At 39.6% G+C, this 72,089-nt stretch overlaps 5 protein-coding genes and 1 pseudogene across 6 annotated transcripts in view; 4 read left to right on the top strand and 2 right to left on the bottom strand.

Annotated features, from left to right (window-relative positions):
- The window catches only part of LOC141910876 (sodium-dependent glucose transporter 1A-like), a 7,711-nt gene extending 4,005 nt beyond the window's left edge, over positions 1–3,706 (top strand). Inside the window, exons 3-4 of the mRNA XM_074801739.1 lie at positions 1–103; positions 498–3,706. The exon at positions 1–103 is cut by the window's left edge and continues 53 nt beyond it. Coding sequence (XP_074657840.1) covers positions 1–103; positions 498–2,164 — 1,770 coding nt within the window. The 3' untranslated portion in view covers positions 2,165–3,706. The remainder of the gene's footprint in view (positions 104–497) is intronic.
- Positions 3,707–13,821: 10,115 nt separating this feature from the next.
- LOC141910504 (uncharacterized) lies at positions 13,822–14,493 on the top strand (annotated as a pseudogene).
- An 8,839-nt stretch (positions 14,494–23,332) lies between these two features.
- On the bottom strand, positions 23,333–32,981 carry LOC141911193 (integral membrane protein GPR180-like). Its single transcript, XM_074802173.1, has 9 exons — positions 32,739–32,981; positions 32,348–32,506; positions 29,677–29,898; positions 27,808–27,988; positions 27,169–27,218; positions 26,568–26,719; positions 25,973–26,164; positions 24,315–24,392; positions 23,333–23,861 (listed from the first exon to the last, which is right to left on the bottom strand). Exons 1-9 carry the CDS (start codon positions 32,881–32,883, stop codon positions 23,706–23,708), a joined length of 1,335 nt encoding a protein of 444 aa, XP_074658274.1. The 5' UTR covers positions 32,884–32,981; the 3' UTR covers positions 23,333–23,705.
- Positions 32,982–33,488: 507 nt separating this feature from the next.
- On the top strand, positions 33,489–55,335 carry LOC141910786 (programmed cell death protein 10-like). Of its 2 annotated transcripts, none has more exons than XM_074801585.1 (8): positions 33,489–33,589; positions 36,225–36,441; positions 37,017–37,070; positions 38,014–38,140; positions 38,641–38,767; positions 51,003–51,084; positions 52,554–52,636; positions 54,281–55,335. In XM_074801585.1, exons 2-8 carry the CDS (start codon positions 36,367–36,369, stop codon positions 54,360–54,362), a joined length of 630 nt encoding a protein of 209 aa, XP_074657686.1. In that variant the 5' UTR covers positions 33,489–33,589; positions 36,225–36,366; the 3' UTR covers positions 54,363–55,335. The 2 variants fall into 2 exon arrangements, with proteins under 2 accessions (XP_074657686.1, XP_074657685.1); XM_074801584.1 differs by having other exon boundaries at positions 33,495–33,589; positions 36,222–36,441.
- Positions 43,605–44,567, top strand: LOC141911150 (FMRFamide receptor-like). Its single transcript, XM_074802124.1, has one exon. The coding sequence runs from the start codon at positions 43,605–43,607 to the stop codon at positions 44,565–44,567; it is 963 nt and encodes a 320-aa protein (XP_074658225.1).
- A 380-nt stretch (positions 55,336–55,715) lies between the features above and the next one.
- LOC141910879 (uncharacterized) lies at positions 55,716–71,657 on the bottom strand. The gene is made up of 7 exons (XM_074801742.1): positions 71,501–71,657; positions 69,269–69,333; positions 67,491–68,259; positions 67,091–67,290; positions 63,903–66,154; positions 58,817–59,191; positions 55,716–58,385 (listed from the first exon to the last, which is right to left on the bottom strand). Exons 1-7 carry the CDS (start codon positions 71,617–71,619, stop codon positions 58,146–58,148), a joined length of 4,020 nt encoding a protein of 1,339 aa, XP_074657843.1. The 5' UTR covers positions 71,620–71,657; the 3' UTR covers positions 55,716–58,145.
- Positions 71,658–72,089: the final 432 nt, after the last annotated feature.

Genomic DNA, 72,089 nt, shown 5'->3' with positions numbered 1-72,089 from the left:
TTACTGACGGCCAGTATTAGCAGTGTCGGCTGGTGTACGAATTACGGCGCCATTCTGTGCATATTCGCAGTACAAGGTGTTTGTATGGGCACAATCGAAACCAGTAAGTTGAAGATTCAAGAGTGGATTTCTGAAAAATACACCTTCTAACATCAAACATCTCATCTTATTAGTAAGCCCTCGAATTGGGAAGGTCTAACAACTTACAAACTGCTTATTTTGGTTCTATAGCCAGTCTAACACAACAAGGCTAAGTTCATTTTGGTTACAACTTAGACCAGTCTAAACCCATTTTGGTGCTATACGTGGGTCTAACAAATTGAACAACTTAGACCAGCTGATTGTGGTATGCACTGAGCCAACTTATAAGACCAACTTATTTCTTTAGTCGATCTAACAAATTGAGACCAGCCTTATGATTTAAGACCAGTTTTGGATGTACATGAGGAGTCATGGCTGCGGTCGCTTTGTTTTGAAACCTGTTTTCAATATTTCAGCCGGTTGTATGCTGTGTTTAGCGCTGTGGGGGGACGATCACGCTCCGTTTCTGCAAGCGATGTACTCCATGTGGATATTCGGTTGTTTCGCGGCACCGATCCTCGCCACTCCGTTCCTGAAGACGAACTCCAACGCGATCGGACACAATTCCACAGAGGGCGGTCGAAACGAATCGACAATAAATCGCGGCGAATCGATCGATATCGACGGAATCGTCGTAACGAATGATTCCCTGGAAAAGCGATATAGAACGGTCCAGAATGTCTCCTTGCCGGCGTTAGCTGTTAGCGATGACAGTTTTCTATCCGGCCTGCAACTGTCATTCGTGATAATCGGCGCGTTCACGTTGTTAGTCGGCGCCTTCATGTGCGCCAGTTATTTGTTCTACCATCAACGCCACATAGAGAAATCGAAAGCAAAAGAGCAGGAGCTGGCACTCGAGAAGGCGAACCGGCGTGCATCCGAATCGGCGGCCGACTGCGCCAGGAATAGAGCGGCGAAGCGGAAACGTAAGAAATTCGAATACGCCGTTATCGCGTTGACGTCGTTTTGCGTTTACTTCCTCATCGCGATGGAAACAAATTTCGGCGAGTTTTTGCCGGCTTTCATCGTCAAGAATTTCAACCGCAGCAAAAGCGACGGTAATGTGGTAATGTCGACGTACTGGGGCACGTACGCGCTGGCATCGGCGCTGGCGATCTGCCTTGTGCGCCATTTACAGCCGCACCAACTGTTACGCTTTAATCTGGCAATTATTTTGGCAGCGATGTTGACGTTGACGGTCGGCGGCGCTGATAATTACTACGTGGTGTTGGTGACGTGCGCCGTACTCGGTGTCGGGCAGTCGACGACGTTCGCGGCGCTGTTCTCGTGGGCCGATTTTCACATACAGAAAGCTAGTCGAGTGACGACAGCGCTCGTCTCGATGGCGACGCTCGGTGAGATGTGCGCCCCGCTCGTGACCGGGTTGTTCTTCGAACGGAATCCGCGCTCGTTTCTGTTCTTTTCGCTCGTCTGCGCGGTGATGGGCGTCGTGTTGTACGTCCTGTGCGAGATCATCGCGCATTTCAACGAACGTCGTCTAGCAGGCGAAGAACGCCAGCAGACGACGCCGATGGTCGCGGCGGACGCGCAGACCGACGCCGAAAAGAAAGACGGCGAGGCGGATGTTCATCGCGTGCTGGTGACGATCTCGCCGACGATATCGCGACGGTCGGATTACACAAGTAATCGTTCGCTGATGATGCTTTCGACGAGTATCAATAAAGGTTACCTCAGTCCGATGATTGGCAAGAAAGATTTGTCGTCGAGTCACACGTTTTTACCGTCGCACGTCGCGGCGAAGTCGTCGCATTCGCAGCCGTTATGTCCGCACCATCGTAAAATGTCGATCAGCCACTCGGCAATTCCTGATACGAGCAATCACGTCGAACTGTCGAAGATGCCGGCCAGTTCGAGTTTCAGTAAAGCGTTCCTGTTTGGTTGCGGCAAACCGGCGGCGCCGCAACACAGCACTGCGAACGGGTTGTCGCCTCAACCAAACGATAGTATACGTGAGGATTCCGAGTCAACCATGCCTGTTGAAGTTATCGTAAGTACTCATCGTAACGGAGATCTAGGTAGTGCTATCTCTCACGTCGGTTCGCCGTCGACCCTCTCTTTGTAGAATCTCTTCGCATTTGAGTTCTAGGCATCTGCCAAGAGGCGCGAGGGCGCATCTGGGAAAATGCCGAAGGGGCATCCTAGTAAAACCTATTCGTAGTGAACACCTCCGGTACTGAATACCATTTGCCCGGTCTCAAAATGTTCGAAAATACATACATCAGTACCTCCATACGAAAGGTTCAATTCACATCCTCATAAGCCGCGATCACATGGAGACGTTTTTTGCCCGGGCCAAATTGGCACGGATCAGGCTCAAGCCAAATTTTGCCCATGCGTAATGAGAGAGCGCGCTCACACGCAAACCACTCACTCGATACTAAACAATGCTCAAACAAAGCGAAGTGGGTAATTTCCGGTACCAGTTGCAAGTCAAACGCAATCATTTGTCGCGTGCTGAGATTTGGCCCAGGCCATAAACGCTCCTGTGAAATGTCGAGTTTGTTTGTGTTCGGACCTCCTAGGACTTCCCCTAGATCTGCCCTTTAGTTTAAGACCATAAATATTAACTTCCTGTTACCCTCTCATTTTTTGAATCTTTATATGGTTTACTTACTTAATCTATAATTGTTTGCTGTATTGAACATTAGGGGTCTGTTATATGGATTACGGATTACTTACTTAATCTATAATTGTTTGAAAATTAGGGTTCGTTTTATGGAATTGTTACGGGCTAAAGTTGAATCTATTAACCATTTCAGTGTGTCTACACCGCACTGTGGTGTATGGATTGGTGGCTATTGCTAGTACACTGCATAGCAGTGTGTTAATGTTATTAGTAATTAGTTTTTACCTGTATTAGAGGAGCAACTCATGTCAAACATAGTGAAATATTATAAACATTGATACACCGCACTGCGGTGTAGGCGCACTATGTCTGTTATTCAATACACTGGGGTGGAATCTTATAAATTTTCAAAATATCTCTAGCACTATCGGGTATTTATAAGTGAGCATTGGAAGGGTTTTAAGTTGTTAGTGCATGGTATGTGGAAATAACTGTTGAATTATTTGAATGAGCATTTTAGTTGATATCGCTATGGTAAATCTGTACTGTAGCTTAGTATCTAAATGATTGGACAAATCGAGCCAAAGTTTATCGGGCCCAGTTCCGCAGTTGTGATTTGGAGTTAAATGTCAAGTCAAAATTATGTTTGTCACATATTTTACCCTTATAGTCCATATCTAACCCCCAACTGCAGAACCAGGAAAAAAGATTTTTATAGACTTTGGTGATGACTTTTGTGATGATCATCACGATATCTGTAGCATTGGTTAAGGTGAAGACAAATGGTACTCTAAGGTTAACTAGATTTATTTGAAGTACAAGCTCTTGCTACCAGTGAATAGTTGCTTCATCAGGTGTATATTCATCAGGTTGCTCATGGTTAAGGGGGCTGCTTACTTTAACGTGTTAGCTGGTAGTGTACAGTTCCCCTCCAAAATATCAATTCCATAGTTCAACCCTGCTTAAATGATTCTCTTAAAAAAGGGTAGTTTATAAATGATACGTATATATGTATTTATAATAATGTATTCATTCTCAAAGGTGACTTCGATGTTAAATGTCATTTTATGAGAACCTATGGTTTGCTTTTGCTATCACTAACTGATGATGCCATTATGTTCTTCTAATTCATTTGCTGAGAAAATTATTGAGTTAAATGGGTGGCACACTTTTTTTTCTAAAAGAATCTGGGATCTGAATTTTTTGAATGGAGGTGTAATGGGATGTCTATTTCATGACCTGATAGTTTTGTATTTGAATCCGAACCTGATTTTCTATGAAATTATTGGAAGTAGCGCAATCAGAACGAATTCTTATTCTTTCGTAAAGGTCCTTTAAAATGCCATAGTTGGGGAATGATGTAATAAATGGCATCAAAACCAATTTGGCTTCATTCAAGATCAGTATTTCCATTGGATTTGAGTTTGGGAATCCAGAAAATTTGTCTCATTAGAAAATGTTGGCATTAAATGACCAGTTACATTATAGGCCTAAAAGGATGGCGCTCTAATGGACTTCGACTGTATGATATCAAAATAGACTGGAACTCTTTGTGTTGTGATATCTATTGGTGGTATTTACAACAGGCCTATTCCAGATATTTTTCACAGAAAAAAAATTACTCACTCAAGAAAAACTTATAGGACCATCCAACACATACCCACCCAGTGCTTGACTTCTCCAACCTGGCTTGACCTTTAAAAATTGTCATTTATAGGGCGCCTGTTTCACTGGAACATTGTTCTGAGGTGCTGGCGAGCTCTTCTGAATATAAAGTTCTTCATGTCATTTATCGAAAAGTTGGAGCATTTGTTCCAGCTATCAGGTTTGAAGTCAATGAATTCCACAGTTGAGGTGCTAAAGTGGCAAATGCCCGTCCTCCTGAAAGACCTTTGAACTATCCAGGAAGTGTAAGGAACATTTTCATAATTTTCGTGGAAATTCGGATCAATATGTGTTTTATTATCTAAGCATTTCGGTTCATACATATGCATTTAAAAAGGAAAACATGTGCCAAATTTCTCATAGTGTCTTGTCAACCGAATCTCCATAAGAAGTTTATATTAGATATAGGCTAAGCATAATAGGTCTTAGAGGAATCAAGAATCGTTAGCAATTTTTCAAGCTCTTTAGTGCTCAATATTTTGGTTAGAAAAGATATGAAAGGGGAGAAGGAAAGTAACTAAGAGGAGAGAGGGATGAAATCAAGGAGAGGAGAGATTGAAGTAGTGAGAGGGTAGAAGAATTGGGGAAAGAGAAGAGGGAGGGTGGTGGTGGGTTAGATTGCTGGAAGAGGAGGGAGAAAGTAAGAGAGGCAACAGGACGGAGACGAGGTAGAAGGGGGAGCGATGCCAGCGGAGAGGAGACAGACAGATGTAAGATGAAGTTTGAGAGGGGAGTGTAAATCGAGTGACTGAAACAGGCAAAACGCACTAATGAGCCAGATATTGAAGAGTGTTAACGTGGAATTATAAATCAATAAATCCGATGAATGCATCACCTTCGTGTGAACTGTTTATTGATTTTTTGAGTTGAAACAGTGAAGGGCGGAGGATCCGCCTCTGACCAGTAATCAATATCTCGCAGTATTGACTATGAGTATCGTCACTCTTGATTATCCACGTATCAAACTCTTCACTAGATAGCCCGCATATGCAGCCTTAGCTCAAGTAAAAATACTTGGACTTTTTACTCAAAATCCGGTTAATTGAGATTCAGATTCTGCGAGTAGGAAGAAAGCAATGGTTTATTTTTTAGGAAGTAGTAAATCCACCTTGGAAAATGTCTTCATAGCGTACGCGATTGTTAGATGATTTTGAAATAAAGAAAAAAAATCATTCCAAAACTATAGTCCTAAATCTCTATCTTATAGTTTGTGCATCTCCAGATTGTTAATAGTTTTTTTTTATAAGATTCATTGTAAGATCCATAGATATTTTAGTGACCATTTCATTCAGTCTCTTCTCTCCGGCTTCGCTGTTAGTAATCTCAATCTTCCTAATTTCGGACCTTTACTGATCTTTTAGTGTCTTTACTTTTGATACGATTTTGATTTTGTGAATTGTGTACTTGAAAAAAAATAAGTTTCTTCTTAAAACTGAATAGAATTGTATAGGGGGCTGTAGTGATTGAGAAACCATGAAATGGAACACAGGCCGTTGGAATAACTTCTTAAGCGCAGAACTTGAAAAACGTATTTTTTTCAGGGTAAAAGATTAGTTCTGGTTCGGTAGTTTGAACGAACCCCCTTTTTGAACTTTCAAACGTCGACGAACGTTCTGCATTTTTAAATTAACATAAATTAACCTGCTTGCACGAAATTTTCTGGGGGAGGACACCCAGACCACCTCTATTTACTAAAAACGAACTTTCCCAAAAAAATCCAGGGGACGCCTGTCTTATTACATTCAATCAATTATGTTCTATGAAAATATTAGCTTAGGGTGAAGGGAAGAAATAGCAATTAATGAAAAAAATCTTTACTATTACAGATCTTTTAAAATGGAAGGGAAGAGGGGAAAAAATTCTTTTATTCAAGAAATGTTTTCCACGTAGAATGGAAAGACGCAGGGCGGATCCAGGGCCGCTAAATGACTAGGCCTACTGCACAATGAAGGGCCACTATCCATGCAACAGTCAGTGGGGAAAAGAGAGTGAAAATTGAATTCAATTCGAATAATGGGAATAACTAAGAAAACTAACTTTTTTGCAGACCACTAGATTAAAAATGTCGAGAAGTCATTTTTTTTCATTGGAAAAAGGATGAAAATTTTAAAAGATAAAGATTTTTCATGTGCTGTATTTGGTGAAATTCAGGGATAAGGGTCGATATTCCAATTAATTAAAATGGGTCTTAGCCGGGACCAAGAAACTAGGTTATGAGTAGCAGGGGTCCAAAAATCCATCACAGCTTTAGGTGTATATCGGGCGTCCCAAAAAGTGAAATCAGAAATATCTGAATGATTGGGGGATCATTCATTTATTACGTACGCATAAGGGGATGGGGAGGGAAAGTCCAATTTCATGCGTACGTAATAAATGAATAATCCCTGGTCACAAATTGTGCCTGTATTCTCCTTGAATTGTGAAAACGTGTGAATTTAAAATCAATATCAATAGAGCAAAAATTCTGCAAAAATCATAGGAACAAATAAGAAAAATGATCTGTAAGTATGATCTGATCTGAAGTACTTGGCGTTCCAGCCAACTAGTTGTCCTGTTAGGTTTGTATTGTGTAGATTGCATTTAAGCAGAAAGAGCTTATTTGAAGCCCAAAATTGTTTCATTTCATCAAATGTTTTAGGCCTAAGTGAACACTGTTTCCGATTGCTATTAAAAGGCTGACTTTAGAGTTTCCTGGACTCTTGCATGGAGTTCTTGCAAGCATTCGTTGCTTTTTCGACTTGACTACGCCATATTTGGCACAGAACGCAATTACTGATTTACATGCCAACAAATCCCCTAAAGTTTTTAAATCCCCTGATTATCTTTCGTCATTTGGTTAAACAAAAATGATACCTTGTTTCTCGCAGCGGCCGGGTCATTTTTGTAAAATGTGATAAAATTTGTAAACAGTTAATTTCTATAGCAGCCGAGTCTGTTATGGTAAAATTGATCACGATCCCACACAATGCATCATATGCCATAGTGTTCCTTGGGGCTCTTGTTTTGTATTGTCCTTTGGCTGTGCTTTTTGTTTTTTCTACAGTGAAGCCTCGCTATATGATCTTGGATATAACGATTTTGTCGTTATATATATAGTTTATTAAAGTGTCATCTTTGCAAATAAAGCCAGCCTATAAAAGGCTAACAAGATACAACCTTTCATACAAATATAACATATTCATATATTACAAACCTAGATTTTCATCCCAACTATAACTAATTTTACTAATTTCATACTGGATAATATAACCGACCGATTTTCTAATCCCCGAAGGTCATCATAACGAGGTTCCACTGTATTGACTGCGCAAAAATGGTCTTTTCAGTGGACAGTAGACTCTGCTCAAGTCGGATCGTTTGAGACTGTAAAATGTATCCGACTTGAGTGATATCCGAGTTGAAAGTTATGTAATCTTAAATATTGTTACAAAACTATTATTTATATTTCGAAAAAAAATCATTTTGAACGGATATCCGAGTTGATCGGATCAGACTTGGGCAGTCTACTGTAGGCCTACTATTTGGTGTCAATGATCTTGTCAAGCACAGAGTAAGAATCTGAGAATAGTGGACTATTCTATGTTATATTATTAATGAATACTCAGTAATTTATCTGCAGGCATTTCTCACAGTTCTCCGATTTGATAGAAAGCATGATATAAATCATATAAGCATGATATAAATCATATTCAAGTTAATACTCGAGTGCTGTGTTAGGAAATGTGCAAGAGAAGGAAATGTCAATGATAATGGTGTTCAATTTCTGTGCTAAAAGGTGTACGTCCCGATAAATGCAGAACATTTTTTCAAGAATAGCGTGATTTTTCATGTATGTATCGTTGAAAAATGCTTGGAAAATTGTTGAGTTTTTGTTTTTTAGAAAAGTCATTTGCATTTTGGGTTCACATGTACACAGACACATGTATGTAATTGAACATATGATTGTTCTTACATGTTTGTAAGTTGAGAATTATTTGTTGGTTCCGAATGATATTAAGGCAATAATAAATGAAGAAGCACATTCTTATACTTTTCCAAAATATATTTTGTCCGGAGTTTGTTACATGTGGTTTTTTATGTCATTTCAATTCAAGGGTCAGTTGCATAGACACGGCTTTGATTTAGACCAGTCTGAGACCGTCTTAGAGCTTAGATCATATCTGTCATAGACTTTAGACAAGACTCTTTTAGACCAGACTTAAGGTTTTAAAAGTGGTCTACATCATAACTGGGCTGGGTGCTGTTCAGAAACTAGTCCCAAGGGCGCACAACATTTCCTTGTAACGGTTGAACAGTGGCACCCTCATTTGCATCAAAAATTATGTTATCAGGTCGAATCTTCCACTAGAATGATAGATCTCATGAGACTAGTTAAACAATAAAGGGACCAAGGACCATGCCAACGTTGGTGAAATGTTTGACATTCTGACAATTTCATTGACATTTAGTAATCAATGACTTGCCACAACCATAGAAAATATCACGAGCTAGAATATTGCATTTGATTGTGTCATACGTAGGAACTAAGATACATGTATGGAAATACCGTTTGCTTCAACGCCTCCTGGTGAACATTTACAACCCGATGACCTCGAAACTCGCCACAATCATAGAACGTGTCATGAGCATCTGCAAAACAGATGAAGTGAGCTAAAAATGTCCTGTTAATCTCTAAAACGAATGCATTAATTCCTGAAAAGCGGGGCTATAGGATTGCTGATTTTTTTCGGGAACATAAGACCGGTTTATAGGAGGAGATAGTGTGCAATTGTGTTTTGTCGCAGATGAACATCGTTGTATTGGCTGGTCGATTTTTATTCATTTCCGATCATCGTTATCATTCCGATACTGCGGACATGGACGATTCGTTCGCAGTAGTTTATGAAGCCTAGCTGTGTGGGTAATTTCATCATCGGGGAATTAGATTTGAGAGCAGCCGATTCGATCACTCTTATACGAGATTCCGGAACCCCTGGAGCGTTACTTCAAAATCGATCACGTAAAACGTTTTGCCCGCAAACGATAAAACGTTCAACGCACACGGGACGAAAAACGTGGGTTGTTGCAGTTGTTTATAATATAGCCTATCCACTCAACCCGGAATACCCTCATTTGTGTCCAAAATACTTCCGACCGTCGAGAGTCAAAAAAATACTTCATCGATTATTCAGATGCATGAAGTACCACTAATATCGACTTTGATATAAAATCAGTTTCTGCGTAGATTTTTCTGCAATTAATTTACAGGTAAAAGTAGATCTGCGGGTCCAACATTTATAATGAGAAAAGTATTCATACGCGCAGATCGATAGGATCGGAGGCACGTGAAGTAATTTTCAGAAGTCGACAATTGGCAATCGGAAACCTGATAGTCGACCATTTCTCATCATGCAATCATGCAAAACGATTGGCGGAATCCCCCTAAAATCTTAACTGTCCCCTTAAGAATCCCATCCCATAATTGCGAACAGAATATTTTCAATTCAAGTCAAATTCAACCTTGAACAACTGAAAAAGTATCAAAATTTTGCACTTTTCAATTAGCTGTTTTACCACTTAAGTTCTAAAAATCATAGTGTAAGCGAACAACGAAAAATCGCTGTGAAGCTGGGGAAAGGATATAAAGAATCGGGCACACCTGTCCGTTAACCCTGATCAACCATTAAAGACGACCCGCTTTTAAAATCCTAGACCCGCCCGTATACCGATTGCCAATTGTCGACTTCTGAAAATTACTTCACGTGCCTCCTATCGATCTGCGCGTATGAATACTTTTCTCATTATAAATATTGGACCCGCAGATTTACTTTTACCTGGTTCAACTCCAGAATAGGTCAATATAGTTCCGTCGTGGAGGGTTTTCTTTAATGAAGTGAGTGGTTCGGTTCCCGATTGTCGACCGATTCTACTCGCCGACAATGTCTACAACCCCGATTGTCGACCGATTCTATTCGTCGACAATGTCTACAATCCTGATTGTGAAAATCAACCGATGGAAGCACGCAGCCCCTCGATCCAAGTCACTTTATATAAGGGTAATCCACGCACACACGCAGCCCCTCGATCCCAACCACTCCGTATAAGGGTAATCCACGCACACACGCGGCCCCTCGATCCCAGCCACTCTATCTAAGGGTAATCCACGCACACACGCGGCCCATCGATCACAGCCACTCCATATAAGGGTAATCCACGCACACACACACAGCCCCTCGATCCCAGCCACTCTATATAAGGGTAATCCACGCACACACGCAGCCCCTCGATCCCAGCCACTTTATATAAGGGTAATCCACGCACACACACAGCCCTCGATCCCAGCCACTTTATATAAGGGTAATCCACGCACACACGCGGGCCCTCGATCCCAGCCACTTTACATAAGGGTAATCTACGCACACACGCAGCCCCTCGATCCCAGCCACTTTACATAAGGGTAATCTACACACACACGCGGGCCATAATGGTTTGATATTTCTGAATAGCAAGAGGAGCACTGAATCGCAGTATTTATTGCTATTCTTGCTATTCTACAAAACCTTACGATAGCAAAGAATAGCAAACGTCTTCGCTATTCTATGCTATTCTTGCTATTCTACTATCCTAAAAGGAAAAAGAATAGCATGCTTTTCTTGCTATTCTTACTATTCTACAAAACCTTACGATAGCATAGAATAGCAAGTGTCAGGGTATAAGGTTATAAGGTTAGGGTTTAGGTATAGGGTTATAAGGTTAGGGTTTAGGCCTATAGGATTTATATTAGGGGGTTAGTGTTTAGGGGGTTAGGGTTTAGAGAGTTAAGTGCCTATTGAGTTAGGGTTTAGAGGGTTAGGGTTTAGGGGGTTAGGGTTTAGAGGATTAGGGTTTAGAGAATTAGGGTTTAGAGAGTTAAGTGTCTATTGAGTTAGGGTTTAGGGGGTTAGGGTTTAGGGGGTTAGGGTTTAGAGGGTAAGGGTTTAGAGTGTTAAGGTTTTAAGGTTAGGGTTTATATGGTAAGGGTTTAGAGGGTTAGGTTTTAAGGGGTTTATTTCATAGGTTTTCAAAGAGGTTTAGGTTTCAACACATATATACAAAACACATTAAATCGACTACAACAATAGCATCATCTGAAGACGTTAGAAAAGTACTACCGTTCATAGTTACATGAAGAGGAGCACAATAGCACAGGAGCACGCGATCGTATTGCGATCGTACGCTATTCTTACGATCGTTAGAAAAGCACTTCCGTTCATATTTACATGAAGAGGAGCACAATAGCACATTGTCGACCAGTACAATTGGTCAACAATTAGGGTTGCAAACATTGTCGACGAGTAGAATCGGTCGACATTTAGGATTGTAGACATTGTCGACGAGTAAAATCGGTCGACGGTTAGAATTAGTCGAATATAGTCCAGGCGGATTAATTTCAAATACCAGTCCGATGTGATTAGATTCTGCGCAGATCTACTTTTACCTGTTCTGTAGTTGAGCCAATTTCTTTCGCCTGAATCCCCCAGCTAAGCTAGCAAGAATCATACAGAGATATCCACAAGAATGAAACACCAGAACATCGTGTTTTATGAACATATCTTATAAAAATATAGTTTTATTCAATGTATGTTTTATATATCATATCCCAAACATCCATAAATATTCATTATAACATATATACATGCTACAATATTCTATAGATGTCGCGCAGCCACGTGCTTCTTTGTCACGAAGTGATTGAAGTGATACAACATTGAAGATGGCCATGAAAAGTCCCAAAATTTGTAAATAACCATTCTATCTTTTGATATTAGGTTAAGGCAAGTGTCTAACACTGACAGGTGAACCAACTAACTATGACATCACATGTACACTTCCATAGAAAACATATAAAGCAGCATTAGATACAGTTGACTAATTTTTACTTAAGATCAGTTCATTTTGGATAGGTCTATTGTCATTTTCTTACCAATAACTTCAGGAAAACCGGTACGGACACAATGGTCTTTCTGGTTCCAAGGAAGCCGCAAAAATACAGTCAACCTCGCGTAATTGAAAATCGTTTCATTTGTGTGATGACGACCTGATTCAGGGGCGGATCCAGGAAGAAAGACACTCTAAATATTTGGATGGATATATGAAAGCTGTGGGTACTGGAGTGTGTAATGGGTAGTGTAGTGTGATCACACAGATCACATTGTTCAATGGGGTTTGGTCCAGGACTCGCGAGATTTTCGACAACACGGAAGTAACATAAATGATGACTTGAATTGCATGACTACCTACCACCCCTCATTATTGTTGGAAAACTAAACGTTGCGCACTGACTTAAAATTAGTAATAACATTTTAGAAATGGCCAGAATTTTAACTTAGGTTCTATCTCATTTTTACTTTACAATTGCGATTGGTATAATTTTTTTTTAAACGGCCGTTTAGGCTTCATGTTTCGTCTGCAATTCACTGCAAATAGTTACGCAACTACGCACATTTCAGTGTTTTTGGCAGCTGTACACTCAATCGGCATCGTTCGTGACTAGCTTCACTGCGGAATTATGATTAATTAACATCGCCATATCACATCATCAACTTATATTGTGCCTTAAAACCCTAACAGCCGAAATAATTGAAATGCACACACGATTTCTATCATTGAAAATTGAGAGAGTGGCCATGTTTGTGTTCTGTTGCTTCGCGTAAATCCCGCGCGGTGGCGCAACCGCGCGGAGTGGGGCCGATACGTCCAGGGGTATGTTGTGACCATGCCGACCAATAAAAAGGGCATAGTAGGGTGGAGGAAAGTGGGACACGGGGGAATGTGGGACAGGTTCCCTTTGAGACTAGCAAGCGCTGACATCTTGAAGCAGTTAGTATAACTAACACACAGAATGTACTTGTGCAACACCGTAGGCGTGTTACAAGTTGAAAACTTTTTGCTGTACACGAAAAAAAATTATTTTAGTCGATTTACACCACAGAGCCTCATTTTAGGACCCTGGAAATTGTACCTATAGTAAGTATAACATCTTTAGAAAAATATTACACGTACATTACAATGATTTTAAATTTCAAATGTGCTTTATGCATTTGTCAACTGTATACCACAGCACTCTAGTACTGATTATCTATGCATGGGTCTTCTTCAGCATGGGTTGCATATGTATGGTGTCCTGTGAGGGCCAAATTCTCAAATATGGGGGGTACATTGTTTAATTGAAAAAAAACTTGTCAGGAAATGCTTCTTATCCACATTCAATGTTTATAATAAAGCAAAACAAAGTTTTCAACATGAATCAGTTAATGAATCGTATATTTTTGAAATAGGCAATTAATAGAAATAAATTATTTGATGGATATTTTTTAGGTGTCCCATATTACCATATTTCTGATAAAATTCGTATTTTATTTCAGCAAAGATGCCTAGAAATCATAAACGAAAGAACAAGAAAGAAAGAACAAGTTAACTGGGATGAAGATGATATGAAAATGGCCATTGTCAGTTGTAAAGATGGGCAGATGTCATACAGGGAGGCTGCAGACATGTTCAAGGTCCCGCGTTCTACATTGCAGCGTCATGCAACAGGAAATGTGAAGAAAGTAGCTGGATCTAAAAAACTTGGAAGAGATGGATTATTGATAATACAACAAGAGAATGATTTAGTGAAGTACATATTTGAGTTTGAGGAGCGCGGTTTTCCTATAACCAAAAAAGATGTTCTAGATCAATTCATGAACAGATTAGGAATCGAAAATATGTTTCGTGGTGAAAAAGCGACAGATGATTGGTGGACTGGATTCAAGAAACGAAATCCTGATGTAACTATTCGCAAACCTCAGGGTTTGTCAATTGCAAGGGCAATACATATGAATAAGCCCCTTGTAGAACAGTTCTTTAAGCTTCTGGACACTGTTTATGCTCAAGCTAAGGTTTTTGGGAATCCAAGTAGGGTATATAACACAGACGAGTCTGGTTTAAGTCTTGTACCGGGGGTAAAAAAATTGTAGGTAAGAAGGGTAAGAAGGATTCTAACCAAATAACTTCAGGTGAAAGAGGCACACTGATAACAATAATGATTTGCTGCAATGCAGCTGGGGACTTTGTCCCACCTACTGTTATTTATAAGGGTAAAAGGCTTCCACCACATCTTGTTGAAAATTTGCCGCCGTACACATAAGTTCTTATGTCGGAAACGGGATATATGAACAAAGACCTGTTTCTGAAATGGTTAGAACATTTTAATACACATAAGAAAGACAAAGATGGCAAATCTGTTTTAATTATAGATGGTCACAAATCGCATACTATGTCAATGGATGTAATCGACTATGCTAGCACCAACAACGTCGAAACTTGTCAGTTTCCCACCCCACACCTCACATGTTCTCCAGCCTAGCGTATTTTATAAACCAGTAAAAGAATACTTCAGAGACAATGTGAGAAAATATCTTAGAAATAATCCTGGTCAAGCGTTTACGCGAAACAATTTTCCACAAGTCTTCCAGGACACATACATTAAATTTGCAACGATGGAAAATGCTGTCACCTCATTCCGAAAGACAGGATTATACCTGATTGTACTTGAAGATTGATGAAATACCTAAATATGCATATATGCCTTCAGAAACTACAGCTATTCCAACAGAGGTATTGGAAGATCAAGAGGTTGTAGTAAACCAAATGGATGTTGATGTTAACAGGAATGAAATTCCACTGGCAAAACCTACTAATGAAAATGTGAGTGAAGAAAATGAGATTCAAACTGAGGATGGTGAGACCGCTCAAACTGGAGAACCAAATGTTTCTGGTGACCTAACTGCTTCAGTGGAGGCAGTGGCTAAAGTCTGACAGAGTCAGCTAGTGAGACATCATTCCATGATATACTACCCTTACCAAAAAGGACTGTGAAAGAAAAGTCCACTCGGAACACTTTCAAAGCAGGGTCAAAACTCTTAACTAGTCCCAAGTATAAAGCAGATCTACAGAATTTAAGGGATTAACAGAAAAAGAAAGAAAAGAAAATAAATAAAGCTAAGGAAAGGAAAGAAAGGAAACTCCAGAAAGCGGGAAATAAACAGCAAAGGAAAGGAAAGGGTATGGCCAAAAAAGGTGGGTTGGCCAAAAAAAGCAATAAAAGCCAGTCTTCGGCACAAGCAGCGGTTGGTAGTGCAATAGCCTCTGGTTCTGGAGTTCAGGGGAAGAAAAAGCAGATTACATCAGATGACATTGACAGAGATAACCAGAAAATATATGTGGTACTTGTCAAGGAAATTACTTTGATGATGACTCCGACGACACAGAGGGGTGGATCAAGTGTCCCAGCTGCGATATTTGGTTCCTTGAAATGTGTGCAGGGGTTTTTGGTAAATCTATGTATGATTTCATCTGTGAAGAGTGTGCTGGGTAGTTATAAATGTGTAATCTTACAATTAAAAGGCACTATTATGATTATGTAATATGGAATTCTCTTTACAAACCTAAAATCATAAAATTATTAGTCTTGGGGTAATGTGGGACAAGATGGGGTAATGTGGGACACCTCTTAAAAATAAAGATTGGTATGATTTTATCAAGTCAATTATTGTTTTCTGTCAAAATAAAAGCAGTTTAACCAACATTTTATAGTTGTTTTTGAATTTATAGACCTGTCCCACTTTCCCCCCAAGTGGGGTAAAGTGGGACAATCTGGGTACTCTACTCCAGGGGGACCTGGTTGCTAGGGTATACTAGATGTGTGACCTTGTTGCATTTCAAAGTTTAAGAATATGATATAGCATCGTCCTCAGCAAAACTCGCCATAATATCTCATGCGGTGTTGCCACCATATTTGAATATCTAGTTAGCTGTCCCACTTTCCCCCACCCTACTATATGTATGTATAAATATCTACTGTGTATCTCGGGTGGTAACAATGGCAAATTATGATACAGAGAGAAAAAGTAAACAGGCACTAAGGAATTTCGACTGTGTCAGGCGACACGGTCTAAATCCGCCCCTGTGATTCGTATGATGTTCAATGGTCTTAATTTTCCATCCAAATTCCCCGGCGATTTAATCTCAGTCGCAGTTCTTCGTCCGTAGTGTTGGTCAATTTAGTAAAATACGAATGCAAATGTGATGCATAATTTGTTGCAATGTTTGTTGTTGATAATACATATGTATTGTGCAAAACTACTCCATATTATTCAATGATTGTTGAAAGATGATCTCTTGCGGCTATTGTAAATAGAATGTTACAGGCGCGATATTTTTCCGCTCGGGGCCAATTATTCAGTGTTTTCACGAGCGGTTTCCTGCGGCAGCTGGAAAAAGCTAGCTGGTAACCGCTCGTGAAAACCAGCCTTAAACACCGAAAAATTGGCCTCGAGCTGGAAAACGCGGCAACTGGAAAAAGCTACAACAAAATTTCTCAGCTGGAAATTGCTGGCTGGAAACTGCTCGTAAAAATGCATGCTGCAGCGATTTCCAGCTCTGCCACCAAAAACGCTTGTGAAAACGGTCAAAATGCGGCAGCCGTTTCCAGCTACCAGCAGTAATTTCCAGCTATTGCATGCAATAGCTTTTTTTGTTCAGTGTCTGCAAACCGCTCGTAAAAACGCATGCCGCTGGTATTGAAATTCGGTTGTCCGGGCGAACATGCACATTCGTGTTGTTGCTCGGGGCGTTTTCACGTAGCTGGAAAAAGCTGCAGGAAAAAGCTGGCTGGAAACAGCTACGTGAAAATGCGTGCCGCTGAAGTCGTTTTCACGTAGCTGGAAAAAGCCCCAGGAAAAAGCTAGCTGGAAACCGCTCGTGGAAACCAGCCTTTATCTTAATATTTGATGTAAAGTTCGTGTTTTAACCCCTGAAAACAAGTTTGGATTCTTCTTTTAGGACCAGTTCATTGCAATATGAAAGAAAATGTGCAAATTATTCATGGGCTATCAGACCTGCATTATATTTTACATTTATGTACGTATCAAACAAATCAAATCAATATTTCTCGGGACTATATACGTATAAGGAACGGCATCCTCTCCCGACAGGGATTCGAACCTGATGGCACGGGACTGCCACGGCATAGGCCATGTCCCAGTCTGCATGCAATTGTGCACCTTGAATGAGATTTGTAATCGGTTGATAAAGATATCACGGTTAAGGAACTGGAAGCACGATAACATGAATACTGGGACAATTTGCCGATGGAAAAGGTATCGAAGAAGTATGTGGAAGCAATAGAACATTGAACGAAACCTGCATAACATGAAAGAGGCTTTCCATAAAAACATGAGGGCGAACCAGGGTATGGGATTTCTTACACAAATACGACGAGAACAGCGAAAATGTAATGGTGGTCATGGTAGAACTAAGTGAAAAACACCAGCAGACGTCACAAAGATTTCGAAGGAAGTTGATCAATTCATGCAGATGAAATTATAGATTTGTCACACGCTATCTCCGTCAGAAAGAAAATGATCTGCCGAGGATGGTAGCCTTGGGCCAAGAAGAGGTTATGGAAGGAGACAACGATGAAGTTTTAAGCCAGCATTCCGCGGTGAGCGGGAGTCTATCCGTCCCAATAAGGCGAGTTTCCATCACTGTATTCAATGGCAACAGAAAAATGTATGCAAATTGGAAGGCTGCATGGCAACCATTGACAGCGCACCTGACAACACTTGTCCGCAGATGCAATGGCATAAGAAGGTTTGAGAAGCATTCCACTGCAGCTTACCAGACAGTGGAAGAACGACTGGAACGAAAGTTTGGAAGAAAAACTTGGCAATATATATACATATATAAATTAACATTCGCTACCTAGAGAAGTTCTGACTTACTAGATAATACTTCTCTCGTCAACCTAAATAAAATCAGCTGACAAAGAATCTTAGCTTTCTCTGTACCACAGCCTACAATAGAAATTACGTGAACAAATGGTATTGAGGTACCATTCTTAGGTATTCAAGAATTGCTGTTGTTAAGGTCCACACCTGAACTGCATATGTTTGTACTGGATATGTATTTTGTATCGTAGAATAAAACTGTAGCTCATAGTGGGAAAACGTGTCTTTTTGTTGCCGTTCCTCATGGCATAGGAGTAACAAAGTCTGATGAAAGGCGAAAGTGGATCAACCAAGCGGCTGACTTTCAGACCATCACACACAAAACTGTCGAAGGTATAACTAGCAAATATCAGTGTAACTTATATGTCAATAGGATATGGCGAACAATGTTTTTGCTGGTAACAGTGGCCAAGAAAAGGATGCTGCGTCTGTGGGACAAATCTTTCAACACGGCACTGAGATGATTTCAAGAAGATGCGATGGAAAAAAGATTATGCCTTAGATGTCTTTAAACGGTCACCGCAGAATTTTGATATGTTCAGAGACATGTACCTACAAAAGCTAATGCTGCTGATTTAGCATTGAGGGGTAAGAATTGTACATGGTGGAGTGACCGGAGATTTATCGTAAAGAATGAAGACTGGTGGCTTGCCAGCTAAGTTGTGACAAGTCACATTGCTTAAGAAATGAAGAAAGAACTTCTTTCCAGAGAGACGCAATTCACAATGTTAATCGATCCTATGACCTCTAATTACATCTGCGATTTTATATCATCAGCGGTTTACTTACATTAGAAAATTGATTATAGTGCCGATTTTTCAAGAAATGGATTCATTCTTGGTTTCAAATTGGTGGTTAAAACTTCACTATTTCGATATTGGCTGAAGGGCCAAAAGAATTTATAAGCTGGCCCGATGGTTCCGACAAGCTTATTCAGATTGTTCCCGATTGTTCACCATAACAATATTAAAATCCCCCAATTTAACAGCAACTTCAAGGGCCAGTCATCTATTTGTTCCCAAATGTCACCTTTAAAAGTCAGGAGTAGAACACAGTTTCCATAAGTTCCCATTAAGTCAAATAAAAAAATATGCTAGCAATGGATAAATGCGTGCGGAAGAAAGGATTTTTGACCGACAGTTCACCCTACATTATGTGGTACACACTTCACAGAAGATTATTTTGTTATACCATCATCAGTTGCCTTGTCAATTGGCTATTTCCTAGCAAGATTCTTCACCAAAAAAGGTTCAATATCTACCATTTTTTCATATGCCAACAAAAACCATACAATTGGTAAAGTGGAACAGCTCACTCTACAGGTTAAGACATGCAGAATTCTTACCTTACAATGCGGCCATTCCAATCATTTTACCAAGTACATGTATCACTGAGTAAACTGGTGTCTTTTCACATGTATATCAAAAATGAGCAGTTCACTTAGAAATTTCATTTGCTTACGACAAGGATGCATTCTACCCCAGCACGATTCATGTTCAAAAAAGGTGCAATACAAACCTCTTTAAATTTGCCAACAAAAAATACAGTCGGAAAAGCAGAACAGCTCAGCTATTCAAAATTAAGATCATATAAAGGTAAGCTTATAATCATTTACTCGTACTTCTATATAATATGGATAAATGAGGTGTGGAAGTGCACTTTCACGGCACTGTGCGGGCTGTATACGTTCTGTTTCTTCTTGTTAGCGATTAGGGCTATCCAATCATAAAAAGAATTCATTGTTCTAACAATTACAAATAATTAATCCTGAAACCGTGTAGAAGAACCTGCTGAAGGTTTGATAAGGTGAGACCAAAGGTTAAGATATGCAGAATTCTTACCACAAGATGTAACCAATTCAATCATTTTACCAAGGAATCACTGTGTAAACTTGTGTCTTTTCACATGTTTATCAAACAGAGCAGTTCACTTAGAAATTGCATTTGGTTAGGACAAGGATACATTCTACCCAATGGTTAGAGATGAATTCAGACGAGTACAAATTGCATTAGAGTCAATTAAAACAAACTTCAAGAATTGGTGAAGCTTACATAATGAAAAGACAGTATGGTGGATCAAGTTGCTAAATGGTTCTTCAATCATACACTTGCACCATATTTTGAAAGAGTCCATCAAGTAAGCATAACATGTGATATTACATACTGGGAAATGCAGATGTATACGAAGTAGCATTATTGATGAGACTCACTTGAGCTGAAGCACTTATCTTCTCCAGACCACTAACATACCAGTTCGCTTACCCAGATGATAATTTTCAATTGACACCAAATCACTTTTTGTTTGGTCAGATGGGGGGTCAGTTTGCACCGGATCATGTAGGTGAAGTGGATCTCATTCCAAGAAGGAGATAAGAGTGTATCTAACTCATGAGCAACTTTTGGCAACGATGGATAGCAACGGTTACTGCAGTTGGATTCATGATAGATACTAAGAGACTTTCAAATTGGGCATGTTGTAAAAAGTAATATTTTTAGAAAGGAATACATAGCCTTTAGGGACTTTCCCAGGAAAGGATGGCCAGGTTTTTGTAGTTTAGCTACAAGTGGGTTTAGAGAACATTTGTTAGTCCAATTGCAAAATTGTTTACAATAGAAACTACAGATTGCAGGGCAACCTAGTTATAACAACCTTGTTTGATCGGTAAATACAAACCAAGAACTAAGTACCAAGTCAGTTAATTTCAATGATTTCACACTTGATATAACTAACTATCAGTTGTTACAAACAGATTTTCCAGTCCCCTGAAGTTTGTTGCAATGAGGTCCCAACTTTGAAATAGCAAATTATCAGGCATTCAACTATAATGATAATATTAAAATTTAATTAAGATATAAACTTATATGTTCTAGAGTCTATAGGCCTAGTTGTTTTTTGTTACATATATCGTGGAATACATCTAATACGAATAATACGTTTACCACAATATACATGTATTATGTTGTAATAGTTGTAAGTGTAACTTTCATGCTTGATATTTCCTTTTGAATTATAAGTGAGTGGAACTAAATTATGGGGAGTTAATTCGAACCCCCTGATAATAACTTAGCAAGGTTGACTGTATTTAGACTTGGCTATGACTGCATTACAAATTCCCATCCCTGTCATACTAGTTGGAAGGCTAGATTAGACGGGAGAACCTCGCTCTTGCGGTGACAGTGACTAGACTCTACCACAATAGGTGATATTGGAGGGTGATTACAAAACATTTTAAAGGCAAGCTCATAAACACCTGTTCGCAAAAACTCAACCATCTGTTTTTCTCTCACATGTAGTTCATACATAAAACATTTCATGATTGCGATAAAATCTGGAAGCACATAAAAATACATTGCACTATATCTTCTAAAGTATAAGACCCTGGTTTTCACAGCACGAGAGATTCAGTGTACCATCATTAAAAAATTGTCAGTTTGCGGGAACCTTCAATGCCACTGTGGCTAATTAGGCTAGTGCGCAATAGATCATCGACTACTTTGCAAAAGGATACCTCAGGCGAGACAATAGGTGCGTGAATTCACATTTTCATGCAAGAAAATGAAATCACATTTTGCAGTCATACTTATGATTATCCACAATTCAAGCATTATTTCATGAAAATTGTTAGTTGTTTTTTACGAAACAATGTAGTTGTTGTAACAACCAAACTGTGGCACTCAAAATGATCGCAGACAGGCAAATGAATGCCTACTACGTCGCCTCACTTACCGTGCAAATAAACCATTCAATTCTGACTAAATGAACCTCGAAAATCACTATTCACAGAAGCAATTTATCTAGAGATTCACAAAATCACCCCAATTTTTGTCAAATTCATGTTTTCCGGCAAAGTCTTTCCTTGATTTCACTAGATCACACGAAATTCATGAAAATAATAATGGTTCACGAACAACCTATTATCCCTCACTACCTTGGAAATCAATGATTCTACTTGTAGCAAGGTAGGATTACAGTACTGAATATAGCATATGTAGTTAAGGGCACTTTGATTAAAAACACTTATTTCTACTATAGGGTATTCGACGATAAAATGACATTCTGACAATAATAGATTTCTGGAAACTGCTTTAACCCTAATCTAATATTCTGCTGCATAAAATTACTCATGAAAACCAAAGTAGCCTGTGACTTATCCAGGTAATGATCTACAGCCCGTAGGCCTAACCTGCATCCCACTTAAGACATGTGATGCTTTGAAGCCATTCTTATAATTATTAATCATCCATGCTTCAATTGAAAATGAACTTCAAACACAAGACATAAGTAATTTTAACTGTATATCCACACTTCACACCATAATGGTGATTATCTGAAGGGATTTGTTCCAGTCCTGGTTGCAGCTGCATTCATTTTGTCATGGTACATCTACGTACTAGATAAACTTTATACCGGTACCCGCTATTCCACATCATTCAGCCAGCTTTATTACATCACTATCAAACATGATACAATTGATCGAAATATTTCCTACCGTATTTTCCGGCCAATAAGCCGATTTTCTAGCCTCAGATTTTTACCCAAAATATCGTGATCGACTTATTGGGCGGATACGATCTGACATAAAAAATCACTTCCTGATCTATGCCACTCTAATGCTCTCAATGATCGTCAAAATCAAGAAAAGTGGTCGATATTTATTTGAGGTCATTATTTACTACCAATTATAATCTATTTTGAACTATTTTATTTTTACTTTGATTGTTCCATCACCGCACAGCGGCAATGGTATACATTTATATAACGCGCGAGTTCATCGTACTACCACGTGTCAGTTCATACATTAGTATATATGCAAATCAGCAGTGAGCCGCGTACTGCGTGTATGGCTGTGTGTATAGTAATCAGCTGAGTGAGTCTATATATAGCACAGTCACTCGGCGATGATAGTATACACAGCACTCTCACACATCGGCGGGCGCTACTGTCAGCCTCTTAAATCGCCAATTAAGACGAACTAATTGACAAATCAGTGAATTAAAATCTCTGATGAAGGGCCTCGGCTTATTGGGCGAAGCTTTATGAAATCCATGTATTTTAGGCTAAAAAACTGCCCTCGGCTTATTGGCCGGAAAATACGGTATATTCAAAGAATATACACTGCATTCAAACAAAAACGGAAACAGGATTTTGACATTTCAATTCAAAAGCCATTTTTGAAAAGTACTCTTTTTCAAAAGTTTTTGAATGTAGCTCAATGGAGTTAAGGCAATTGTATTGAAATGTTAAAATCCTCTTACAGTTTTTCTTTGGTTTTGGATTTCATTCTTAAACTGAATTAGACAAGTCGTTTGTCTATAAAAAACTAACTTTGACCACATTCTTTGATGTGACAGACTCACAGACTAGGGTTAATCTGGCTAAACTGTTTTTGATTGACAGTTCACAAAAATCAATCAGGCGATTTTTTTAAAGGATAACTGGATGAAAATTTCAACAGAACCTACACGCTCGAGTGAAACCCACGTGCCACATCGCCCAAGCCTTGGAATGTCACTCCACCGACGACCACGTCTGCCTTTTCGGAAGCCATATCTTTCTTCTTCATTCCACCCACGCGCTCTTGATCATGAGTAGATCTTGATCGAGAAACTTTTATCGAGTTTTATCGGCAGTGAACTGGAAAGAGCGGACACCTCCCAGTAGAGACTGCGAGATAGGAACAGTTTGTATAACAGCGACACAGCGACTGATTGACAGAACACAACGGCAATTGTTAGAAACTGAAACGAAGAACGGAAAATCAATTGATAATTTGGTAAGATTGGGGTTTTGATTTAGATTGCTTTAAAAAAGAAATAACTTAAACAAAAACTTGATGTCTTGCTTCCCTAGTCGGGATTGAAATCTGATGGCATGTTAAGAAACTACAGGTATATGGACAATTGCCGAGGACCACCTCTGCCTCAGCGAAAAATCCCATTCATCTAGACAATAATGTCAATTCAGTGAAATATTTACAACAGTTCTTATGCTACCGATTTCCCTGATTTTCAACTCTGTGAAATATTTTCAGCAGTCCCAACATTATCGAGTCCCCTTATTCCCAACACAGTGAAATATTTACAATAGTCCTAACGCTACAGTGTTCCCTGATTTTCAATATCGTTAATCATCTATCCTCAACACTGGAGAGTTTTCTCATTAATGTTAATCCATTAAATTATGTAACTTACTTTATAACTATAATAATCTGAGAGCAGGAATGAAAACAGCAGTAAAACTGGATAACTATTAAACCATAGTAAACAATTCTGAAAATTAAACACAAATTTCATCCATTAATTCAGAGACAAAATGCGAACCTGATGGCATTGGCCTAAAACTCTGCCTCTGTTTGAATCTATAAAATCCTCACTTGCTATCTTTTTATATCAAAGCTTAAAAGAGAGTTTTTTTTTACAATTGCTTATTCATGAATTCTATTTTGTTCTTAACCCTTTCAGTGCGTCTACACCGCAGTGCGGTGTATAAATCAGTGATGGATTTTGCTAGTACACCGCACTGCGGTGTATTGATGTAATTCGTAATTTGTAATTATCTCTATTGAAAAATGGCAGCAAGTGTCAAACATAGTGAAATACTAGTAACTAACGATACACCGCACTGCGGTATAGACGCACTATAGTGGTTTTCCCATTGTTCAACACACTAGGGTGGAATTTTTTAGAATTTTCAAATTTTCTCTAGCACTATAGGGTATTAATTAGTCAGCACTGAAAGGGTTAAAGATCAAGTGTAGCCTAAAGTAGCTTTTGTTTTTAACGATAGATAACGTTACATAAATACATGTACACCATTCTTGAGAAATTTTAGCTGTAATGAGTGATGGATTATCGAAATATAAATGATTGAAAAGTACAGATAGCGTTGATGATGACATAATAGGGCTACACGCTGGATTCAAGGCAGCGCAAACTTTTAGCTTCATGTTTTAGCTCCCCGTTTATCTTATATATGACCTGATTTTTAGGCATAGTTCATACATCAGTATGCGGTATATATCTCTAAGGGGCATATTATCTCAGTGGGAAACTCTACTGATACTGTTAAAAAAATTCGGCTTAGTAGTAGTCATGTTTACCTTGCCGACTACTGCGCCGATTGAAGGTAAACTCTAGTCATATCTGATTAAATTTTAGAAATTAAATACGTTTTCCGAGCACTTAGAGCGATCTTGAACCCATGAACGACTATTATATGTTGGAAGGTAATGGCTAGTTCCAATGTGGTACATCCTCATTTGATGACATTCAGCATCTCATGCATTACACGTCGAGCCCTGAATTATTGCAGTAAAAATGCGCCGATGAATGCTCACTAAAAATCATCACCCAGTAGTGTATAATATCCGAAGGTGTTCGCCACTCATACGCAGCAACAGTAAGTAGACCTATATACGTTACTACTGTTGCTGTGCGTGCGTGTCTGCAACCGATCGATAAAATACATACACTCATCGTAGTACAAATGTACATACAAAATCACTGTGTTGCAATGAATATGCATTGAAATGCGATACTTTTACGTGACGATAAGTAAAACAGGCACTGAACGCTTTTACGGTTCACCTGATTACCGATCGCGCCCGGACCAATTGAGTGAGATCATCACCCCCCCATACTTTTACATCATTTTTGGACTATTTGGAAAATTGATATTTTTCAATACTGAAATCCGCGGGAAACCGCGGATCTGCGGGGAATTCTCATCCCGGCACATTGGAGACTCGCTTTTAACGACCTATCACTATTTCTTATTATCATTTACTATACTGAGTGAGGATGCAATCAATACCTTCCTATCGAGGTCATTGAAATTCAGTGCCACGTACCTTGGCGAAACTGGTGTAAAAATCTCGTTTCAAAGCGCTGCGTTCGGTTGAAACCGTAAATAATAGATTACCGGCGAATACAGCAGCCAATAGAACCCGTAACGTGAGTAACGTTAATCCAGCTATAGTATCGGGCGGGTGATACAGTTTGTGATCGATGCCTTGGAATTGTTCCCAAATGAACAGAATTGCCTGAAATCCGAAACGAAATGTGAAATAATCAAAGACATCATCACTGAAAAATACCCAACGTTGTTAGAATTACTAGCTGAAATGTAGGTTGACCTGGGACAATGAGACATCTTGTGGTGGGGATCTGGTACAATGGTTTTGTCAATTAGGATTCATGTGTCTGATACTGAAGGTAGCAGTCTGTCATTCTTTCGTGTAGTGGTCTCTCATCAATCCAGGGTTCATGCATTTGAATCCTGATGGTAGCAGTCAGTCTTTCACGTACTGGTCTCTCATCAATCCAGGGTTTGTGTATTTCATCCTGGTGGTAATACCAATTAAGACACATCTCACAGCACCAGGAGTACCTCTATCAGAACAGAAATTACCAAACCCTAAATAGGTCGAGAAAACCTAGACGAACCTGTAAAATGCCCAAACAGCTGACTATTTGCGCGGCTGGTTTTGTTCGCAGAGTGTCGAGTCGCGATGATTTGTGAGACCCGGCTAACGTCCACCCCAGCGACATGCTGAGTAACATGTGTAACATGAGAAACTGTGCTATCAGATCTAAAACTGGAGTAAAACGTACACAAATGAATATGAAAAAAACTTCAGGACACCATACTTTATCATTGCATAATTCTGAGTATCTTGGGCATCAAAAGAAATAACAGAAACAACAGTTACTGCTCAAAATATCAGTTTCTGTACCACCCATGTGAGGAGACGTTTTCAATTTTCAATTGTATAGTTGTGTGGGTTTAATTTGACTCTGGCTCCAGTTGTATGGGTTTTTAATTCGACTGTGGACCCAGTTCAACAGTTGAAATGTGTTTGATTTGACACTGGATCAGCTCTATAGTTGTGTGGGTTTACTCTGACTCAGGACCCAGATCAGCACTTGTTTCGTTAAATTCGACTCTGGGTCCAGTCCCACGGTTGAAATGCGTTTGATTTGACTCTAGACCGAGTTCTACATTTCAATCATTTCAATCTTAATCCTGAATTTACGAGGTACTTACGTTCCGCTAATGTCTCTAAGAAAGCTGATCCTAACCCATCACTTGAGTATCTGCAAAATGTTAACAAAATGTTTTTCCAAAAATATAGGCCTTTATCCGGCATTAGGAAAACTGGTTGATAAGACACGTTTTGTAATTTATGAATGCGATGTTTGATTATGACTGAAACTTAGAAGCCCCGAAAAGCTAAGAGCATGTGCGAACCAATAAAAATATTGTATTTCAATGCATGGTATCAATGTGGGTTATTTCCACTCGTGTGAAATACATTAGGTTATCCGATGAAAATAAGAAGACTTTGAATTGTATTTTTGGGTCAACTGCAATAGAAAATCATTATCACATTAAGTCATAGGCCTTCCAAAGAGGGATTGTGGGAAGCAAACCAACTGGGCCACAGCGCCTCTTTTCACTTGAGAAAAATTGATTTACTTCATAAATTATGCTGAAACAACTATACCGGTAGTGCACGTATCATAGTGACTATGTGGTCTAGGTTGTTTAAAATTTGAAATTGAAATCTATTTTGGCCATTTTTAAAGAGGAATTCGAACCCCTTGATAAATCCTCGGGGCACCCAGGAAAATCCATCGGCCCGGTGAATGCAAGTGGTTATGTTTGTTAAAGAATAAATCCTACCTGTATAAATGAAACAGCATGAAAAATGCATCTAAAGCCTGACACACGGTAGCACCTGTCAACAGGTACAGTACCAGGTGCATCGGTCCGCGTTTTGACAGGGTTTGAACGAGCTGTGGCGCAAAAATGCACGCTACCACGAAACAAGCCAATACAACCAACTGATAAAATGATATCAACCCTGCAAATCAACAAATCAATTCACATTAGGTTTATCACTCATATTCATGAAGTGCATACACAATCCTTTATCCACCCTACACTGCTGACAGTTTCAAACCCTATATTAGAGGCAATTAGATATTTTTGGAAAAATAGTGTGTTTAACAGATCTATCCTTTATTGAATCTACTTCCAGTACGGCGTATAACAGACATCCTACCGCTATACTGACATCAACCCTATAGTGAATAGCTGGCATATACAATGGTCTACTTTATATAGGCGTATTGCCTCTACCCTGCAGTGCAGTGTATAACAGACCAACAGCTACATTACATCTACCCAACAGCGCTGCATACCCAACAGTGGTGAGAATAGCGCGCCTAGACTACTGCTATAGGCCTATTGCATCTACCCAGCGCCGTGTACAACAGACCTACTGCTATATCACTCATACCCAGTGCCGTGTACAACAGACCTACCGCTAAATCACTCATACCCAGTGCCGTGTACAACAGACCTACTGCTATGTTACACCCAGTGCTGTGCATAACAAACTACTGCTATATTATACATACACCACAGTACAGTGTATAACACAGGGATGAAAACGGCCCATATTGAAAAAGTCGGAAAATATTTTCAAAAAAAAGAATTTTTTTGGGGAACAAAAATCAGTAACTTTTAGCCAAAAAACTTACTTCCTTTTGGTCAAAATGTTAATAGTTTGGGCCTGAATTAGAGCCGCTTTTTGAATGAGACGCCATATTGGTTTCTCCGACTCCACAGTTGTGCTAACAACTGCCGAAAACCGTCTTAAGGAGCACTCCTAACTATGGAGCGCTCCGATGTGACGCCCGCGATTGAGGCGGTTAAAAGCGATTAAAGGTGATTTACACTGTTCTCAGGAATTAAGAAAATGTTAGAAAAGGTCGGAAATCCGTCTATGGTCGGAAGATTTTCATCCCTGATAACAGACCTACTGTAAAACATGTGCCGTGTATAACGGACCTACTGCTATATTACACATACCCCACAATGCATTGTATAACAGACCTACTGTTACACATACCCAGTGCCGTGAACAACAGACCTACTGCCATGTTACACATACCCAGTGCCGTGAACAACAGACCTACTGCCATGTTACACATACCCAGTATCGTGCATAATAGACTTACTGCTACATGTAGGCCTATATTACACATAACCCACAATGCAGTGTATAACAGACCTACTGCCATGTTACACATACCCCACAGTGCAGTGTATAACAGACCTACTGTTACACATACCCAGTGTCGTGCATAACAGACCTACTGCCATGTTACACATACCCCACAGTGCAGTGTATAACAGACCTACTGTTACACATACCCAGTGTCGTGCATAACAGACCTACTGCCATGTTACACATACCCCACAGTGCAGTGTATAACAGACCTACTGTTACATATACCCAGTGCCGTGTATAACGGACCTACTGACATTTTACACCCAGTGTTGTACATAACGGACTACTGATCACACATACCCCACAGTGCAACTTCTATTCTATCCATACCCCACAGTGCAGTGTATGACTTATGTACTGCTTTATTGTGCCCATCCCCACAGTGTGATGGTGTATAATGGATGTTCCACTATATTTAGATTTTAATCCAATGTGGTTATGAAGGGGTTCCTAATATGTATCAAGCATCGTACCTGCTTCTTCACCGCTGAAATGCTCTGTAGGATTATCCAGCGAATCCGGATTCATGAATTGTATTCTATATTGAATATCAGGAGTGTTGATGTGGTCATTGTTAGTCGTTTTATCAGTGTCCGAGGAGGAGCACGTATACTTATCGGTGTAAACGAGAACCCATCGACGAGGTTTGTTCAGGTACGGTACTGTGTGATTACCACTCAGCGCGGTCACTTGGACTGAAAATCACAGAAATAATGTTCTCAAGACAACCATTCAAAATTCATGAAACATTCCTGATCCCATCATAATACTGTCGCTCTCCCCACATATTTTCCTTTAATATTATCAAATTGACCCTAGTTTCATGACGTGCCTGCCGAGGGAGGATGTATCTATAAGGGTAAGGGTTTATACTATTACCTAGTCTCATGATGTCATTAGTTTGAATCCCTGCTGATGGAGGATGTGTCTACTAGGACAAGGGTTTGTACTGCGTCGGTCTCATAGATATTGTATTATTCAACGCCCCCTCGTGGCCATATACGAAATCCAATTACCTTGAAACTCACCACAATCATAGAACACGTTATGAGCTACAACTTTCTAAATGATTGTGGTAGCAAAATACGCTTAGGTATCAATATAATGTGGAAACACTTTTCCCACTTACGAATGAGTAGTGGTGACACCAAGATGGCCGCCAATTGCGTGATAATTGGCTGATCAAAAATACCTGTCTCAGGTATAAAACATCCCTTTACAAAGAATACCCATCACAAGTTGCAATGAGAAATGGCAAACCAGTAGGAAGCTACAGGACTCAGAATTTGGGCCAAAATTAACATTTTTGGGCACTAAAAAGGTCATCGGACGGATGGCCATCTTGAGTCAGATCGACCCAATTTTTGTTATGCTGATGGGCCCTGGGGGAATTCATATATATCCGAAAGATCAAGGTAATTGATCAAAGCGTCTTCAAAATTTCCCTCGTAAACTTCGAAAATGTGTAAAAAGTGCTGATTTTGGCGAACAACAATGGCTGCCAGTCGGCCATCTTGATTCTGACAGGGCCAGGGTGCTGATTTCAAATAAGGGCATTTTAGCGCGTGATTCCATCCATTGGAGCAAGGGCACATAATAACGCACTCACGTCTGTTTTAGGGGCAACTTGCAATGTTCCCTATTGCATAGAATCGAGGTACCCCCTACAACAATTGATTGAGGACAAGAAACTATGTTTAACTCTGATTTTACCATGAGTGACACACTTAACCACAGTACATCCTTACACCTATGCCTGTCAACGAACAAAAGTTAATCAATAATATGATAGACTCATGGCTTTCAAAATGATTTGAAAAACCAGTTACAGACAAAAAATTAGCAGAAAAAAGCAATCTTAAAAAGCAAATGTTACAGCGAAAAAAGCCAGCAATAGTGTATACATGAAATTGCATATTTTTAATCTTAGAAATATCAAATTGATTTAAATCTATAGTGTTAGTGATTGGCAAGTAACTGTTGATAATTGGTAAGCAGCCAGCTTAAGGACACATTAATTCTATCAGGCTACTCAAACTAATTATCTCTGTGAGTGTCTCTGTGAGTTCACCCAACCCACGGCTTTAGGCTTTACAACCGCAGTCGCTAGAATGATTGGCAGTAGTTGGAAAGGCAGCCAATTTCCAGGAAACTTAAACTAGGCCACTCGTCTGAGGCACGTTTTCACAGATTCACACTGACTGCAGTACATTCAAATATAACACCTGATCACATGAGCTTAACTACTATCATTGATATCAGACAAGATATTTCCTAGCCGTAGCAGGATTCTTACTAACAGTCGGATGTGATGGCTTATTTTGAAAGCCCTGACTCATTACTCGTGACTGACGAGGGCAGGAGGGCGGACCTACGGGTGAGCATGGGACACATCTGAAGGGCACAAGGGCGGCTATTTTCGGGGGCGGGGCGCACTGCCCCTCTATTTTTGGCTAGATGAAGCACTGGTCTACTAGGACAAGGGTTTGTACTGTGATATGAGTCTTATCATGTCGTCAGGTCTGAATCGCAATGAGGAAGGACGTGTCTTCTATCTAGGGCAGCGGCTTGTATTGCAACAAAGTCTCTCATGATGTCATCTGTTTTGAATTCCTGTTGAGGGAGGATGTGTTGTCAGCGAGGGAACAGTTGGTACTATGCCTAATGTCTATTTCAACTTGACTTGAGAGCATTCCGGGTGGCCCAGCTTAGTCAGTTTTGGTAGTATATACCGGTACATGATAGAAGTCTTTTAGGACCAGAATACATTGGCACTCAACCTTAAACATCGTTTTTTAATCCACTTTAAACTGTATTGAAGGATATCCAAAAAGTCTTTATTGAAAAGGGTTCATGAGAGAAAAGAGACTCCATTATTTTGAAGTTTAACAATATGTCTCCATGCCTACCAACTGAAGTTTGGTATGTAGGCATGGAAACATATTGTTTAACTTTCAAATCATGGAGTCACTTTTCTTCATTTAACCCCTTTCAGTGAAGACTTTTTTAATATCCTTCAATACAGCTATTAAGACCTTTATCAGGTATGTACTACCAAAAATGAGCGAGCTAGGCCACCCGGAATGCTCTCAAGTCAGGTTGAAATATACATTAGGGACATACATGTCATAATATTACACTCACATGAAACGCGAGCTTTGTCCAACACTTGTTGACAATTCGATCTCGCGGATTCAATTTCGCTGTAGCGTGATTTCCAATCTTCCATCAAATATAAATCAAACGTCGGCTTTGACTCCTCTTTCAATGACGACAACTGATAAAACACGTAGCCCGGCTCTCCTGAACAGAAATAAAAACACAAAATTCATCAATCTATTTCATTATCAGTCTGTTGTTGGCAGAAAGGTTTTTGGCGTCTCTTTTTAGTTGAAAAAAGGCTAATCAAAGGAAGCGAACATTTAACATAAATTTGTGCAAAATTAATTCGTCGTCATAATGAATGATCGGAACTAATCTAAAACCAAATTGAATAGTCCGATCTTCGGAATGTTCTTCGCACCGCGCAATTTACCGTAGTAAAGAAAATCACCGATGATCTGACCGGTGTTTCGTTTCGCCTCCGCCGAGTTGATCAGGCCCAGCTCGGTTTTAGCCCGCACTCTACCGACGATGACAGCTCCTATAATCAGCGCCGAAAACCCCGCGAAACGAGTCATTTTCGCCGATTGCCGCTATAATCTTAGATCCGCAGTCTTCGACGAGATATTCGATTGTTTTCACTTCCAGGAGATAATTTTGATCGTTATCGGGGAGATCCACGGTGGCATCGTCCGAGCCGATCTCCGATGCCGTAAAACTGAATGGCGGCTCTATTAAATATCGACAGAAACGGTCGAAAACAGAATGTTTTAACTGAAGTTTGTCATTGTTGTATAAATGCAGATTTAGGACATTTTAACTTATCTTTCGTACTTATTACTTTTGGACGGTGCGATTCAAGAATAGGGGACTATAGCAATATATATGTAGTGATAGTAATCAATTAAGTAATAATATTAGTAATTGATAACGATGATATATAATGATGTATATACTGAGTAATTAATGATGATTAGGGAACTAAACCTAACCCTAACCCTAATCCTAACCACTAGTCCCCTATTCTTGAATCTTACCGATAAGTATTTTTGCAATCACTTTGGTCCAAGAACGTGCTCATAAATATTGTCTTAGTTATTAAAGGAAAAGGAAGTTCATTCATCGGCAGATTAAAGAAATTGATGCGTTCAAAGACAAACTGTGTCCGTGCCCCAGTCCGCAACCCGGAAGTAAGAAACGGTTTCTGTCAAAATTCACAGAATTAGTCAGATTTGACGCGTGTGTGATTTCAGCCGATACGTTTACAGCTCTACTTTAAAAAGGGTAACGTAATCAACGTGTTCGCATAAAATTTATTTCCGAAATTATCACAGGCACTCGCTGATTGATGGGCTTGGTTCGGTTGGGATACAGTTGCTGGGGTTTTTGATAGTGTATTTGTGTTTTGAGTTGAGTGGTTATTCTGCAATATATCACCACAGGCACTCGCCGATGGGCTTGGAATACAGTTGCACCGGGCAACAACTATATACCGGACTGTAGCTCTCGAATAGTTCTAGTTAGTTACCTAATCGTTGGTGGTAAGCTTTTTATAATCGGATGGGCTTACCAACGTTAGGGATGACATTGACAAGGACCAAAACACGGTTGAAAAAAGTAACACTTCAAAAATATACTTTCTATCCACTTCAGTCCACAATTAATGGCTTAATTCACAAACTAACACAGGTACCTTTCGAAATAATCCAATTCTATGTATGTTTCGAGTGATTAATCAACATTATTTTGAGAAATTAATTAATTTCCTTACAAATTTCGCCATTGGCCGCCATTTCACTGTATTGCACATGTGGCATGATAAGACAAGGGGACCTACAAGGATTTAGATAAAACTTTCAAGACGAAACGACAATTTTTATTTTTGATGGTTTTCCAACCTATATTTCAAATCTTCGTGTTTTCCATTATAAATAATGAAATAATAAATTCTGGTAAAAGAAAAATGTGAATAAGTGTTGATTTCTTAATATTTTTCAATTTCGTCGTTTCGCTTCGTTAGTTTGTGCTGTTGTCCTGGCCTCAGTCCACAGGTGCCAGCACCTCCAGTAATTTTCAAAATGGCAGCTGTTGACTCTACGGAAATTTACTCTCACTTTACGGCCGATTTGCACATGGATTAAGATCGTCAGGTGAGGTGTTATAGGTATCAGACAAACTACGAATCTGTTGTGTGTCGATTACAACAAAAATTTGACGGATATCTTAAGAGACAATGAAATGCCAGGCAAATTACTCGTCAGTCAAATTGGCTGACGAAGATTTCATACAAAAATGACCTTCCCATTCCTGACTGTGGTTTGTGAAAATATCCGATCGTGAAACTAAACCACAGACAGGTTACTGACTAGAATAGTTCTATCTTCTCTGAAAGTTTCAGAGACTTTGACCGTTTTGTATTTTACTTATTAATTTCTAAACATTATTTTTGATATATTGGGGTCATTGGGCGTCAATTAGACCCCCAAAGAGCCCTTGCACCGGGCAACAACTATATACCGGGCTGTAGCTCTCGAATAGTTCTATCTTCTCTGAAAGTTTCAGAGACTTTGACCGTTTTGTATTTTACTTATTAATGTCTAAACATTATTTTTGATATTTTGGGGTCTTTGGGCGTCAATTAGACCCCCAAGGATCCCTTGCACCGGGCAACAACTGTATACTGGACTGTAGCTCTCGAATAATTCTTTTTTTTCTGAAAGTTTCAGAGGTATTTCGATATTTTGGGTGTTTGTGGGTCAATTAGTCCCCAAGGAGCCCATGCACTGGGCGAAAATTATAAACACCGGGCTGTAGCCTTTGTATAGCTCTATCTTCGATGGAAATTTTAGGAAAATTGGCCCAATTTTAGGAATGTCTCCATAGAGACCGGGAACCAGTCTACGTTGCCGCCGAGTCCGGTTCCGTGTCCGTACAATAAATAGATGAAATAAGTTGTATATTCACAATTTTATCTTTTTATCAAAATGTCTTTTTATTCAATAACAGTGCAAAAAACCGAATCCGAATCCAGTGATACCGAATCCAGTGCTCACTTCACGACGGTGTGGTTATTCTGCAATAAATCCGAGAAAAAACGTCATGGTACTGATACGTTTATAAAGATAATGGCCACTGGCTCCACACACGGCGACCTCATAAAACACTAACAAACTTCGTTTTTCAATCTTAAATCAAAACTTTTATTTTATATGACACTTACTAGTGATATGACAGTTATATCTATTATTCCATCCAATTGTGAGACACTATCAATTTGTGAAATGTCTTTAGTAATATAAAAGAAAAGGTAGTTGACGAAGTGTGAGCGTATAGGAAAAACTTTACAGGTGTTGAGACGTTTTTTCTCGTATTTATTGCAGAATAATGAATGAAAACACAAATACACTATCAAAAACCCCAGCAACTGTATCCCAAGCCCATCGGCGAGTGCCTGTGAATAAATCCGAGAAAAATCCGTCTTGGTACTGATACGTTTAAAAAGATAATGGCCGCTGGCTCCATACATGGAGACCTCACAAAATACTGAACAAACTTCGTTTTTCAATCTAAAATCAAAATTTCAAAGTCAAGTCATCATTTAGAATTATGGTTTATAAGCACGGAAACAGTATTGTGAAACTAAGAGGCTTAGACTGGTAGACTGATATAACCTAACCTCAGTTATTTCAAAGTTCCCAAGTTGATAAGTGAACCCACAATTGATAATGTTTAAATAGGCTTAGATTCATTCTTCTAACGTTCCAACCGTTTTCAACTCAACCTCATCATCAAGAGATAATCAACAGAAAGATATTTGTTTCTCTGTTAATCGTGTTAGTTGCTGTTAGCTGTTAGAGTGCCCTTAAAGGTACAGTAAGTGTCGGTATTTAAAAACATGTTCTTCTTTACATTGCAGCAGCATTTTTGCATCATTTAGCACGGTAGCCTATATATCATCTACCGGGTAACCTACAGGACTGTGATTGACTGCTCTCTGAATCGAAAGAGGTCCTCGATTGTGCAGAGTTCACGCGACGCCGCGCACCGCAGTGAAATCAAGAATGACAATGGGCGAAGAATCGAATCTCTACGGTGCCCTTACAATGCCTATCGTAATCAGTCCAGTCTTGGACAAGGTGGGTCTTCATTCAATAAATGGATAGTCATTCCTATTAATGACTTTGCTAAAGTCAGATCTTTTGGGACTGTTAAAATGTGGTCGACTTGAGTGATTGATATCCGAGCTGGATGCTATGTATGTATTTCTAGTGTCACGAATAATATTTTGACGAGCGGAGTCTACTGTACGATGCTACTCTAGTAAATGCTTTGTCGACCTGCGAATTTAATAAAGATTCTTACAATGAGGACCTGGCCATCAGCTATCCTGCCAGATATCATGCATAACAATAGGACGACTAGTTGAGAATTTAGTTAATTTTCGATAGACATAGGCCTAAAGCATTAGGCAATTCATTTCTGTTGACAATCTCTGGTCGATCTTTTAAGAGTTCCAATCTAGTGTTTTCATTCATCAGTCGTAGAATCTTGAGAAATTTAGGATCGGTTTTAATTGCATCTGAGAAGAAATCCAGTGTTATTTTCTGAAAGAATGCTAGTGACATGGCAAGCGCACTCTTAATCCAACTACGTGCATGATAGGTTTTCCTGGAGTTGCGTATCCGTAAAATATTTGTTAATGTTTTTGCAGCTGGAACAGAAAGATATGGCAGCCACACAGACTTTACGCTCTGCGTTTACCAAGGTAAGAAATCGCTAAAAACAAACATGAAACACCCCCAGATCTCTTTGGTTGCTACTCGAACCCAGACTCCACTCCCCGAAAGGCGTTCGATACTTTATCACCATTCTTCGATCATCCACACTTCACACCATCCTTTCCGGGCAGGGATTTGAACCTGATGACATAGCTAGAATCAGCCACCACGAAACCCCGTCACACGAGACTGCGTGTGCAGGTTTCTTCATGAACATTTGCAGCACGATTACAATTGCTCTTTGTTTGATAGCTGGGGCAAATTTCATGGAGGAACTATAAATGGGAAAAATCTGGGTGAAAATAAAATGGGGTATCTGATTGACTGAAAATGACGTGATCTAAGCTGCGCATGTATTTGCGCACTCTGTCTAGTGTGGCAGGGTTTCATACCATGGCGAATGTCCATGCCATCCAGGTTCGAATCCCGTCCGGGTGAGGATGACTTCACACGTGTCGGGACTTCTTTTGAGACATTTTTAGTTGTAAATGAACTACAATCACCAGGGCTCAGTTTCAGGAAAAAGTTTAAAGCTTAAATTGGTTAAGTTTCAATTGACGTCCTCATTGAACCATAAAGTTACCAACAGCAATAAAACTGAAAGTTAGAGTTTAACTTTTTTGTGAAAGCGGACCCAGATGTAAGAAATTTCATCTACTCATTTTCAAAAACTGATCGCCCAAAATGGTGAATGTGCCTCCAGGCTGCAGATTGATTTGTACGTATCTGGATGCAGATACTCAAAAGCTGTTAGATACCAAGTAGCTTACAGCTAAAAATTTAATTCTGTTGTAATCGATAACAAAAACAAAAAAACTTCTAAGCACAGACCGTAATCAGATACTTTTATTGATGTTTTGCAGTTTAGAGTAAAATCTCAAGGCACAACGTTGTGTAAGCCGAGTTTAATTTTCTGCGTTATTTTTTCAGTTGGAGAAACATCATCCGGGATCGATGTATGATTTCGTGAGAGCCATTCTGGAAAAAGCCGAAGTTCACAATAACATCGACATGTGTGAAACTCTATTACGTCTTGAAGGTAACCGCGAAATTGACGGTAAGTTACAACATGGTCTTTATATATAGGCCTAACGGAATCTCATCATAATAATTGATGGTTATTAGTTGCAAACCTAGAATTAACCTACATCCCAATCAGCGAAACTAAATTTCTGATCCCTTGAAATTCGTTTTGATGAGTTCCACTGTAGCAGGTGAATCCTGACTTGCCAATAGTGGAATCCTTCATTGCCACAGTAGTTTATGTCCTATTGTACACTGGTGACATCTGATGGATCCTCACCACAAGTGAAAACCTCTATTGCCAGAGTAGTTAATGTCCTGCTGCACAATGCTAATGACACCTTGTGGATCCTCACGAGCCACAAGTGGAATCCTATATTGCCGCAGTAGTTTTTGTCCTACTGCATATTAGTGTCACCTGGTGGACCACTTGCTATGAGTGGAATGGTCGGTTTCCACAGATTGCAGAGTCCCTGTTTACAGCTTTTGACTCATTCACATGATTGTAGGCCTACATCCATTTTCATTTTCCAGAATTTCACATCAGTCGGCCGGAGGAGCCGTTCCGAGATCTGAACGCGCGCTCGACGGCGCTGAAAAAGATTCTCAGTCGAATTCCTGAAGAAATATTTGTGCGAAAAGAATTCCTTGAAACGATAAAGTAAGTTGGATTTATATAGATAAGACCAGTCCATAGTATGTTGGCCGCTTCTAGTCCTTATTAGGGATGGATTGAGGGGAAATCACGAGTGGTTGAGGGGGTCTGGACCCCTGCCCTCGCACTAAGGTTGCTCTTTTTGTCAAGGCAGAAATTGTTAAAACCTGCAAATTTGACACTTATGCTCACTCATGCCCTCGGAGTATGTATCTTGTCTGATGTATTCCTTCAAAAATATCTTGATATTGGGATCCTGCTAGTTGTCTATGACTTGGCTGCTTTTTCCGAGAAATGGTTTCCTTCTGGACCGCGGCCCTCCTGTTTTCCTAGATCCGCCCCACTTATAATGTCACTGTATTAATGTATTAAGGATCAGTTCCTTTTAGCCATGTTTTCCGGAAGAGTCTATTGTTCATAAAATACGCGATTTCCCTGTTCAGTGCAGGAGGAGATTCAACCAATTTTGAATAACATTGCATGTGATTTGATTATGTCTTACAGGGATTGAGGGTGCCAATCATCTTGTATTACAAATAAGTATTGCCTTTTGAAAGTGTCCTGATAAAATGTCCGGTGTTTGTAGTTAATTTTCAATGTAAAATGTCTCTAGTGAGGTTCTGAATGTGTGCGTGAGGTGTGGACAATCAGTTTTTGAATGTGAGCTGATATTGTTGGTGATCGACTGTAATGATACTGTGATCGAAAGGTTGTTGGTAAGAAACAACGGAACAAGACCTGGTTTCTGTATATTGACTGACTGAGAACATTTATTTGGAGCTTAATATACAACTATGAAAGAGGATTATTTTGACATTTGAATCGTTTTGAGTTTGAACAGTTTTGGTTCGTTTGGTGCTGTAATATAATAGTATAGTACTGTAATATGAGTCGGTTCACAATTCCTGATATATGAATATCTAATGTCTGGTGTTTTTAGTTCATTTTCAATTAAAATGTCTTAGGCGAAGCTCTGAAAACAAGTATCAGGGGGACAGTAGGAGGAGGTATGAATTCACGTTTTTAATTTGTGTACGCTAAAGCCGGGCGTAGGCTGGCCTTGCCACGGCTTGTGACTCACTGCGACGCGACTCACTGCGACCGCCATCGTCGCAACGACTCATGACCTACTCTACCTTGCGACTGCCAGCGACGGGTTGCGACTGGCAGCAACACCAGTCGCAATGAGTCGCACATGTTCTAGTCTATGCGACGCGACGCAATCGTCTCAACCGACCTACGCTCTCTTGCGACTGGGAGCAACTAGTCGCACACAGTCGCTGGAAATCGACTTACAACACAACCGACTTACGCCCCACTTGTGACACAATCCGACGATCGCGTCGCAAGGTCGACCGACACCTGGCTCTAGGTGTAACAAAGAGCTGTCATCTGGATACTCTTGATGGCTTTGTAAATTCTTAAAAAGGCCAAGGAGTATTGGTGCCAGTGAACTGGGTGGCAAACACTTAAGATGCAGTAGCTACAGTACTACAGTACGTCATGAAGGTTATAAGATGGTAGTGAGTCGATGACGTCATTTTCGTGTCGCCACTTATAACTTGTTGTTGGGAGTTCAGAGGAAGATTTGTCAAACGAATAAATACTCTAATCTTATTAATGCAGAGTGTGAAATTTCGCTTTTAGTAAATGTTTCCCAAATTATTAGAAAATGCCGATAGTAAGACCGTGGGAAAGTTAATATCGTTGAATGGGCGAATCACGGCGGCAGAGTGCACCTGTAATAAGGCGGAAATAGTTCCATGTGAAGGCAAAGCTTTTAAATGATTAGACAGTCGGAGGTGGTTTATCAACTTTTTTTTCGACTATAGTGCTGCTATTTTCCCAACAAAATTGCTAGATTTCGATCGTTTCTCATAAGTCAACACTTATAATTCAAGTGTGATTTTGATGTGTGTAGAGATACATCGTGACTAGCGTATTGAATGGCGGCGCCATGTCTAAGCTGCGCATCGATCATTGAATAGTGGAATTATAGGGTGGAATTATCTTGATTGTATCCATACGAAGTTTATTAAAGGTGAATGTCAACAAATGGTCCATTACAGTCCCTCTAATTTATGTGGAGAGACGCTCTTAACCGGCAAAACCGTGTCGTGTTATCGTTGGCCTACGTGACTGACCTTGCTTGAGCGTTCGCTGTCGGAGCGCCGCTTCAAAGTTATGAATAAAGTACTATATAACTGATTGTTAATATAATACAACAAATAAACCTTTAAAGAAAGGTACCTAGTGTCTGACATTCTACTGAAAAATTCCGGATTCCGCATAGTTTTTTCATAGTGAGCATTTTAGAATACCGGGTATGAATCAATAAAGATGATTGACAGATGCGGGTGCGGTTGTATCAGCTGTTGAAGACATTCGATGTAAACAATAATTTTAACCACGTGCGCGATGAAAACAGGGACATCAAACTAATAAGCACTGATTTTTTAATTACATATGATTTTAATAGGCATCTGTGCTGGTTTTTCAAAATGGCCAGGCCCTCTGGAATTGAATTTGACACAGTAATTCGCCTGTAATTTGCGATGAATCTTTTTGAAAATTAGCTTGAAGATTGGGTCTGGTGAGATGTCCACCCCTATTGTAAAAAAATGTCATTGGTGATCAAATATGGCTGCCATTCGGGTGGCCATTTTGAATTTCTTGTTTGCACGATGCAGACCGCAATACTTGATGGATTTCCACAAAATTTGGTGTGAGGATCAGGGTAGGTAAGCTGTCCATGCCTTTTGTATATGGAGGTCATCAGCCAGGTCGAATCTTGAAGGTGTAAGAATTTTGTTAGGTGAAATGTCTACCCCTTATTGAAAATTGAGTTCAAGTATGGCCACCGGGGTTGCCATCCATCTTGGATTTCTTTTCAGCACGATACCTACACCAATTCTTGATGCATTTTTTTGGCATTTTTTCGAATCTCTGCTGGGCAGCTAAAATGGACTTGTCTTTTCATGTAAGGATATGTTAACAGAAAATGAACATTATATGTTAACAGAAAATGAACATTATCGCCACATAGCTTACACCATCTTAACTATTTTAAAACTTGTTACATCTTACAATGTAAATCTTTCTGTAAAACTTTGAATACTGAATCATTCTTCTTCTACTGCGTCATGAAGGTTCAAGGTTCTCTTGTTATAATATTTACCATGAGTGTGTATGGCCATAATTGTTGGTCAAACACAGGAAAATCTGACAAATTCATAAGATTCTTAATATCAAGTTTGGACGTTATCTTAGATGGTTGAGTTATAATGAGAATGCAGGCATGATGGATGCAATGTTTTATTGCTGCGGCCAAATGCCGATTTTCGACAGATTCTTACTGTTGCCGCGGCGAATTGACTTCAATTGAAAAAAAAACAAAAGATTTTAATTGAAAAAAAAAGTCATTCAGTAAATTATTGCCGCGGCTTTCGCCACAGCAGTCGCTGCACTTCCAACCCCACCGGAATGGAAATCTGAAACTTGTGGTCATTTCCTGTAATTACTTGACCAAGCTGTAAGAATAAAGAAGTATCTATTTTACTGGACGTTCACAGTGGACTGAATAAATCTCTTCTCTGCCTCTCTCTCGAAGGATGATACTCTTTACATAACACTTCCAATGTGTGAATGCCACATATTTTTGGGAGAGTCACCTGCAGCATGCTTGCATTCCCATAGTGTGACCTAGCCTGTGTCTCCACTGCCTGATTGTATTGAGAACATTTGGATTCAGTCAACCAGTATACGCCTTCAATAATGTAATGACATGACCTTTCTTAGATGGCCAAAAGATTTGTTATATAATTTTGTTCCCAGTATGCCTGATGATGGCTAATAGCATTTAGTCGAAACGTTGCTCCAGAAATATCCTCTTCTGTTAAGAACTTTTCATCTTTGACTGAATTATTGTAGGATTTCTCTTGTGATGGCCAAAAGATTCGACTGAGGAAAAATGTAAATTCCACTATCACAATAACAACAATATTTTAAACTTTTCGGCTTTGTGATTGTGGACTTTGTATTTTTACTCACCAGTCGCGACCCATTGCTAGGTCTTTCGTAGGATATTGGAAGGATATACGTTACTTTGGCTAGTGTTCGTAACATTTTTCAAGTATGCTTTAGCAAAGCTATTTTTCGGTCCTATTCGTGAAGAATGGTCGACGTCGGAAATCCGAAACAGAACAAAGAGAGTGAGACTTAACTAGCAGCTTGGAATACACAAACTATTTATATACATGGAGATACTAAACAGGTGGAGACATGGAAAATGATACAAAAACAAAGGTGACGAGCAGTGACATGACAGTGAGACAAACAACAATTAACGCATTAGATACAGACAAACTCAAGAAACAAAGAGCTATTGCAAGTGAACATTTAAACATTAAAGGAATATAGAATATAGTTGAAATGTATACAACATTTATCATGGAAATTTAGTGTTGTTAAAATGCACCTAGCCCTAGGCTATAACAACTAATCTCACTCGTCATTGAGTAAAAACACCTCAAGATAATTTTGGAATTTCATATTTTCTCATAGTTGTTTTAAGATAATTATGCTTTTATGTATAATTTAACCCCTCTTTACTGCTAGGTTCCAGTATTGATTTAGAACAATTTCAGTTCTTGATTCTACAATGTCTGAAAAGAAATAAATTATCGCTTTGTTTAAGCAATTGCTTAATCAATGGTGTGCCATAGTCGAGTTGCATTAGGATATGTTTGAATAGATAGAGGGTGCTTCCTACACATCTGAGTTTCTGAAATCTGCGAGCTTCACCATTCTTGAATACTTGACAATTGAAGGAAATTGAGCTAGTATGTCTTTTTCAGACTGGAATAACACGACCATTTTAGAGTCGATTCGATATGTAAGCGTATTATTCAACCGGTATTTCCCACCAGTCATAATAGGGCTGGGCATACCGGCAAACATCTTAGCTATCGTAGTGCTCAGCTCACCGCGTTATTGTGGTCTAACAACGTCCTTCTACCTCAGATTCTTGTCGGTTTTTGATACCAACTTACTGGCTGTCGTGTTATTGCTCAGTTACCTGGAAAACAACCGGCCCGACTTGATTTCGAACGCATTCTGTAAAATCTACTATGTCGAAGACTATTTCAGTTTTGCAATGTCGAACAGTCTGCTAGTCGTCGTAACGGTCGATAGATTCATAGCCATACAATTCCCACTAAAGGCAAAGATCTGGTGCACAGTGAAACGAGCAAAATGGGTTGTGTTGTTTGTGTTTATATTTGTTGCACTATGCTATTCACATCTGTTGATCTACGGTGGATTGGAGACACCGATCTATGGTGGTGAACCGTTCTGCAGACTTCAACTGGAAGGCATCTGGAGGGACGTGTTCAACATGTTCGACGTGATTTATTCCGTATATACACCATTTCCGGTCCTGCTGATTCTCAACATCTTAATGGCCAGAATTATACTGAAGAGCAAGAAACAGCGCCAAAGTACTTCGTCTGACACGAAATTGCACCAGCGAGAAATTTCCCTCACGATTCTCCTAATTCTTGTTAGTATTGTATTCCTCCTAACAAGTTTACCCTACGTTTTCCACACAAATTTTTGGGAAAGCGGTTACGTCGATTATGAGAATGACCCCGTTCTTTCCGAACTACGCCGCGCGAGTTCTTCTATATCTTATGTTTTTTTATTCATCAACCCGATGGTAAACTTTTATCTGTATTGCCTGGGAAGTTCGAAATTCCGCGCCGAGTTTAAGAGACTATTATGTTTTTGGGTGGTAGCAGTGTTGTGACGTGCTTGCTCTCCCATTCAACTGATTAAACACGAACAACAAAGCTACCGACAATACGTACAATCGTCTTTGATACCACGTAACTGCTGCCAGTATACACTAGATTATAGTATACAGCCTAGACTAAAATTAACTTCGTTTTCGTTAGTGTTTAGTTTTGTATCATTCGAATCGCATTCTGTAATTCTTTGATTCCGAACGCGTTTGGTACTCATCCGGGACAAATATGTGTTTCAAAATCGCTCGCCTAAGCCCTGGTAAACCACGCTTCTCTGCACGCTTATGGGTGCATCAAAACGCCATATTGCACCATACTTGGCATTTATAATGTTACTGTGTGTATTTCAAGCATGTAATTAGCAAAACGCGTTGAATTCGAACCGTGATCAAAAACGCAATGATCGCTAATGAACGCTGGATGCAATATGGATAAAGTTACTTTTAGGGTATAAAGTACATATACAACCTGGAGACGGAGTTATCTAATACTAATACAATGACACTACAATCCCTCCTTTTCCCAGATTTTGAATAAACCTACGAAGAAATGTAAAAATTAAGGACGCAAAAATCTATATGACGCTGTTGATCATTAATAACCCACTGATTAGAACTACACTAAAGCAAAATCATGAAATTAACTCCAAAAAAGCTTTCCAGTGACTAAAAGCAACTCCCATAATCCTTTTATAGCTAAACTATGAATCGAGATCCATCCGTCAAGTAGGCTGGTGGCGTATTGTGACGAGAACAAGGTATACAAACTAGTTTTATTGCAGGAAATTCATAGCGTAAAAAAGGGGATTACAGTACAGTATACTTCGACAACAATAGAGCTACGTAGAGCTACGAGTTAAACCCCTAGATATCAGATTTTGATCAACGGTTTGTGACACTGATTATTTGACTTAAGGTCGTACGATTTGGGAACTTCTTGCACACAGCTTCCAAACTGAAACCGTCATTTCAATGAAAATCTTCGTTAAAGTATTCTAATATGATCAAGAATTTAAGCCATGGCATTTGCTGCAGGTTATGAAAATAGCCGTCAGTTTGTCTCCTTACTGATGTCAGTGAAATGCTGTGGGTTTATACATTGTTATAATTGTTTACAACTTCAAGTTTTTTGATCTGTCACTCGGTCATTTCTTACTCTTTTCTTATTTTTGTCTCAATGACGTTGCAAAAAATTTGAATGCTGATTTGTTCAATGAATTGATAATTTGTTACGTCAAATTTATGGCCTCAAAATGATGTTCTCTGTGTTGGTATAAGAAGGTGAAGTCAACTTCGTCTGGTCGAGGAGCAAGGATATGTCAATATGATAAATAATACTAATGATTTATTCAGCCTAAAATCCATATAAAATCTGCTCATTGGCTTCACATCATCCATAAAAAGAGAACATAGAAGCAGAGAAAACTAAAACAAGGTTAATTAAAAGCTTTGATGAACAAATGGGTTTTGAGATTAGATTTAAAATCATCGATTGATGGACAAGATTTATTTGGACTGGGTAAAGTATTCCAGAGTACTGGCGCAGAGTATGCGAAAGCTCTATTCCGGCTGAGACAAGAATAACGCAGGGAATAAGAGCAGGGGTTGATTGTTGGATCCTAAAACTCTAGCGGATGATTTATAGTGCACAAGTGACTGTAGATATTGTGGTGCAAGACTGTTTAGGGATTTGAATGTTTCAGACTAGGATTTTAAACTGGATACGGGATTTATTGGGAGCCAGTGAAGGTCATGAAGAATTGATGTTATATGACAGAGTTTTGAGTTGCGGCTAACGACACGAGCTGCAGAGAATTTTTTTTTTGGTAGACCAAATCGCAAAGAATTACAGTAATCGAGACGAGTGGTTACAAAAGCATGAATGAGGCGTTCAGCGGTGACTTGGTCTAAAAATTGTCTAATTCTACTAATCTGTAAGTGGTAGAGCATAACTTATTAATATGTTTAGAGATAGACATGTTGTCATCGAAAATAACACCTAGGTTTCTGACTGAATGAACAGGGGTTAATATGACCCACCTGTTTTCTATTGGCTAGAAGGGAAGGTTTACTTACTGGCATACTATTTTGTCATGTTGATGATTTTCTATGGAGAGGTGATAAATTCTTTGAAGAGACGGTCATCAGTGAGATTCAAGAAAAATGTATCACTTGAAGGGAATATGTAGGCCTACACGCATTCAGATATGTTGGTATGCATCTAAACATATCACAAGATGTCACGACACTTGATAAGGATTTTCATAACAAAAATTTGGAATTCCTAAAAATTGGTAGTGTCCGTGGATAGAAGCAGAAAGATTGTCAAGAAAACAATGAGAAAAAGTATGTCATCTATGGCATGGTCGTCAAACTAGACCAGATTTGATATTCGATGCCTGCCAACTAGCATCTTCAATAAAAAAGGAAGGGTTAGAGATATTTTGGCTTTGAAATAAGTCACCAAAAGGGCTGAAGCTGAAAATTTCAAACTACAATTTCACTCTCTGAAGATCCCTAGAATGTTGGTCTGTTGAGATGCATCATTAGGAAATTAATCTGATGGTGGTACCCAAGATGGCTACTTCATTTGCTTCCTTGGAGAAGATGGAAGTATGTTGGGCCCGTAGGGTTAAGCGAAGTACCCTTGCTGGTTAGACGTTAGCTTTAGGAGACACCGTTGATGCAGCCTAACCATTATGCTTAATGTATGCATATTTGATTTCCGTCAGTAAGGAGTCTGGCTTAGTTGATGTAATATGCTGCACTAATAGTTAAGCAACATTAGTTTAGGTCCAATTTGCGAAAAATGGTCAACGTCGGAAATCCAGAACAGATCGAAAGAGTAAGGACTCAACAAACAGCTCGAAATTCCGAAACTGGAATAACTTTATTTTACACACAAACTAGCTACATTGGGAACAAAATGGGTAGAAACATGGAACAAAGCAGTGACTGAGAAACGTCTCAGAATTGATGTACCCGGTCACTGCTATGAAAGAAGTTACTGAAAGTGGTGTTGATATAGCTTCGTTGGATCGACTGAAATAAACAACTAGTTGTCTGTTGCAAGCCTTGGAGTCAGGATATATCCAGTTGACGTAATCATTACTTCAGCTGTAATCATTACGTCAACTTTAACAACAATAGTTGATAAGTCTGTCTATCAAATAGACAGCTCAATTTTGCGACCTTCTTGCATTGAAATACACAATGTAAGAGCTAGCACATTTTTTGATGGCTTTATAATATTTAAAGGCTGAGGAGTATGGATGCCAATAAACCGGGCGGTAGACACTTGAGATCAGCATCCCACTAGCTACAGTATTTTCTTTATATTGTTTACAATTATTGTGGATGGCCCACAACTAAACTATTGGTCAAACACAGGTGAATATGATTCTTTATATCATTGATTCTGCAATCGTTTTAAATGGTTTAGTCATAACGGGAATGGAAATCTGAATCTCGTGGTCATTTCCTGTAGATACTAAACCAAAGGATTCAAGAATTAAAGAGGCATTTTGTATATGTAGGCTATCTAGTAAAAGGTACTGGATGTTCACAGTGGAGTGAATCAATGTTTCTCTCATATTGTAAACACCAGATATTTTTGGGAGTCACCTGCAGCATGCTAATAGGTTGCATTCCCATGGTGTGACCTAGGTGTGTCTCTGCTGCCTGATAATGTGTGTCTCTGCTGCCTGATAATGTTAACCAGTAATCCAGGAATTTTGTTTGGAAAAATATCTTTTACTCAATATTCCAAAAGATTATATATCTGCCTTGTCCAGACTATGAGTCAGCGCTCACCCGCTACTTATTGAGATTGGCAGGCATAGAAAAATACCCAAGGCAGATAGACCTTGCACCGTATGTAGGGAAGTTGAAACTGAATTACATTTTATTATGGTGTGCTCTAGATGGGAAATTCTGAGGGATGAACTTTATAACATTATTTGTAAGATATTCCCCAACATTCGGAGTCTCGACAAGGAAGACCAATTCAGGATTATACTTTCTAATCATCTAGTAGCTAGTTGTATAGGCAAATTTGTAGACCAAGGATTTAAAGCCTTGCACACGATCTAATTCTATATCCACTTTCTCCATACTTGTAAATATTTTGAAATTTGGTAACTTGCATTAGTGTTAAATTTTTGGTTTACCTTTGTCAGTGGTATGAGGTTGAGCCAATTTATGTAAAATCGCGGTACGTTTTTTTATGTGAGCATTTTTTCATTGGTTCTCGGGTTAAACAATGCATAATCAATGCGATTGAAGACATGGCAAACCTCTGTCGATGACATGGTCAACTTTGTTTAAATTCGATGAAAAACTTCTTTTGGCGGGAAAATTCTTAGCTCTCGCGTATAAAATTGCAATGACCTCGATTCGGGGGTGTCGTCTCTATGAGTGAATGTGATTGGCTGTTTTTGGGATATACGGGGAATTCCAGCGCTACTAAAATGATTATGGGAAAGCCATTAATGGCGAACGTTTCATTGGACTAGGTACCGTATATGTGCGAATTTTAAATGCTCATTGCTGGTGAGAATATGATTATTTCACATATCGCCATAGGTATTGTTTCATTTCAATACCCGGTGATTGGTTAGATTGAGATTGAAGTGAAGCGAACGTTCACTACATGAGGACTCCACGTGCGCGGGATTGCTAAACACACAAACACACGCTCATACAGACTACTATATGGTGATGCTGTAACGCTGCTTGGCGCGTGCACGTTTGACATGATAACAGGCTGAATAATGACCGTAGCAGATGAGCGCTGTGTTTTCTGTTTGATAGAATTTGTAATAAATTGTAATTTCTTGTGACCTTGTAATTTCTTGTGAAAATACTAAGCAGCAAACTACAGGTATAGGTCGAGGTCTGAATATTGTAGTGGTAGATTCCAGGATTTGAAACGATCTAATACTACGCCCCGGTGTCTTAGCTTCCGCGGCCATACATTGGATGAGGTTTCATTTCCAAGACTCAATATTCAGCCACCCTCTGATATATTGTGACATCATATGAATTTGATTTGAATATTTTTTTCATATTATGATAAATATTTTTTTGAAAATATAAAAAATTTTCCCTGCCGCGCCTACCTGTACCCTACGAAATTTTGGACGTAGACCATAAACAAATGTTTATCTTTGGTCTTATTTGACTACAAAATAATTCTTTAAGAAAGATGAAATACAATATAAACTTCTAGAAATTTGAAGTCACGAATTAAAAAGATTTTTCAAGCAATGCCCTTTCTCCAAACAACCTCTAGCTTTTAAGGTAAACCACACTTTGCCTATGGGCAATTTATTTCTCATTGTTATCCTATGTACAAAAAATTTTATATACACCATTCTTTCTTTAGTTAATTTTATTCTGTTTATCAACAATCGTTCAAGATTTCATGATGAATAATATATTGAATTGAATTGAATTATAGGACATACAAGATTGTTGTCACAGTCATTTTGATGTCTAAAACAGCCAATTTGGAGTTTGTTCCCACACTGCATTCTACAGTTTCAGACCAATTTTTGGCTCGCATTAGCGATAACCATTCGTATGCACTATACGCTACGCTCAAAGCTATTTTGAGCACACTCAAACACAATTTCAGTAGCCTGTTATTTCACTACTAATGGGCGAATTGAACGGATTAAGCAAAAATATATTTCATTATTTGTTTTCTTTATGGTGCGCAAAGTTGAAAGCCGTGAGTTTCATATTTTTTGAAAAATTAACCAAAAAGTGTAAAAAAATCGATTTATTTGAGCACGTTTTTTTATACAGCATCTTTAATTGTCCAAAATAACGCATGCTAAAATTCAATGCTATTTGCGTCCGAAGAACTGTATCTCGTCAAGATCTGATGCTTTGTTCGGTTGTTATGGGCTTCCAAAGACGAAACCCCCCAAAATCTCGGTTATGTATAATTGTGTTGACCTGGTTTGAACTCCATCATGACATCATAGCATTCTTTGAATATGTAAATGAGGTGGATCAGCAGGTGCTAAACAAAATGGCGGCACAATTGAAAAGGTTCATATTCATCATTTCTAGCACGAATACTGATATTCAAGGCGTATGATATAACGATTTATTGAGTGCGATGTGTTCAATGATTCATCTAGTTTAGAAATCCCGTGCATAAGGCAATGTTGCATCAAGATATCTGACGAAATTCTGGTTTCAATTTGCGGAAATTTACTTCCGTGTTCGCCACACAGCTGATTCACTGATGATACTGATCAGCTGATAGCATCGAATTTTTTAAGATGAGTCTGATATATTTACACGACTGGAATAATTGTGTTTTATCATCATTAATTGAAGTCATTTTATTGACGTTCGCATTAACGATCCGTTTTGGAGACTGATTATTAGTATTAATGATTAGTGATGGTTTTATCTTTGTAGAGAAATAGCGAACGCGATACGTCAGTTATTGGATGCCGTCAGCGCTGTATCAGCCGTCATACATGGACAGTCAAATAAACAGGTATCAAAACTAAAACATCTGCTCTGTTCAATCATTACGAAAAAAAAAAATGTTCGCTGCTGACTTTGAATTATCTCTGTTCTGTCATCATTACCACTATTAGTTATCTCGTAGGTCTGGTTCAGCCAGTATTAGTTATCTCATAGGTCTGGTTCAGCCAGCATTACCACTATTAGTTATCTCATAGTTCCAGTTCTGCCATCATTACCACTATGAGATATCTCGTAGGTCCGGTTCAGCCACCATTACCATTATGATATATCTCGTAGGTCTGGTTCAGCCACCATTACCACTATGAGTTATCTCGTAGGTCCGGTTCAGTCACCATTACCACTAAGAGTTATCTCGTAGGTCCGGTTCAACCACCATTACCACGATGAGATATCTCGTATGTCCGGTTCAGCCACCATTACCACTATGAGTTATCTCGTAGGTCCGGTTCAGTCACCATTACCACTAAGAGTTATCTCGTAGGTCCGGTTCAACCACCATTACCACTATGATATATCTCGTAGGTCCGGTTCAGCCACCATTACCACTATGAGATATCTCGTAGTTCCGGTTCTGTTGAAGTAGGCCTAACCACTATAAGCTATTTAGTAATTCATAGTTTTGTCACCATAACCATTATGAATTAAAGATTATAATCTTAGCTGATCTTTCCTATTCACTGTTTTGAGATTTGCACTCTGGCACACAGGAGTGACAGAGTTCATGATTGGCTGTTTGTTAATGTAAACAAACTCTGTGCTCATTGTTACTGAGCAAGGCGGAGCCTTATCATGAGATTTTGCTCATTAAGTATAAAGAAGCATCATGGTGTAAGTGAGCGATGTTTTAGATAATACGACAGTATTTATTCACAGTGTCACTGATTAGAGATTATGATAAACAGGGCAATAAATAGATTACAAATGTGTAGGTAATATCAGGAAATTTGAATTTTTGGTGTCTCCGATGTTGTTCTTGCTGGTGATGAGTGGCTCAAGGAACGTCTTGATAAGAAGCAGGCCTGACTACGAGGGTGTTTATGATTTAATGTGGGAATTTTGGTCGCGGGTCTGGAAAATATTAGGGAAATATGGATTCCTATATTTGAAAGAACAGCCATCATTTTACGATACCAGGATAGACATAAGTACGTAAGTGAGTGATGCTTGATATATACATGTATATACTAATACTTTGTCGTATAAATAGTTGATTCCCCATTCACTTCACTCATTTTCCTGATGAAGCTGCTCTGCATTAGTAGTGAAAGCTTGTAATTTCAAACGATATCGGTTTTGACCCGTACAGTAACTAACTGTTTGTAGGTTGTAGGTTACAGTAACTAACTGTTTGTAGGTTGTAGGTTACAGTAACTAACTGTTTGTAGGTTGTAGGTTAGAGTTTGTATAAGGTTAACACGGCTCCTCTGCGACAAATTTTCCCATTGTGTTCATTGTGTTTTTCTTTGAATTTTGCAGAGGTTAGACCACCAAAAACGTGAATTTGTCAAGTACTCGAAAAAATTCAGCAACACATTGAAAGCGTATTTCAAAGACAGCAAGTAAGGGCAAAATAATTTCAATAAACAGTCCTCCAGTATATAGAATTGCCACTCAGTACCTGATCATCAGAAACAGTCTCTGAATGTGGTTTACTATCCCCTGATTGTCAGGAACAGTCTCAACAGTCTCTGAGAATGGTTTACTGCCTCTGATTTTCAGGAACAGTTTTTAAAATTGTTTACTTTCCTCTGATTGCCAGAAACAGTCTCTAAAAATGGTTGATTGCCCCCCGATTGTCGGAAACGTCTCAGAAAATTGTTTAGGGTATCAATCTACAGCCTGGAACCATCCCTTTCAGACATAAATTACCGTACCATTGTTGAGCGGTGAAGTGTGGATGATCAGTTTTTACCCCTCCGCCTTAGGACGCAAAGGGTATTGTCGTGCAGATGTTGTTCCCACTCTACAGGCTTAACCTCTACAGACCCAGAGCCAAATTTTGGTCCAAATACCTTCATATTTGAGAATTACACTTACTTTGGGGTTCTATGTTGAGTTTCGGCCTTAAAATTTTTTTTCGCCCACTTTTTTCCCAAAAATCGTACCTTGGGTCTGAAATGAACTTATTTTGGGAATTTAAATTTTCGGATTTTTGGAATTTAAATTTAAATTTTCAAGTCCTACACCATGCTAAGTGCCTTATTTAGCCTACGTAATACCGACATTCTAGCATGTAACTGACTTGATGCAATGGTCAAAGAATTTGTTTGAATTATGGAAGGAGAATGAGCCCTGTTGTTTTTGACATGTGTAGGTCGCCACAGTCATTTTGGTGTGTGAAATTTTGGAGCTTGTTCCAGCTTCACAGTTTTATAGTATACTAATTTTCTTTTCACTTGGTATGTGTATTAAAGGCATAAGGAGGATGAATTGAACCCTTATTGTTTCTAATGTGTCTAGGTCATCCAAGATGGCCGCTACACTTATGTCTGTGTTTTAAATAGGAAATTTGGAGTTTGTTACTGCTCTAAGGTATAGAGTTTATTTAAGCTGATTTTATTCATACTTGATCTGTGGTTTTATGATGGGAGGGGACGAGCCCTATTATGTTTGGCATATAGGCCTATAGGTCATCGAGAGCAACCAAATTTCTATGTGAAATTGGCATTATGGACCTTGTTTGTGCTCTACAATCTATAGTTCACTGATTTTTTTATGACTTGGTTAACTTGGAGGAGGATAAACCCTAGTGTTTTTGATGTGTATATGTTATCCAAGATGGCCACCACAGTCATATTGAAACCTATTTTTGAGATGAAACTAAGTGTCAGGTATATGTACCCTATAACAATTTTGCATGCTCTTCATCACTCTCAGTCACTGGCCGAGGGGTATTCTTTACATATGTCTAGCTGAAAGTGTGCGGATAAAACATTTCTGATGTCTGGTGCTTGTAGTTAATTTTCAAATGATAGAATCTTGGCTGCAATTCTGAAAACAAGTTTGTTGTAATGGGGATGAAGTACCGATTGCTCTAGGATTTAAGCTCAGACATACACTAGTTACCCCTAATTCAAGTATATATTCACAGGTTGGCAACTCCATTGAGTGTATTACATGTATAGTGAACACACATGTTTTGTTGCATTGTTTAGATTATTAGAGGTTTAAATCTACTGATTCGTCGGTTTTTCTTTTCGCAGGAAGAAAGACGTTTTCACAAGCGCAAATCATCTGATTAACCAGACGAATTTAATCATGGACACTGTTAAATCGTGTTTATAAGAAAAATCTGAAAAAGAAAACAAAACACTGGACTTTTTCGTATGAATCCATGTTCACTTGAAATGTTAAAATTGGGCATGCTGATCAGCTTCTCGCCAATACCTCAATAACGGAAATGGTAGATGAGCTCCTCAAAGTTGGCATGCCAGTTAATGGCTTGCATCATGGCTGGCAACTTCCCTCAGACTATGCGAGGGTTGTTCTCTATAAGGCTTACAAAATATTATCCCTTGTTTCAACTAAAAAATTTGTGACCTGTTCATATCTATAATTGCTGGGTTTGTTAGGGTTAGCTTGATCATAATTCTAAAATAAGTAATGTACACATTAGATAGGTGGCCGGCCTAGTCAACTTTTAAGCTCAGCAGAAAGGAGAAATAAGGTATAAATTTTTGTTAGCCTAAATATTACAACTTAAGAAGCTGAAGGAACTTACATATAACCCGGTTTATATATCTGTAAGCTATTAGATGTGAATATTTATTGTTCCTGAAATTTTTGTTATTTATTGAAAACAAAATGTTGTATCTATGAGTTATGAGAAAATATGGCGTAGAGTATTATATCCATTAAGAATTGGTGGAGTCTAGACGATGTCCCTGATGTGGTCTCTTATCACCGATCCTCCCCCAGCTACGGTAAATTCTAGCCCTGAGTTGATGTAAAATACTGAGTTTGAGAGATACAGTACTTAGATTCTGTCTCTTATGATAGCTATAGATTTTGGAACTGAAAATATACTAAGTACCTCTCTCTATTTATCTCTCTTGTATAAAAAGCACAATGAAAAAAATGTTGAATATTGCAATAAACTCATTTGACAGAAGAATGTGTCTTATCATTTCTATTCTTTTGTCAGCCACAGTTTCACTTGCTATGCTCACTCGCTATTCAGCTTTTGCCACCATGAAAGTGGTCACAAAATTGTTGCAAGGAAATCCAACTCCGTTATTAATGCCATCACTTGGAATTTGTTGAGTCCCACTATGACTGAAATTCAATGGTATAGAAATCCCCGAATCTCAACTCTGCAAAATATTTACAGCGCTACAGAGTTGGCTGCTTTTGTGAACAATATTCCCAACAGCGAGTAAGTAGTGAAAGTGTACTGGTTAAATGTCTATGGTTCATTTTCATTTATTTTTTACCGCAGTGTGGAAGATTTTGGATAAGAGAATATAGTTCAGTCTCCAGCAAATTCTAGCAAACAGTCCTAAAGATGTTTCCGCAAAAGCTAACTAGAAGATGCCTAGTCAAATTTTCTACAACTTAAAAAAAATGAAATGCAATGATTTTCAGATCTATGAAATGATCTTTATTGAATTTTACTAATATACATGAAATATATGTTTCTATAACATCAAAATGACAACTGATGGATTATAAATGCGTCATATCACCGAGCAGTTAATATAAAAATATCTTCAGTAACGTTTAAAAATTACACAATCTCTTAAAAAAAGAATTCACATCTAGGATCTTTTATGAAATGCAGTTTCAGGAGACCATTCATAAAGTACGTACGTATACAGGGCTATATAGGTAGGACCTTGCCATCTAAAGTATCCAATTGGCATGTATGTAGTTAGCTTTCTAAACAAAGCGTAAGCCCTTGATGAATTAAAATGTAGTTTCACTAGTGGTATTTGCCTAGCTTATTTGACCAAGTGGACGTCAAAATCAGTTACAATTTCGTTAACACCATAAAAAAGCGTTACTGGCTAAGTCGATTGTTTGCACAATGAGAGACCTGGGGCCAGTTGCACAGACGTGACTTAAGTCCAAAAGTGGTCTTAATTCTTAAGACTGGTCTTAAGTTGTTAGATTAGCTATAGAACTAAGTTGGTCTTAGACTGGTTTTAAGTCTAAGCCATGACTATGCAACCGGCCCCTGGTTATAGCGAATTCGGATATGACAATTAAATTGAATATTTCAAACCTAGAATTTCATCCCAAATTTGTTGATTTCAGTAATTCCATACTGGATAAAACAAAAACTTGGTTTTAACTGAAGTTTGTTGTAACTAAGTTTCACTGCATATAAACCACTACAACAAGCGGATTATCTGATGCCCTCAAGTTCAAATGTACATGTAGAACTGTTGGTTATAACGAACAAACTTAAGGGTTCCCTGACATTCGTTATAACCAGGTTCCACTGTAATATGACTACTGGCACAGGCGTAGTGCTCGACTCATATTTAAGTGAGCAATATATATGAAGGAAATTCCTTTTTCTTTTTTGCGGAACATACTTTATCAACGGTCCCCGGTACTACTGATATAAAACACTTTGATTATCGATGCAAACATTAGTAAGCTGATAACAGCACCGATTAAAATGCGAAATCATTTAGCTCAACATAAATCAATTACAGCAATACAGAAAATATCAACAAAATCCTGTTTCACGGAAAAATATATTTTCAGTTTTAAGCGCTATCGGTTATTTCACATTTCCAACAATTCACTGTCACTTTAACCGTTTTGAGCAACCCCTTTTTCATGAAACCATGGATAGTCAGTTCAGCAGTTGTGGATCTAATTATAATACCCTTGGCACCGGTTCCACAATTAACAGATCTATAATTAACCAAATGTTTCATTTTACGGAGTGATACTTGAACTCTGTAACTCAGCTCATGTAAGTTGAGTTGACTGAAATTGTGCAGACAATGTCGTTTAAAAGTTGGTTGAAGTAAATAGGAATTCTTTGATTGCAATTGAAAATGAACTGTAGGGTCTCGGTACAACTGTTTTCCCTAAGAAAATTTTAGAAATTAAAAGCGTTTTCCGAGCACTCAGAGCGATCTTGAACGACTATTTATTTTGGAAGGTAATGGCTAGTTCCAATGTAGCATATCCTCATTCAATCACATTCAGCATCTCATGCATTACGGGTCAAACCCTGAATTATTGCAGTTAAAATGCGCCGATGAATGCTCACTAAAAATCATCTCAAGTGCATAATATCTGAAGGCGTTAGCCACACACGCGTGGCAACAGTAAGTAGGCCTATATACATTACTACTGTTGCCGCACACGTGTCTGTCTGCAACCGATCAATAAAATACATACACATCGTAGTAGTAGATTCAAAATCACTGTTGCAATGAATAGCATTGAAATGCGATACGCGACGATAAGTTAAACACTGAATGCTGAACGCTTTTACGGTTCACCTGATAACCAATTGCGCCAAACCAGTTGAGTGAGATCAACATCCCCCCCCTCTTTTACATCATTTTTGGGCTATCAGGAAAATTGATATTTTTCAATACCAAAATAAACCGCGGATCCGCGGGGAATTCTCATCTCAATAATCGATGAAAATACTGTATGTTGAAATACTTTCATAATATCAACTCAGATAGCTAATTCGGACACATATTTACAATCCGAAAAGGTCCAACTTGAGCAGAGTCTACTGTAAAACATCACCATTTCTATGCGTTATCGTTCGAAGAACTTCCCCAATCAATTCACTAACTTATTCAAATTTTTCGCTGCACTCTCTTGAATGCCTTTCTTGAGAATCCAATTCAATTCAAGGCATTTTGAACTATTTTTTTGAAATTCTATAGCCGTATCCTGCTCAAAATCAACCTTGAGAGATGGTTTGAGAAAATATGACAAATTATCTGAAACACTGCGGTCCTTATTCGTACCCAACGGAGTAAGAAATGTGACAAACCATCTGATGACAATTTACGATATCGCGACTGTAGCACCGCGTTTCTTTTCTCTAACAGCGGCTTTACGACAGACATCGACCGTTGCGACTTAAACAAATCGTAGATTACGATTCACCGTGACGACTGGTCCACCACCGAGCGGTACCATCGGTCCGACGGCCTGATTCACGTCCGCAGTCGTGATGCTCATCAGGTTCTGAATATCAGCCGTTCTCATCTGCCGACGTTCGGCAGCCGTCTGCTTCTTGGCGAACGCGCCTTGCGCAAGTCGACGTTTCTTCTCCTGCAGTTCCAGCATTCTCTCCTCGACGGAGTCTTCGATGATGAACTGAAAAATCGAACGTGATTTTTTTTTTTTTTTCATATAAATCCGATCGGATCCACGCGTGGCAATGCTGTGTACCCGACCTACTAGGGCCAAGTTTTGTAAAACCATTCGGATTAACCGTCACTACCATATTTATTAAACCAGGGGCATGAGATGGGTGGGTTGTTGGGTGTGGAAATAACCAAGTGTAAGTTATATCAAGTACTATTTGTTATATCCAGTATGAAATGACGTTTCATATTCTAAATTTTTGAGGAAGCAAAGTATTGGGGGCTAGAGAATTTAAGTTAATCAACTGAGCCGAAAGCTCCACTGCGCACTAATGACACTTGGCGGAACCCCACCTTCAACAAGAGGAATCCTCTATTGCAGCAGCTTTGTCCTACGACACACTAAGAACACATAGTGGATCATCGATGTATAGTCTTTACCTTAGTGATGATAACATCTCGAGTTTGTCCCAACCGGTGACAACGATCGAAGCACTGTTCCTCCGATGCGGGATTCCACGCGGGATCGAGCAGAAAAACGCGCGACGCCGCCGTCAAATTCAAACCGACGCCGCCTGCTTTCAACGACATCAGAAATATCGTCGGCGACGCCGGGTCGGGGTCGGAGAACACCTCGATCGCGGTCGTGCGCTGTTTCTGCGACATCGTGCCGTCAAACCGGACGAATTTGAAGCCGTTCGTGCGCAGCGGCGTTTCCAGCACTGTCAGGTACGACGTGAACTGCGATACGACGATACTCTTCAACGAGGCATCCTCTTCTCTTACGGCGAGCAACGCTTTCATACACGCATCCACCTGCAACGTCAATAACACTTAATAAAACATCGACATACGTAAACATTTTCAGGTAAGAGCCAATCTTATTAAGTCCTTCACCCCTTTCAGTGTGTCTATACTTACAAGTCTTTGCTAGTACACCACATCCTGGTGTATTGATGTTAATAGTAATTAGGTTTTATCTCTAATATTATGTTTCTTATATTTATTAATTATATTTTTCATCTGTAATTAGTGTTAATTATACCTCTTTTTAATTGCTTGTTTATGTCAAAATACTTGATTTTACCGTAACTTTATCAGTAGCAAACAATTTTTTTTATATATATGCTGAATAAAATCTGAAAATTTGAATTCTATTAAAAGATAGTAGCACCTGTGAAACAGTGAAATTACAGTAGATAACCATACAACGCGTTTGGTGTTGACGAATTAAAGTGGTTGCCTGTTAATGCCATTTAACACACTGGGGTGGACTTTTTTAGAATTTTTCAAATTATATCCAGCACTTTCTTATATTAACCCATTAGCACTCAAGCCACCCGTGTCCAAACTGCCTATTACTCCTCACGCCGCCCGAATCTGCCCAGACACTTTTTTCGTATGCTGCACAAAAACGGTTCAAGTGGGATTAAAAGCCAATAGCTAATGATAAACTAGGCACCTGTTCCATAGTCCCATTTATTAGTTTCTTTTTCTAACCCCTGGCAAGTGAGCCTCTGTAGATATAGTTTATATAGTGCTGCCCTCTACTGAACACGTGTACTCAGTCGGCCATGATGTGGAAGGAAAACACAATAGATGGTGAAAGTTTTCCTCAATTTTGGTGGTAAAAGCCAATATTAGTTAGCATTTTGTTGCTCAAAATGTAGTAGTTGATTAGGAGCAGTGGTTTGAGCTGAATTGTAGCCTGTCAGATGGTTTGATGTAACGTGTGAGTGCATAGAGCCAGATTTCGTTTTGGCAACCAGCCAACCAGCAGACTTAGTTTTTCATCTGCCTGGATTTCATACATGGGCTGGAGAACGTTATGATTTTTTAAGATTTAAGAACAGGCCTTCTCCGTAGTTAGGTCTAGGCCTACTAGTAGTTATCAGTCGTCGTGTATTTCAACTGATCAACGTTTTCTTTTCCGTTCATTGAACGTGATGTGTTTTTTTGTGAAAGACTAGGGTCCGTGCCAAATGACCCCGTCTAGTCTATTCAACATGTGAATATATCTTGCGTTATTGGTATTAGATGTGCTTCGAGTCGATGACGATGATGTCTATCGTCTTTCCATTCGTGTATTAATTCGTGAAGAATTAATACACGAATGACGTGACGTGACGGTGTTCATTCGTCAGACCACAGAGGATTATCAACCTTTCGCGTATTTCCGTGTTTCTGGACTTCGCGTTTCCGGATTTCGCTTTTCCGTACTTTGCGTTTGTGTTTGCGTACTTTGCGTTGGCGTATTTTCGTGTTACCGTATTTCCGCGTTACCGTATTTCCGCGTGTCGCAGATCGCCGAACAGAACTCATTGTGAACCTTTTACCTGTCTATTGTAAATGTATATTTTCTATTTTCTTGTACTGGCAGCTGTCTTAGATACAGTTTAGTTTAGATTAACAATTAAATATTCCAACTTAAATCATGTGTGTGTGTGTGTCGTTTATAGGTGTTGTTTGATCCCAGTGGTTTTTAGGTTCTTCTACATCGAACAACACCCAAGTCCTCGAAATACCGTACAGGAAACAACATCCTCCTTTTTCAATTTCTAGAGTATGTGCATGACAGATCTGAGCGCTCACTTCAAATCCAAGTAAGTTTGGATGAATTTCGGGGGCCATAAGGACACGATTTTGGTAGCCCGCCTCATCAAATCTTACATCATATGAAAGCCTTGACTATTTACAACTAACCAACACTAACACCCCAGTGAAGTTCATTACTTGTTCCTTATTCCTTATTCCGTTACTTATTGAGAATTCATCTCCCAATAAGGAACAAGTAACATGTTACTTGTTCCTTATTCAGATTTTCTTGTTACTTATTGAGAATTCATCGCCCAATAAGGAACAAGTAACTTGTTACTTGTTACTTATTCAGATTTTCGTCTTTACCGGTTCAATTTTCGTTACTTATTCAGAATTCATCGCCCAATAAGTAACAAGAAAATCTGAATAAGGAACAAGGAACAAGTAACATGTTACTTGTTCCTTATTGGGAGATGAATTCTCAATAAGTAACGAAAATTGAACCAGACAATTCTGAATACGTAACAACCCTCTGCGGAGGTCGTGAGAGATCGCCTGTCGGTTTTTTGGGGGATATTCGATACCGGAGGACGTGCCGATACTAAGACCATAACGCCGCGCGAATCGATTTATGGTTTTTAAGTGATGATAGAGACGGAAAAAACATATACATTTCGAACCAGTAACGAAAGTTGAGCTGGTAACGACGAACTTTGAATCGGGAACAATCAATGGTTTATTGATTAAATGGTTGGCTCTCGCTCTCGCGGTCGGCACACGTGGTAACGCAATCGTGTTTAGACGTCTGGATTGGCTCATCACCTGGCGATTTGTTGTCAAGGTCGAGGTCAAGTTTGTTTATCAGCAGAGTAGACATAGTTACGTAAACTACGGCATAGTGTATACCAGCGCCACCTGGCAAATAAGTAACGAGAAAATCTGACTTGTTCCTTTTTGGGAGATGAATTCTCAATAAGTAACAAGAAAATCCAAATAAGTAACAAGTTACTTGTTCCTTCATGGGAGATGAATTCTGAATAAGTAACGAAAATTGAACCGGTTAAGACGAAAATCTGAATAAGTAATAAGTAACAAGTTACTTGTTACTTATTCGGCGATGAATACTGAATAAGTAACGAAAATTGAACCGGTAAAGAAGAAAATCTGAATAAGGAACAAGGAACAAGTAACATGTTACTTGTTCCTTATTGGGAGATGAATTCTCAATAAGTAACAAGAAAATCTGAATAAGGAACAAGTAACATGTTACTTGTTCCTTATTGGGAGATGAATTCTCAATAAGTAACGGAATAAGGAATAAGGAACAAGTAATGAACTTCACTGGGGTAACACTAACTTGTAATGCAGATTGAGCTATTCGGTATCGTGATGAACTTGGATTTTCCCTTGAATTTTCAGAGGAGTAATTGACACTACATAGTGAAATTGCCGAGTGGTTAATTGGTGGGCGAAGGTTTGACCGATTCAAACACAGCCAGCTTTTACCCCTCTAGTTCTAGACCCGGTCCCCCTGCAGGGTGGCCACTCTCCACACTAAATGTTAAGAAATGCAGCATATCAAAATTTCCCAGATTGTTTATTCCTGTTCCCATTATTTCCAGGTCAATGGCCACCCTGTCCAGAGTTTTCAACAATTCTATTCATTTATGCTTGTCACTTGCTACACTACTAGTTCATACAGACGCTGAGAAGTGGCAACACTCAGTGGTTTCATTAGGTCAGCCGTAAGCTGAGCCTATTACTATACACATGGAGCGCATTTAAATAACATGGTTTCCAGAGCAAAGGCTCTTTGAATGTGCAACTGGGCATATATTCATACAGATCATTCATTAAAGCATTATCCATTCTCCAAACTCTACGTAGCTGAATTTTGAAAGAGAGCCTCGTTAAAATTCATATGAGCTTTTTCGCGAATATCTGATCACAAAAATATTGGTTTTGAAAGCAAAGACTCCGCTATGATTGGCTTAGCCGCAGAAATTAGCAGGTGTTCACGTGAACCCGCAGTATCGTCTACAGTTTTCCTTCCGGGTTTTATTTTAAGATCTAAAATTGTATTTCAAGATCGATTTCTGTGAAAGCTTTTAGTTGATTTGGTTTTTGGGAGGAATATTTTTATTAGCACCACAGAAAATATCATTGACCCTTGTGCAAAGTCCGGGAAAAATTGCTTTTTCTCAAATCGGATAGATGACCTTGATATGCTAATTAGCCATGTGCTCAAACTACAAATTCAATCAAATTTCATTCTGAAAAAAATATCAAATCCAATTCAATTTTGTTTTATTGAGCAAATTTCAGAAAATTAATTTCTATTCCGCATTAAAATGAATAAGGACCAAGGGAAAGATTTATCTGAGGTATTTGTTCCTGTCTGATCCAGTCGCTGTCTGTGCTACTTTAGTATTCTATGATTGTATTGTATTGTGTAAATTATTAGATATTGACTTTGAGCTGGGAGTGTATTTTGACAAATTTAACGACAGAATGCATCATCATTTGCCATTTTATGAAAAGCTGACAGGCTGGCCATAGTGCCCCTTGGGGCTCTCGTTCAGCTACCTAGACTACGAGTGGCAAGAGAGGAGGAAAAGAAACAGGGAGCCCACTTTAATTCGACTTGCTTTTTTCACGACTATTTTCCGACATGCATGTTGTTTTCCCTGACTCCATCTGCTCAGGATCTGCTAAGAATTCTATCAATTAACTGTAACAGTCAAATCCATAAGCATGGACAGAAACTTTTTGATAATACACGCAATCTAGCAATCACAAATAATTTCACGCACCTTCTCATTTTTTAGGCCACCCTGATAAACCTTGAGCCAGCTAATAACACTTGGTTGGGGTCAGTCGAGGGGAAAAATTCCTCGAATCAGCTATTAATGCACTCAATGAGTTGATGAATCTAAAGAAATAATCAATGGCATTTTCATTCCCTTTATCAAAATTCAAAATTTCTTACCTTCGCACTCGAGTGCCATGGCCCATTGTCGGTTTGTATCACGACCGGTTCCGCCGGCCTCTCCGATTCGGGCGGTACATTCACCAGCCTGCGTTCATCAACCGGAGCCCGGCACAACGGGCACGGTCCAGATGTGGCGCCGCCGTCAGCCGCGCGCAACGCCCCCACAATGCACGCACGACAAAACACGTGCGCGCAATGCGTGATCACCGCGTCTTTCAGCGAGTCCAAACAGACGGAGCACTCTTCGTCCGACCCGGAACTCAGAACGGCCAATAAGTTATTGATAAGTCGCTGTCGTAATTCCGCCTCCGGTACATCTGCATCATCGGCGCCGCCGCGCGACGACGCCGCCAAATCTTTCGCCGTCTGCATCGATACTTTTGCCGCTTTTGTCACCAAAAATGGGTGGCAGCAAATCTGACGCAAACGCAGCAAAATTGTCAGCACTTCGCCATAGTGATGCAACAACGTGCCTTGGCGGCAGTAACGGCTGATGATCAACCGGCCCTCAGTGTGCATCGCGTCGTAGATCTTACGCTCCTCGTCGGACAACGCGATCGTCTCCTTGACAACGGTGCGCGACGGCAAGGCGACGAGCGGCCGACCGTCGACAATCTGGTTCTTTGTGCGACGCAACGCGACGTTCGTCATCAAGTGCTGCACGCGGCGGAACGCGCTTTCCTCGCCACGCGTGATCGGCCGTTCGATCGTGCGACTCCACCACGTGTGATCAGTGAATGGTTTCACGCGCAGGAAATTCATCAACGACCAGAAATCCTTGATCGAGTTCTGAATCGGCGTGCCGGTCAACACCCACCGGCGTTCGGCGGTCAGGTCGACGATCGCCTTCGTCTGTTGCGCTTTCGGGTTGCGAATGATGTGACCTTCGTCGAGCACGACGCGCAGCCACTTGACCTCATGCAGCGGCGACTTCGTCATCGTTTTCGGGTTGTTCGCCTCGCGCCAGTCGGTCGCCAGCGTCATGTACGTCGTCAGAACGATGTCCTGTTTCTCGAGCAGCGCGACGCGTTTGCACCGCTGCGGGCCATAGTACGAGTAGATCGCCAGGTGAACGCGCGCATCGACGTGCTCCTCGAGTTGATCGACCCAGTTGCTCAACACCGACAACGGACAGACAATCAGCGTGCCGCGCGTGCCGAAATGAGTCGCGCGGCCCGACGCACTGCCGCATAATCCGGTACTAGGCGTCGAAATCGAATCATCGTCCGGGGTCCAATTTGTTTTTCCCTTGGCATTTTTTCCTTTCGATTTGCCTTTTCCTTTACCCGCTTTACCGGCAGGTTTCTCAGTCACGCCAACCGAGGCAGAGGACTTTTCACTAGCGCCAAACGAGGCAGACGGTTTCTCGGTCACGCCAAATGAAGCAGACGCCTTTCGAACGGTCGCCGCGGTAATCATACCCGAAGGTGTCGCTTTTACCGTCAACGTTTTAACAGTCGCAGATGGTTGGGGCGCCGGTCTGTCGAATCGCGCGAACATCGCCGACACATCCGGCAAATCGAAATCGTCGTCGGAATCGATAACGTAGACGGGATCCTTCTTATCGCGACTCGAACTTCGTCGTTTATTCGTCGTGATCTTCGTCACGCTCACGTCGGGCGAATTATCGCTCGACAATACGGTCGGGGCGGCTACAGCGTCGTCCGACTCGTCGCTGATGGCTATCGGCGATGTCGTGCGCGGCGGGCCGTCGTAAATAACCTTTCGACGATCGCTACTATCGGTACCGTCGTCGCAAACGATTTCTTCGTTGATCGCCGATGGAACTTTCGACGAATCTAATACATCGAAACCGTTACCGTAGACGACGAGACTCGTCGCGGTCGCAGGCTTCGTCGAGTTGATGAATTGCACATTTCGATTAGCACCAGTTGACAATGGGAGAGATGTTTTGTCTTCAGCTACAGAATGTGAGTTGGTTGAACCAGGTGTTACTAGCTCGGGTTGAGGGAGAACCAGATTCGGTGAAGGCAGATCCAATACGGGTATAGTAGTAGTTCGCGATGAGACAGGTGTAACTGTTTCGGGTTTAGGAAGAACCAAATTCAGTAAAGGTGGATCCAATACAGCAAATGTTGAAGCTCCCGATGAGACAGGTGTGACCGGTTCGGGTTTAGGAAGAACCAGATTCGGTAAAGGTGGATCCGATACAGCCGGCGTAGAAGCTCCTGATGAAACAGGTGTAACTGGTTCGGGTTTAGGAAGAACCAGATTTGGCAAAGGTGGATCTGAAAGAATACAATCAATGAGATTTTTAGGATGGTAAAACCTGTGCAATAGATAGCATTGAGACTGCTGTGGATATTTCACTGAGTTCAGGGGGCCGGCTGCTCAAAGGTTGGTTAAACTCTTAACCGTTGGTTAAGAAATTATCTACCAGTTATCTCAACCAACCATTGAGCAACCGGCCCCAGACTTCCTGTAAACATTTAGTGTTGGGACTATTTTTTCACCCTTAGAGCAATCAGACAATTAATTTTGGTCACCCCCAGCTAGAATCACTGTTATGATTGTATCATTTTATCTGTTCAAGCTAAATCCATTTAACAGAGGCAGTCCAAGATCTGTGTCTACATGAGTCATTATCTAAATTACACATACCCTTGTTTAAAACTGTCCATAATTTAATGGTGGAATAATGATGATTACTAGAACGATAACCACACTCAAACGTGGTGAACGGATAGTAAGATAAAAGTTACCTGACGATGATCTCTAGGGTGAGGTCGAAACGTCGTGTCTTATATATATTTTAGATTTAATAAATAAATTATTGTTTTTAAATTCTTTTAATCTGTAGATAGTGGGTTTTTATCTTATCATGGTGATTACTAATTGCCTAATTATGAAGACTTGAGCCAAATGCTCTACAAACATACATAGTATAGACACTTCACAAATCAAAATTCACAAGACTAAACTTTGAAAATGAGACTGACCAAAAACGTAAGTAGAAAATTTTCAGATGACCAAGATCCTGAAATACCAGGAGTTTTCCAGGAAAAGCCTATAATAACCCTGAATTTCCAGGAATACCAGGTCTTGGAATTGATTTTGCTCAAATCCCAATCTGAATTCAAGAATCTGAACTTAGACCTGTGGAACCCGAGTCGAGGGTCAGTCACCCAGCCATGATGTCAGAATTACAATCATGTTCTACTGACCTGTTGATTGGAGGCCTGGAAATGACGTTTCGGTTTTTATAAACTTTTCTGCTGGTTTCCAGTCCTCGTCGTCTTCATCAGATTTCCTCTTTTTACGTCTCCCTCTGGTCTTTTTAGTCATTTCCGACTTGTCTGGAATATGCGTAGAATGATTCTCCGTTTCGCCATCGTCGAGAAATCGGGCCGGTTTCCGGGCATTCCTGCATGAGAAAAGGTTAGTTGAATTAGAAATGCAAATTGAGACTCAAGAATAGAGACAACTGAAGTAATCTGACAACTTATCTCATGACAAATTAACTGAGAGTTTGACTGTATAGTTGAAAATTGATCAATCTTGAATGTGAAACCAACTCACACAGCGGAACTTAAGTTTCACGTCCACGACTTTTTTGCTACTCACCTCCTTGGCCGAGACATCGATCGCGCTTCAATCGTCTGAGTTTTGACTGTCTGTGATTCATGGTTTATTGCTGACGATGTATTCACCTCGAAAACAGGCTTTGTAGCAGACGGGTTTGGTGGTCCTGATATCGGATCACTTTTTGTTGCCGACGGGTTCACCGAATCTGGCACCGCGCCAGTTTCAGTTGCAAATGGGTTTACCGGATCTGGCATCAAGCCAGTTTTAGCTGCTAAAGGGTTTACCGCATCTAGCATTGAGCCAGTTTTTGTCCTAGGCGGGTCTAACGAATCTGGCATCGGGACAGTTTGCGACGCAGTGTTTACGTCGCAAGAAGCTGGCTGCGTCGCGGCCGCCACCGGCAACGTTAACAATGTCTCTGCCGCTGCTACGACGCCTATTTCAGGCGCGCGACCTCGCAGTTCTATCTCTTTCGATGAAGAACTGGGAGACGAACTAGGGTTCGGCGACATCGCGTCCAACACGGCAGTACGCGTTGCAGACATGACGACTAATTCATTCGTTACGTTTTCTAATTCCACAGTCGACGATTGTGTCGTAGATGACACGATCGCGTTGTCTTTTTTCGATCGAAGCGTCGCTGTAACTTGCACTTCGAGTTCCATCGCACCGTTGACGTTCGCGGCGAGAGTTTTGGCCGTCGCTGTATCCACTAATGCGGTAGATGGCGCCACCACTGCCTCGGAAGTAAAAGCAATCGGTGTTTCTTCTTCATTTGGTTGTTTCTCTTTTCCGTCTTCTTTTTCCACTGAAAGAATGAAGAATTTAAGTGTGATATGAATGCTTTCGATTTTAAGACCAAGCGAATGAAAAATCTCGGGACAATTTTTTTACTTCCGATTTTAAAGTTAGATGAGATCAGTGTTCTCCGCACAGTGCGGCTCCCTCAGAAAATCAGTCAACCCTTATAAAATATCTGCTACCCCTACCAGAGTGGATGTCGACATTCTATCAATGCTGACTAGAGTAATAACTGTGGAAACCACGGGTGATTGTCTTTGGCCCAGAACTTCAAACTGTTCAATTTGTTCGCAATGGAATTAAGTCAGGCCATCTAAAATCTATGTCTCCGTTTGGCCCCCCTATGAATATTTTCACATCCGTTTATACCCGTTGCATTAGTTTATACAATGATTGACTACCACACAAATATTCAAGGTCCAATTCTTCTCCACGGCGACACTATTTGGTACATTGTTTCGTATCAATATATAGATAATTGTTCCTTTAAGATTCCAGCATACCGAGAACACTAGAGAGATCAGTTACATGAATACGACATTGTTCCTAAGTAGTTCATGAAAGTTCCGAGAGACAGATGGGAAGGTCAAGGATGGAGGCAAGAGAATAGATCCTAATAGACGGTACAGCTTAGAATTAACTTAATGAAAATTGCACATCATTTGCACGTTGAACGCTTCACGTTCTCGTCTGGCATTCCGATTGAAACGCGACGTATGCGCGATTGGAACGTGTTTTAAAACCGTTTCAACGATGTACACAGTACGGTATGCGTTTAATTTCAATCCTAAACACCAATCAATTTCTGTTTTAAACGTAAACAAAACGGAAAATAAACGTTAAGGGTCCAGTTCCACCGTTGTGAGTTAAGATTTAACTCATTGAAAATGAACTAACTTTAACTTTAACTCGGAGTTAACTCTAACTCACGACTTTGTAACTGGGCCAAGGATGTCAATTTAATTCTAACCGTAGATGGGAGAAGGGGAGGGAGAAATCTGCAGACGTATGCGTACCTGAATCTTCGTTATTGTTTTCCTCACCGCTGCTGTAAACATACTTCGCTGGTTTTCTTACAATTCTACAGATAAAACAAACACAAATTTTTTGTGAACAACCTACACAAAGGGTTCGTTCTATCAAACTCACATCACCACGATGAAGCCGAACGAACTGAAGCTATCTTCTTACGCCGGCCACAACACATCAGAAGGCGCGGTAAACATTCGAAGTAAAACACACGATCATAAGAATGAAGTCGTTTCTACTACTGATATTTCTGCAGATCTTCAGAGAATAAATGAGTAATTGATGTGGTGATATCGGGTCGTTACGTAGCAGACCGGGCTAGCTGACGTTAAATTGTAGTAGTTTCCATCAGGAAGGAGAGTAAATTTTTCACCAAACTAGGGGTCCAGGGACACCACGCCCACTTGGGAAGTGGTTTCCAATGCTCAACAATCTAACAATTTCAATATTCAACACCCCCTGATGACCTTATACAAAAACCAATGACCTTGAAACTCACCACAATCACAGAACATGTCAGCAATTACGATCTTGTAATTGATTGTGATAACAAAATATGCCTCGTTACCAATTTAACAAGGATATACTAAATAATTCTATTCAACGCCCCCTGGTGACCATATGCAAAACCCTATGAGCCTAACACTCACCAAAATCATAGAACATGTTATAAACTACAACTTTGCAATTGATCATGGTTACAAAATATACCTAGGTACCAATCTAATAAGGAAATACTAAGTTATTCTACTATTCAACGCCCCCTGGTAGAATAACTAATGCCTTTAAAACTCACCACAATCATAGATGATGTCATGAGCTACAACTTTGCAATCGATTGTGGTAACAAAATATGCTTAATATCAATATAGGTATCAATAGGTATCAATATAATGTGGAAAAACTTTTTCCCACCTACAAATGAGTACTGATGATATCAAGATGGCCGCCAATTGCGTCATAATTGGCCGATCACAAATACCTGCAATGAGAAATGGCAAACCAGTAGGAAGCTACAGGACCCAGAATTTGGGCCAAAAAAGCACTAAAAAGGGTCATAGGACGGCCATCTTGAGTCCGATCGACCCATTTTTCTTATGGTGATGGGCCCTTGGGGGATTCAAATATATACGAAAGATCAAGGTAATTGATCAAAGCATCTTCAAAATTTCCCTCAAAAAGTGTAAAAAGTGCAGATTTTGACAAACAACAATGGCTGCCAGTCGGCCATCTTGAATCTGACGATGCCAGTTTTTGGGCTGAAAATGTGTCTAGGGTAGATACATGTATAAACCAAATATCAATACATTACCTTGAAGCGTCTTCAAAACTTCCCAAAATAACTGGATTCCATCTACGGACGGACGGACATATGAACAATCGATAAATGGACTACTTGACTGTCAGGTATTTATTTCATGTCGTCTGTATTCATACCACAGAATATCGGTATGATACACTCGACAGCTGTGACTTTTACAATTAAATTTGCAGCAAAATAAAGAAATGGAACCACATTCTTGAGTGTGCGACTTGTCTGTTTATACGACTTATAGACAGAATTTTATATTATTTGATGAAGAAATAAAATCAAGGGATTTTGAAATTTGTAAGACTTTGATGAGTGTCCGAGTTACAGCGTGGCAGCTTATGCGAGGTCAACTGTATTTCAATATTTTTGGGAATAGTTGAGTTCTTGAAATGAGTAGAATCTACTTACTGAAAGCCGTTGTAGTGTGATCCGGATTAGGGATTAATCACCAGGGCAGTTTTGGGGCAATTCAGTTGCTAAAGGGTGAATGTTATATTTACAGGGTGATTCAGGGTTAAGGAGTAACTAACAGGCCAGTATCAGACAGTTTAAATGCACGGCTAACTCTTTAAGTAACGAAGTAAAGTAAATCAATAACAAATTTTGCTAGTACAGCGGTGTATCCAGGAAATTAGCCATAAATTTTGTTCTCAATTAAAAAATGGCCGCACCAGTCAAACATTGTTAAATATATGGGTTTATATATCGGGTTTAGAATAAATAACAACACAAGTCCCTCGATGAAGCTTCTATATATTACATTAGTAGCGAAAGCTCGTGCGTCAAATAAATAGTTAACCTATATAGTACTACTCGTGTCGTTATTTACTGAAAGGTTTATAAACGTTATGTTCAAGTGAGTCAACCAGAACAGACTTTCACAGAATATGATATGCATAAATCGAACCTTGTAGATCGTGATCGCGACGGTAAATTATACGGGTTGATTTTCATCGCCTCGTACGGCGCAAATGTGGGATCTTCCTTCCGCACTAACACGTTTCCATCATCATCGTCGTCGTTCATGATATCATCTTCGCCGCTGAGAGTTTTGTCATTATCTTCGATAACTACATCATCATCGCCGTCATCATCATCATCATCAATAATTTCACTGTTTTCATCTACATCTGGAAATAATATCGTCCGAAAGCGATTTCAATTATCAACAAACTCGTTCCGAGGAGTATCTACATTCATACAGTCAATGTCTGTAATAACGTCATTGCTGGCTTACGCAAATATTTTTCAGAGAACAAATTTGCTCGATCTAAACTGAAATTCAATGAAAACACCATGATTTATAACTCCAATTTCATTATAATGTCTTCTATTGGTCCCAACATTGGCATTATAAAGAGATTTTACTGCATCAAGATACAGACTTGACCGGAGACATTTTCACTTGGAAATGAACCGTTTAACACCAGACATTCAAGCGTAACTCACCGGTAGCGGAACAATCGGCATCTGTCGTCGAACAGGAATCATCAATC

Source organism: Tubulanus polymorphus, chromosome 9 (genome assembly GCF_964204645.1).
Source record: "Tubulanus polymorphus chromosome 9, tnTubPoly1.2, whole genome shotgun sequence".
Classification (NCBI taxonomy): Eukaryota; Metazoa; Nemertea; class Palaeonemertea; order Tubulaniformes; family Tubulanidae; genus Tubulanus; species Tubulanus polymorphus.
This window is presented reverse-complemented; position numbering and strand designations above follow the sequence as displayed.

Excerpts from the sequence above, each read along its gene's own strand:
- LOC141911193 (XM_074802173.1), bottom strand. The coding sequence starts at position 32,883 with ATGACTCGTTTCGCGGGGTTTTCGGCGCTGATTATAGGAGCTGTCATC. Across the intron at positions 27,989-29,676 it reads TTTCAGCGGTGAAGAAGCAG|GGTTGATATCATTTTATCAG; the intron begins GTACGATGCTTG and ends GTTGATTTGCAG. Across the intron at positions 23,862-24,314 it reads CAGATTATTATAGTTATAAA|TTTCTAACAATTGCCGTTGT; the intron begins GTAAGTTACATA and ends TCTTCGTTTCAG.
- LOC141910786 (XM_074801585.1), top strand. The coding sequence starts at position 36,367 with ATGACAATGGGCGAAGAATCGAATCTCTACGGTGCCCTTACAATGCCT. Across the intron at positions 51,085-52,553 it reads ATGGACAGTCAAATAAACAG|AGGTTAGACCACCAAAAACG; the intron begins GTATCAAAACTA and ends TGAATTTTGCAG. Across the intron at positions 52,637-54,280 it reads GCGTATTTCAAAGACAGCAA|GAAGAAAGACGTTTTCACAA; the intron begins GTAAGGGCAAAA and ends TTCTTTTCGCAG.
- LOC141911150 (XM_074802124.1), top strand. The coding sequence starts at position 43,605 with ATGTCTTTTTCAGACTGGAATAACACGACCATTTTAGAGTCGATTCGA.
- LOC141910879 (XM_074801742.1), bottom strand. The coding sequence starts at position 71,619 with ATGAACGACGACGATGATGATGGAAACGTGTTAGTGCGGAAGGAAGAT. Across the intron at positions 67,291-67,490 it reads TCGATGTCTCGGCCAAGGAG|GAATGCCCGGAAACCGGCCC; the intron begins GTGAGTAGCAAA and ends TTTCTCATGCAG. Across the intron at positions 58,386-58,816 it reads GAGATGTTATCATCACTAAG|TTCATCATCGAAGACTCCGT; the intron begins GTAAAGACTATA and ends TCGATTTTTCAG.